This window comes from Carica papaya, chromosome 2 (genome assembly GCF_054855325.1).
Source record: "Carica papaya isolate Zhongbai chromosome 2, ASM5485532v1, whole genome shotgun sequence".
NCBI classification, from domain to species: domain Eukaryota; kingdom Viridiplantae; phylum Streptophyta; class Magnoliopsida; order Brassicales; family Caricaceae; genus Carica; species Carica papaya.
In genome coordinates, this window is record NC_142310.1 from 7,097,325 (window position 1) to 7,166,777 (window position 69,453).

Consider the following 69,453-nt stretch of genomic DNA (forward strand, 5'->3'; position numbering starts at 1 on the left):
GTTCACGTGTAAGATTCCCATTTGGATTTTTTCAAATAAAAAAAAAATTATTTTAAGTGTTTTTTTACCTCTTATAACCATATTAATTAAGAAAGTTATATTAATTAAGAAAATCTAACTGTGAGCAATATTATTTTTGTTTAGATACATCATAACGTATTGAGAAGAAGTTAAATTTAGTTAATGCAACTCAATCAATACACTAATAACTTAAATATTAAATTCAGTTGAAACAAATATTATGTGTCGGTTGTTATTAACTCATAATATATTTAGAAGATAATAAATTTTACATTTTTAGTAAAATTTAAACATAAAGACCAAAAATTTTAATTAAATAATAATATTAAAATTTTTAAGATATTAGCGGAAGTAATTAAGAATTCAAGTTTATATTCCTTACACAGTTTAATCAAAATATCTAATAAAATTACGAAAATATTTCTTGAAGAAAATTAAAATAATAAAAAGAAAAGTGCAATTAGAAACCTATAGAGTCGACCTCCGCTGCGCAACTTGTAGGAAACGGGAGACAACGTTAAGTCATTAACTTTCTTAGTACTCAAGATCCGAATCTTTGTCGTCCTGATCTGAAATAATTAAATAAGGGAGATAAGTTACACTAGTTCAGTAAGAATATCAACACTTTACAACCGATACAGAAAAACAAATATCGGTAAAAATCGCAAAACAACCAATTGGGTTATTTTTTTTTTAAGGTAAATTTATTTAATTTTAAAAACATTAATGTTATACTCACATTTTAAGTTCTCAAATACTACTTATGAAGGAAAGAATTAAGATAGCAATTCATTATATACTCTAAAAAACTAACAATAATTAAACTTCACTTTTCTACTTACTTACCGATACTTCTGGAGGTGCATAGGGATTCTCACTACACGTGGAGCCAATATCAAATCTATTAATCAACCAGACATCCCCATACCTCATTCGGTAATGGGTGTCAAACATACCATCGACTCAATACCCCGTCCGGTATGAGGGTAAACAAATATTTTCTAACCCCTTCTGTTATGAGACTTCTCAGCCCCGTTCGACTGAGATAACGTCTATAGTACTGTTCACCTTATGTACTGGGCCCGTACACTCTTTTTCATGACACTCGATAAACATTTTTAGTTAACTAATACATACATGTCCATATCAACGTTTAGCCACCAATACTTACAACAATCTCAGTCCATGATTACAGAAAAATAGAACGATAAATTAATATATAATATAATTTAATAATTAATAATTAAAAGAAGTGTAATCAAGACATTTATTTCAAACCAATCAATTGATAGGGATAAAATGATTAAATAAACTAATAAACGAGAAAGCAATTAAGACAATGAATTAAAGTACACGTGGTAAGCAAATAAAACAGCCTAGTAATGAATGAGTAGTATAGATAAAATATGACAATTCCATATTGACCAGTTACCGGCTCCATCGGTGACCTGTATTTTATTAATTAGAAGTTGTCAATATTTACAAATTTCATCGTTTATTATTTATTAAACTTTAATTAACCATAACGAGAGAAATAATGAGAGATTCTTACCCTGAGTCCGTATTCGAAATACTGTCTTTTATACTGCACTTTCCGGCAGTTTCTAATTCTCCGATTTCTTGGATTTTTCTGCAGAAACAAAAAACACGTGTCAAATATCTTAAAAATACCCCAAAAAAATGACCAAAAAGGGGTTTAAAATTTTTTGATGCTAGTTTAGAGTTCCGGCAAGCGGTGCCACCTCTCGGTCTGACTGGTTTCAGCCGGTCATGTGCGAAAAACTGCAAAACTCAAGGTTATGCGGCCTCTGTTGGCAGAAAAAAGGGAAAAAAAATAAGATTTACTAGCAGGTGGGGTTTCTAGCGTGACGGCTCCGCCGTTCCTCACCCGCAGTCAGGATTTTTCTTCGGTTGCCTTGCACCAAAAATAAGTTAGGAATCCGATTGTAACGGCCCCGGAATTTTTAAAATGAAATATGTGTATTAAAAAGGTCAAATGCGGAAGCGAAATAAAAATTTGATTAACATCCCTTACACTAAAACCAAAAACGTGCTTAAAGTATAAAAGAACGAACTAACTAAAAGAGAAACCCGAAAATAAAAGCTATAAATATAATTACGGAGTCTTCAGGCGTCCCCTTCGCCGTCTTCCTGCGGAACGGGCTCGGGAACAATGTCTTCCTGATCTGAAATGATTAAATAAAGAATGAGCTACACCAGCCCAGTAAAGACATCACACTATCTCACCGTCACGGAGGTAAAGGTGGGTAGAAAACACAAAAAGACCAATGGAGCATAATTTACAACAAATTCTTTTATCAATAATAAAATCTTTTACTATCCACTTACCTCGGTGAAATTCATAAAGGAATATACGAAAGCAATAACATTATCATTATCATGAAATCATATGAGCTGTATAACATAATACTTATCACACATTTGCTATTCAATCATTACACAACATATTTTTCCTCATTTACCAGCCTACTAGTATCCATGGGGATCCATAGGAGTCCCGCTACCCGTGAACCCTTACACTTTTAATCAAATTCCAGGGCCGTCCCCATACCCTGTCCGGTATGGGCGCCAAAACTATAAACCTCAATACCCCGTCCGGTATGAGGGTGAAACGGGCCGTCCCCATACCCCGTCCGGTATGGGCGCCAAAACACATAAGGTCTCTATACCCCGTCCGGTATGAGAGACCACAATCCCGGTAGGGTTCCCTACGGACCCGGTCTGTCCACTATCTCCCAGGATATCTAGTCAGGCTGACCACATTATACAATTATTAATTTACATAACTTTTCATTCCCCTTTTCCTCAGTCAGCATCATCAATTCACACACAAACAAGCAAACCAGTAATTTATGCCAAACAAGACAACATACAACGTCGGGTTCTCAGTCATTCAACCCATAATCAATAAAACAGTAATATGTGCACACGAAACTATGAAATGAAAATATAAGACCTCATACTGCATTTAAGACCGTAAAATAGGCCAAACAACAGCTAACAGACAAACACACCAGACTCGGGCTCTATTAACGACCTTAAACAATTTCACACATCTGTTGATTCATGAAATACTGTTTTATCATTTATTAAACTTTAATACCGTGATAGGAAATAGGGTGAGGGGTCCTTACTCGTTTTGGTGTCCGAATACTGCTCCACAGTGCGCCTACAGGCTGTCCCTAATTTTTTCTGAATTTTTTCTGGGGAACTGAAACGCACTACTGGTACCTGCACGTGTTCCAAAAAATCCCAAATTAGACCCAAGGCCCCTATCGGCCAATATCGCAATTCCGGCACGGCGGCTCCACCGTGCTCCGGCAACAGCGCCGCCGCTTGCGGCAGCAATTCGCCTCGGGTTGGCCTTTTTCGACCGTTTCCGGCCGAATTCGGCCACACTTACATCGGTCCCTGTGATAAAACAACCCTAGGGCCCTCGGGGGACCAAAAAATTACGAAAAATCGAAGCTTACCGGCGGCGGTGCTCTCGGGTGCGGCGGCTCTCCGGCGAGGTTCGTGTTTTGGTGATTCGGCTCCGATCAACCTGTAGAGAAAAGAATGGTGATCACGGTGATATAAAAATTGCATCAAACGGAGGCCGAGAAGGGCCTCATCAGAGGCAAAACCGAGGAGGGGCGCGGCGGCGCCGCTGGGTTTCGGCCGTATTTTTCGGCCGTTTGGCTGGGATTTTGGCTCCGATTTGGCCACAGGGGAACTCAGCGTGGAAAAATGAGTCGGGGTATGAAATTTACCTCGATCGGCGGTCGGAAAACTCCCCGATGCGGCGGCGGGTGGCGGCGGCTGGCTCCTCCGGCGTTTGGTTCGTCTTCTCCGGCGAGGGCAGGCGGCTAGGGTTTTTGTGGTCAGGTGTGGGGGTTCTATTTATACCCTTTTGCCTTTTGATCTCAGCCGTCCATTTTGATTAAATATGGGCCGTCCGTTTTTGATTGAATCTGGGCCGTCCGTCCGCGTGCATCTGGGCCGTCCGTGCGCACTCTTGATCTGGACCGTCCGTGCGCACGGGGACGCATCTGGGCCGTCCGATCGCGCGCACGCGGATCGCCCACGTGGCCCGTTCCCTGGTCGACGTGGTCTTGCCACGCGGCAGGTCCTGGTTGGCCAGGGCTGCTGACTGGACCGCTGACGTGGCTGCTGACGTGGCTTTTTTTTAAAAATTAAACTAAATAAATAAAATTAATAAAAAATAATAACAAAATGCTGAAAATATTTGGGCGTTACACCAATGGTCAAAAAATATAAGGGAACAGGAACGGGATTCAGGCTCACTAGAGGGGTTTTAGGTCGCAGGTGCGGTGGCTTGGTCGAGCTCTGCCACTGTTTCTAGCTTCTCCTTTCATTTTTCAGCGTCGTTATGGGTTTAGGGTGGCTTAGAATCAAAATACAAATCGAAAGGAAAAAAATCTCACCTTCCAGCGTCGACGACGAGCTCTGATGTAGTGGTGACAGCAGCCTGTCTTCTTCTTCGAAAACTAGTTCACTTCCGACCACCCCTCTTCTTCTTCTCCGATTTTCTCTTGGCGACTAAGGTTTTTGGGGTCCGGATGGAGAGGTTTAATTACCTCTTCACTTTCGATCTGAACTATCCATTCAAGGAGGCGTGACTTAATTTCAGTCATCTGATCCATCTTATTTGGAAAACAAATCAGGACCGTTCGATTGTGCTTGAAGGGAAAACGAATCTCGATCGTTCATGTGTGCGAGAGTAAATCTGGGTTGTTGGATCTATTAGCACGCGAATTGCCCGCATGGCTTCTCGCATGAACGCGTATCCACGTGTCTGCCACGCAGTGCATGACAAATGGTCACGCTGCTAATGTGGCAGTCCCACGTGGCCATTTTTCCGTTTTTTTACTTTTGTCCTAGTTTTTCAAATTATTTTTTAAATATGTCCTTTTTTATTTTCAGTTTGATCCTAATTCTTGAAAATTATTTTCAAATACACCCAAAATACATATTTTTAAAAAAATTTTAAGAAAAAATTAAAATTAAAATTTTCTAAATTTATTGTTAGTATAATTTTAATTATTCCGAACCTAAATTCCGAATTCGACTGTTACATCAAACTTGTAATATAAAAAAAATACGTAAAAATTTTAACTATCATACTGCAGTGTTAGTAAAGATTTCCATTTAAAATTAAATAATTATATTTTTTTTTATCATATGTATGCAGTTATACATAGAGCCAATTCTAAGAGAAAAATCTTAGGAAAATTCATGGACCATGTTTGTTTATATCCAAGGTGTGATGTTAGTTGTATAAATCCAACTTATAAAATTTCTCTTCCATTAATACCAAGATTTTGGGATTGAGGACGATATTTATTGGCACCCTAATGCTCGTATAATCATAGATTCTTCTAATATGGATGTACATGGAATATAATTTTTTTAGTTATATAGAATAAAATATAAATATTATTTTATATGAATAAATTATGGGTAAGTAAAGAAATTTTTAATATAAATATAAAAAATTATTATGCTTCAGTTTCTAGTAAAAAATAAAAATAAATAAAAAAGTATGTTATCAAAAAATTTATATAGTGCATAATTCTAAAATTTGTGTCCCAACTAAAAATTTTTATATCAGATAGAATATCATATTTAGATTTTATTTTTATATTTAAATAAGTAACTATGTATTATTACGTAATGACTGACACTGTGATATTGATTTGGATATACGCACGCATACATGTTTTTTTTTGTGTGTAGTAAAAATATATATATATATACATTATACATAATGAATTTCACAATAAACAAAATGTGTTAATTTGTAAATAAACCATAGACAATAATTGGATTAGTTCTTTTAATTTAAGCTAATCTCATTTAACAAGTTCATCAAACAACTAATCCCCATGAATCAAGAAAAACAAAAAAGTATTAACAATCAGCTTTTCTACAGGTTTACGAAAAGGACACAACATTTTCTTCATAACTGGTAACTGTAACACCATTACAAAAGAAATCAAGAGGTTTATATTCAGGCAACCCCTGTATTCTAACCCTCCTCAGCTTCTGTTTCTCATTATTGTAATAAAACACGTAGAAATGCTTTGATAAAACACTAGGCACCAGTATGACCTCTCCCGTATGAATCGTACCCACAACAACATAATCCTGTTCTCCTCCTATTTTTCTCAAGTAAGGAGGGAAAATTATACTGTGTTTTACCCAGAATTTATCAGGGGAATCGTGTTGAAATAACCAAACACTCACCTTATTGTCGTAGCCAATTCGGGAATCAACAATCCCCAAAGTCCCACAAAATTTTAATAGGGATGATGAATCTGCTAATTTTCCCGCGCCTTCGGGGAGTTGCGTCACCTCGAATGTCTCGTTATGGAGATTGAATCCAACCAGAACAACTCGATCACTTGTCCTGCTCACTGTTACCCAACTCCTGAAATATATCACGCCATTGATGCAAACACTCTCGCGTTGTGGATAATAAGGAGGTCCACCGGGAATTACCCTCCATGATATAGAAGAACTCCCCAGGGTGAACACACAGTACCGGACAAAATTTGGAACTCTGTAATTTGAAGCTTCTCCTGCAACAATCCAGGAATTCAAAACTTTGTAGAGCTTCTCAACGGGGTCAAATCCGAATGAGTTGACGCAGAAGTAAGTAGAGGAGGCGAGAGGGGATTTGAGAGGGCAAACCAAAGGGAGAGCAATGGACTCCCTGGTGCTGGGGTTGCAGATGGTGGCCGAAAGTCCGAAATCCATACAGACAATGCCGTTTACTGAATGAGTTGTGTAACGTGATAATCGAGGCGGCACTATCATACGTCGAATGGCTTGTCCGCCATTGATGTCGGCGGAGAAGAAGGAATGCGCTTGGATTAGCGGGAGTCTGGTGGCGCAAATGATCAGGAGAGCAGGCGGTTTCTTCGGAGCAAGAATGAAATGGTGTTTGGCGAAAGATTGAGCAGTGATCATGGAGGCGCAGAGTTTGGAAACGCAGCGGAAACGGACTAAGGACTTGACAGGAAGCTTAATGAGAATGTCGAGGATGATATCGGGAGGAACAGGAGAGCGGGAGAGAGTCATGCTCTTGAGAGGACGTCTAGTGATCTTCTTCTTCATCCTCGCATGGATTTCCCAGTGGAAATGCCAGGGAATTTGCACTGGATTCAGTTTAAGAAGATTTGACCAATTTTCAAATTTCCCAATTCCCCCTTCTTTTATATAAACTTACAATTATAAACATTACACACACACACATACACACATCATTCGCAGCACACATGAATTTCATGTTCCAACGAATCATAAATTTTTATTTTTTAAATACTTCTCCTCCCACTTTTGCCACTTGTCACAGACAATCTATGCCTGAGCTTCATCTAAAACGGACGAATTTCTCTTCTGATTTTCTTTTTCAATTTAAATAAATTTTCTTACATTTAAATCAATTTGAATTCAAATTAATTTATCATTATGGCAAAATTCTATTACAGTAATAATTTAAATTTTTAATTATTTCTTTTTTTTTTCCCATATTACTAAACTTTCCTTTAAAGTTAATATTCTTCTGTTTAATTTTCATTTTCACCTCCTTTGACTGCTTTTTTAGGTTATTTCATAAAAATTATTTGAACAAATTTTTCATAAGGTAAAGTATTTTTATAATTAGTTGAACATTATACATGGAAGAAAATATTTAGTATTTATGTTATTTATTAATAAAATAATAAATTAGATAATTAAAAAATAAATTTTTTGAAAAAAAATTAAATAATTTCTTTTCTCATTTTTCCTAAATATAAAGAAATAGAAACATAGAATTTTTAATTTAAGAAAAATGATAAATGCTCATCATCTTCTCCTTATTTATTTATTTTTTATCAAAATAAATGAATGAAAGTAGCATAGAGTGCAGATAGTATTGTACAGTACATTTTTATGAATTGGTATAGTACTATCGTTTTTTTGTACCTTAATTTATAAATTTTATTTGTTTATCGTGCTTATAAATTAAATATTTAGATGTCTAATAATTTATTTTTTTTTTTGAAAAAAAAAATCATATTGATTATATTAAAAGTTAAGTAATTTAATTAATTTTTGTCAAAATTAATTATTACTAACATTAATAGATGTGTACATATAAAATTATGTCTGAAATACCAAATATAAATAAATTTGAGACAGCCACCCAAATTTAAGATATTATCAATATAATATTATTACTTTTCTATTACAACAAAATATATATATTAATTTAAATAAGTGGATTAATTAGTGGCTGTTGCATGCTTCAGAATTAATTAATTTATTACGGGAAGCTTTAGCCGTGTGATTGCGTCACTCTCAAGTCTTGTTTCTTTTTAGAAGAAAAATAATTAATACAAAAATTATGACGTAATACAATGAGGACAAATTCATTTTATATAGAATTTAAAAGTCAAATATTTTAAATTTTATACCCTTCAAATTGATATGATATTTTTTTAAGGCGCATTTACCAGTCAAATAGGATAGTCAGAGTCAATCACCTTTGAATTCATAATAGACATATACATTAATCCATTAAATATTTCATTAATCCACCAACTAAACATATTATTATTTTTTTTTATAAAGTAAGATTTAAATAAATATAAAAAGATTTTATGGACAAAGACTATAAAATAGCATTAAGAATTGGACCAATTAAATTATTGTAGATGACCATTTTATTATATTGTTTTATTTCTATTTATCCAACTTATTTTACTCTTACAAAAGTTAAACATAATTTTTTTTTTCAATTTATGTATAGAAGTCGTGAATTATTTTTTAGCACCCTGTTAAGACTCATTCCTTCAATCTTTTAAAAGAACAAAAGAATATCAATCACTTTTGCACAAAAAAAAAAATCATTGTAAGGGATGCAAAATGACTATTTGTTGAGCACTGAACCTCTACGATCAAGAAGTACCATGGTCGCGAAAGCTTGAAAGTCATCCATGATTATGTCCCAAATGGAAACATGCTTGCTAAGAAAACCTTAACCAGTCGGTTGCAATGATGATCTTTTCACATTTTACAAAAACATCAAAAAAAAAAATTTAACCAATTGATATGAATTTTAAATTTTTAGATAATAAATTAATTTTTTTTTTTGTACTTCATATTAGAGTTTATTCCTCTAACACCATATTAAATCAGTCAGAACATATGCAAATAGAATGATTATCTTCTATAGTTTAGTATGTTCAAATATTTTTTCTTAATTAGTTAAGAGAAGAGACAATCATGACCTTTTATATTAGTTAGTACTCCAACAAATAATTCAACCTTACATAAAGCTAAGAAAACAAAAAAAAAATTATTAGTTTATTTCTTCATAATTCTCTAAAGCTTTTATTTTATTTAAATTCTTTTTTTTTTGCAAAACATTATTAATTTAAGCGTTGAAATGTCTTCTAAAAAATAATATTGGGTTTATTGTTTTCTACTAATTTCAAAGTGCTTGGTGCATGGCATGATCATAAATTGTTTCTCAATTTCCATCAATTATGAGTATGTTATTTGTTTTGTTATTAGAATGAAATGAGAAACTTAGTAATACAAAGGAGGATTACTAAAGTAGAATATGAAAAAGGCTTTAATGCCAATATTTCACCCCCCAAAACAAAAGAGTTAGTTAGTCAAGTTCCTCAAAATAAAGCTTCTAATATAGAAAATAGCGAACTGACTAAAATTATGTAGTAAAAAAATTAGTACATGAAACATTACCTCAAAAAAGTTAAAAAGCAATTAATAATTGATATCGATTTAAATAATAGTATAAGAAATTTTTGTAATAACAATGGATAAAAAAAAAAAAAAAAGTGTGATAAGAACTTGAATCTAAATAAATAGTAGAAGTGCACGAACTATTATAAATTTCCCGTTTCCATAAAAATTCGAATCTAATGAAAGATGAAATGTCACCTCGATCATTATAATTAGATTTTTTTAGATAATACATAAAAAAAAATTATATTATTTTTATAAAATTCAAATTAATCTTTATACTATTTTTATTTTAAATATAATATAAATTTTTAAATTTTATTTGAATAAATATTTATTATTAATAATATATATAATATCATTAAATAAATATTCACGTGATAAACGATGTGTCTGTATGAATATTAATTTTAAAAATATTACTAACATGACAGTTGCATGGTTGCTACACTATCAATTATTTCTTTTTATTTTTTAATTTTTAAACAATTATAAATTAAATATAAATTTTAAAAAATTAATAAAAATATATAAAACTATAAAGGAATCTTCAATACTAATACGAATACTCCACTCTAGTTGGTTAGTTTAAAAAAAACTAACTTCGATCCTTTTTTATTTAACTCAGATTTCGGTTTAAACCTGCAACAGTCATGAATGGTTTTAGCTGGTAACTTATTTTTTTAACATCCCTGTATACTATCCTAATTTTTTTATTCAAAAAAAAAAAAAAAAAAAAGCTGTTAACATCAAATTTTTAAAATCACTTTTTTTAAAAAAAAATAATAATAATAATAGTAATAGATCACGTGCCAAAAGTCTGGGCCAATCTTGGTCAAACGACCTGAAAATGCCCATAAGAAACTGAATAAACCGAGAAAATGAAAATGAAATCGAAACGGGCAGAAGTCGTTTTTCTCGGGAAAAAAAAAAAACAGAAATAGTTTCCTGAAAGCAAAAATATAGCAGGTTGTGTAAGTAGAAACCGAAATCAATTTGAATATAAGAAGTGCATTTCAATCTGCGAAACAATGGCAGTTAATCCATCGATACATTACGCGCCTCCTCTGAATCGAACGCTACTCCGCCGTTCCCCTCTCGCTATCTTCCATACGGCTGCTTCGAAAACCTTTTTCTACGGAGAATCGCCGAAACCGAGGATCGTCGTAATGCGGTGTCAGAAACCTGTTTCAGACGAATCCCTTACCAGTAAAGCTGCGAAATTGGCCGATCGCGATGCTCCGATGGGATCTTCCGGCTCCTCTTCTTCCGCGGTTATCGATTTTCTCACATTGTGCCATCGACTCAAGGTACGAAACGAAAGTGCCATCGATTTTCTCACGTTATCGATTTTCAGCTTGATACCCGAAATAACTTGGATGAAGAACGCAAATGATTTTTTTAAATAATTTTATTGATGCTCGCTGAAGATTGAAATGTACGATGGATTATCGTGTCCAAGTAAATTAGCTTCATTCGCGTGAAAGTAGGTTTCAAACGGTGAGTTAAATGCGCGTGCTCTCTGGTTAAGAATTGAAATTATAAGCTGAGCGTTGTTTCTTCGATACCAAACGGAGATTTGGTGTATATATTAAACTTTTTGTTTTTGGAAAAAAAATTTAGCTAATTGACGCAAAGCACTTGCACTGATACTTTGTTTGCACGACTAATTGCTTCCATTAATTCGAACAACGAATAAAAAAAATTAAGGGATCATTTGCTGCTTCTTTTCTCCGGCTTATTTTTTGAAGGAATTTTGAATTGAGCGTCTGTAAAAAAATTGGGGAATTTACTCTTCTTGTATGTAGTTAAAGAAATGGCCTAATGGTTGGTAACATCATTAATTTTTTTCTTCTATATCTATTGAAGACCACGAAAAGGAAGGGATGGCTCAATCATGGGATAAAGGGTCCAGAATCCATTGCTGACCATATGTACCGCATGGCTTTGATGGGATTGATTGCCGGTGACCTTCCTGGTGTTAACAGAGAAAGGTCGACCTTTTCTCATATCATGCAAAAGGCTTGCACTCTTTATTCTTGAACTCTTATAACAGTTGTCTACCATATGTTATACTTCATGACTGGATGAATAACTGTGAATTATGTCCACATTATTTTCGAACACTTTTCGGCATTTTTACTTTCAGAGCTCAAGCTGGAGGTCTGTTATACAACAAACTCATTGTTTTTATGTTTATTAGTCATTGAAACGTACGTCCATTTTATTTCATGTGATATTTTTTCTGAAATATGCATGTCAGCCTGCCAGAATCTGTAGCACTCTTAAAATATGGATTTTGGTTTTGAAAATGCAGTGGACTACTTTGCTTATCTATCCTTATAGCTATTCATTGGATGCACTTAGGTAACTTCTTCAGCAACTTGGCGATGTTTTGCCACAGCAACGAGTTGTCTAAAGATGTTAGTGGCTTGCGCTAATCTGTGATTACAAGTTTATTGCTTAAAAACAAGTAGAAGCTGTGAAAAACATTGCAATGTTGCCCCAGCAATGACAACATCAGTTTTACTGATTTAAGTTACTGTAGCATCTATTAAAAATTAACATTTTACAAAATTAGAAATTTTGTATAAGCTCAAAACATTTAGTTAGAAAATGAGGAAATTAGGCATGAAAAATTAAGAATCTTATATTTGTTAGAGGTGAGCGCACAATGTGAAATATGAGATTTATGCTTTGAGGAAGGCGATGGGGCTGGGATAAAAATTTAGTTAATGCCAGTTTCAGGACTAAGAGTAGAAAAACTGTTAGTTCATGCCAATTTCAGGATTAAGAGTAGAACATGAAGGAAACAACATGCAAACTGTCCAAAGATTAAATATGCAGCATTGTAAAAGCATTAGAGATGTTATAAATTTCTAGGGTTACTATTTATAGGGAAATTTTTTATTTCTCACGGATTTAATTATTTGCTTTTTGAGCATAAAGTTGGGGAGCAGTAGATATGATTATTTTAAATTTTCATTTACTGGGTTGAACTTTTAAGTGACAGAGAATATTAGGCATGTGAAACAGAAATGCAAAAATTGGCACAATTGGGATGAACTACAAGCGTACAAGTTCAGAGAGTAAAAACTGGTACAGTTAGGATGAACTATAAGTATACAACTTCAGAGAGCAAAGCAACAAGAAAAAATGGTTTCTTGCCAGTGTTGGCATTTGTGCTAAACAACTGATGAAGAGTATAACTTTCAGAAAATATTCATTTTTGTTCTTTGACTCTTTTTCTTTTGCAACAATTGGTGAAATAATTTGTCATGGGATCCTCTTTTGTCTTCCGCTTCATTGGATGAAGTTAGTTGACGTTGAGTCTGTCAAGTGCCTGGTGAGTAGTAACTTATATGACCCTTCTGACATCTATGATGCCATTTTTCTCCTAATAGCAGTCCATGCTGATATTTCAACCTTATAGTGGATTTACTCTGTTAATTCTACTGGCTTATGGTGGACTTGTTCTTTTTTCTTTTTGCTTTGTTTTTTGGCTGGTATATAAGGATTTGAAATTTTGTGCCGTCTGTATTTAAACAGGTGTATCAAGATAGCAATTGTGCATGATATTGCAGAAGGTACTTCCAACTCCCTTTTGATTTTTTAGCTATCTTAGCGATATTTTATGAGTTTGTAATCTTACAAGGTGGAAATGGCAGCAACACTACTGTTTATATCAACTTTGTTTCGGTTTTTTATGAGCCTTTTCGATCCATTTCATGCTACATGGGTCATAGCCTCATCTTGTTGTATCTTCCCACTTTCAGTTCTTTAATTGGTTAAATGAATTTACAATTAACAGAATAATCAATCAGATTCACTTTTATTTGTTTTAGCATAGTTGAAAAAGTAATCAAGCTTGACTAGCATTGCCAGATTGAAAATGAGATTTTAGGAATGCGAGTACGATTTAATGCTAGAATTTAAGATGGAATTTGGGTAACCACGTTACAAATGGACCAAGTGGCAAATCCTTATCTAATATCTATAGTTTCTTCCTCACTTCTAAGATCTAGTTTCTAACAGTTAAGGAGGAACTGTGCCTGCTTTATTCAAATCTTCATTGAATTCCGGGAATCATTCATTCAGAAAATTTTCTAGTATGGATAGTGGATTGTTTCTTTTCAAGTTTGACTTGTCTCTCTGGGTTTATATATATACACTTGGTGTTTATATTAAGACTAACTTCGAGCTTGGATTTGGACTTTGATAGCTATTGTTGGAGATATAACACCATCTGATGGTGTGCCCAAGGAAGAAAAGAGCAGACGAGAACAAGCAGCTTTGAATGAAATGTGTGCAGTTCTTGGTGGAGGAAGGAGGGGTATTTAATAGCTGATTTTTGTCTTTGGAAGTTCCGGATTTATTAATATTTGGTTTCAAATTGTAATGGTGGTTTGTTTTGTGCAGCTGAAGAGATCAAAGAACTTTGGGCAGAATATGAAAATAATGCTTCTATAGAAGCTAATCTTGTGAAAGATTTTGATAAAGTATGTAGCTCGAATTTATTTTTTGAAATTCTTTTCTGGCTTGGACAAATATTCCCCATTTAGAATATTTGACTTAATTTGCTGTTAATGCCTTTCCAAATGTGACTTTTCATCTTTGGGCAAGCTTAGCTAAATAGAACATGTTTGTTCATATATGCTGAATTTTTTTGGTGAACTCATATATGCAGAATTTTTTTGGTGAACTCATAAATGCAGATTTATATGTAGCATGCTCCAACACATTTATTTTCTAGCAGAAGATAATAGCATGAGTTCTGAGCATGTTCTCTCTCTTTGATAGAGTGCTCCAAACACACTGATAAAGAAAACCATGATTCAACATTACTTTATTTGTGACAGCTTTCTGCGTCTAATTCCTTTGATCTTCTAAGTGAGGGATTACAAATGGTAATCTACTGAGGGATGAATGTTTGGTGTTTTAGGTGAGAAAATGCATAAAAAAATATAGGGCTTTCTTTAGTATGTGAAAACATCTAGCTTTATTTCCTAATTGATATATGTTTAGGTATTTGTTTATTATTCAAGTTTAAATGAAAATCATTTTTTAAAGATGTCAAATATTACTTTTTTATTATTTTCTAATATGCATTCTCTGTTTTCTCTATCATTTCTAAAGATATCACTTTTATTTCAAAAAGAACACATTGGTTTTATGTATAAACATGTGAATTTAAGAAATAGAAAATGGAAAATGTCTTTAAGTGAATTTAAAGAGAGAAGAAGGAACATATCTTCGTGTGCCAAATGGATCCTTCATGTTTTCTTTTCCCTTATTTTAACTGAGGATTATGCTTGTCGATGAATCAGATTGAAATGATTCTGCAAGCACTGGAGTATGAAATGGGTAATTTCTTTTCCTAATGCTAGTTCCTGTTTATAATGCTTGTGAGCTATTTTAACCTTCTCCTTTGAAATTTTAATGTTGTGGCAGAACATGGAAAAGTACTTGATGAGTTTTTCCTTTCAACAGCAGGTAGAGTCAGCTATTTTTTTTTCCTTAATGCAAGCATGGAAGAACTGATACTGTTGATTTCTGTCATTTATAACTCCTGTCCAGTACTCAAGTCTATTTGCCCATTAATTTCAGGAAAGTTTCAAACTGATATTGGAAAAAGTTGGGCAGATGAGATCAATTCAAGAAGAAATTCACGATTAGCAAAACAAGCATAAAAGATCTACTGATGGAGCTCCAGTCTTGATCTTTCTCTTACTGCAAAGATACCTTTTTTTTTAATAGGAAGTTTTGTGGGATGGCATTTCATACTGATATTTTGCCGCCTTCATTATCTTTCTTGTTTCTCAAGGAGAAAACCTGAATAAAGCTGAATTGGGAAACAGTGGAAAGAGATCATTCAGACTGTAGGAATAAAGCTCTGTCAAACCTGGAAATTTATGCAGGTTAGATTAGGTTGTGTGATATTAGCATTTCTCAGATGAAGCTCTCAGAAATTTTGGAATGAGGCCATTGTTATATGTAAAGGTCTTATGAACTTCCTAACTCAACTGTCTGGACCTTTGTAATTCAGATTAATATATTCTGCCTTGCCCAGGTTACCAACATCAGATTTCACCTGTAGTTGATTGCAGTTTTGAATATGGCAAGTAATAAGCTTGTTTCTTAAATATATATTTGACAACAGAAAGCCGTTTTCTTTCTTTGTGTGTGTGTATATATAATATACACACATATATATATGAAAGTGGGTTATATTTTCAGGTATTGGATTATGAGGTGACAGATGATAAGACTTACAGTATGTCCGGAACAAATGAATTCTAACTATTCACTCCGAGTTCCCCACTCTTCTGTTGGAACAGAATCAATATAACCACATATTATTTATCATCTTCTGAATATCAACTTGTTTGCTCCCATTAGGGCTTAGCTGGACTGGTATGTAGTCCACCAGTTGAGAGAGTGGAGATACGTTTCAGTCATACAGGTAATCCAGCCTTCTTTCAGAAATTGGTACGCTAGTTTCTTTTCTACGTTTTAAGATGCTTGAAGTTCTAGCTCTTCTCCTCTTATTTAAGCTGTCTGCTACTAATTTTGTGGGCGCTTGCGAATGCTCATTTGTTAGCTTGTCACTTGAAACTAAAGGTGAGTCTGATGGAGTTTCAGTTTTATTATGCTTATTGTCATTGATGTTCTGCACTTGATTATCTGACTCCCTCTTGAATTTCTGCTCCTTTTCTTACATTTTCGTTGCCCTGATTATTATGTACATATTCACTTTTGTTCTTACCCCTTTTTCCCCTGATAGTAATTGTTGCTGGAAAATCTGGTACCACAATAGTAAAAGAGCCAAGCTTACTTCTATTTATTTTATGTTCATAAATAAACAAACTGAATCATTTGATTTGGTTTTGGTTGAAGTTACAACTTGAATTTGTACACCATCCTCCCATCATGATTGATTAAAACTGAACAACATCGGGTCGGAGCCCTCCTGTGATTGGTCTTATTGTTCAGAATTGACTGCAATGATAATTGGGGAGTCTGTGCCGGTGAATTTGAGTAGTCGAGAAATGAATGATAGGAAGACTGAATTCATAGAAAATTCTTTAGTCCAGACTAGATCACCCCACTTGATATTGTTCGTTAAATTTATATGAAATGAAGTATACGAATGAATTAAACTCTTGTGGTTTGAAATCAACGTACCTTAAATCTTACACAAATCTTAGTAGGAGGTCGGTGTGAGATGCTGAATGTTGAACTGATGATTGATGATTCTCTCCTACCTAACTAAACCCTTGAACCAAACAAAAACAAAGGATAAAAAAAATAGAGGCGGTCGTATTTTGTACAATTGAGAATGTAGAGGAGGTTGACTGACTGGTGGGCGCTAAAAACGGACATGGACTCAGAAATCTAGCACTTAAAATGTATGGCTGTATCCATCAATAATTTGCATCTTCTTCAACCTTTCAACTTTGGCAACGAACCTCTCTCCATGGGTCAAAACATATGCAAAACTTGTTTCACTTACTGTATTACTCCCTTCCTACGGGATTTTATGGAATTAAAAGTTACGAATATATTTTACCTGAGAATAGATTTAATTGCATTAACGTTTCTTTATAAACCCAAAAATTAAAGGCATAAAACTCCACCGACAAGCCTATTTGATTATTATAATTTTCATGCACGCTATTAAAATCTAAGCAAAAAAGGCAATAAAGTTTGAAGGGTTTAAGAGTCGTCGTATTTTGCAAAACACACATGGTGATGATGATGATGATGAAATATTGCCTCAAGTCAATGTCATCATTCTACTCTTTATTATGTTTTGATTCCACGGGTTGCCCTAAATTTTGTCAATAATTTGTAACATAAGTGCCCCACCACCCGCTAAAGTACTTGTTGTCATTTCCTACTCATAAAACACACATGATTCCTTATATTCAAATTTATTTATTTATTTTTTTATATCTTATAACAAAATTAAAACTTAATTTTTCTTTCTTAAATTAAAAAAAAAAAAAAAAATGTAAAGCTTAATATGTCTGTTCATTACAGTGCATTATATCTGAATTTATTTATAGAAGACAATAAGAATACTAATGCTTCAATCTAAAAGAAATTTAATTGATTATAAACATATGATATTTCCTTATTTCTTAAAGTCATTACTACACTTGCATACTTTAAACTCTCAAACCTAAAGATGCCTACTGTATTTATTCTGCATTCTCTGGCACACCCACTTTTTATAATTTTAATTCTTTGAAATCATCATAACATACGTGTACTGTATTAACTTCACCATCTATGTATATGCATAATAATATGGTATTCCTTCCGTTGATGTTATCCATGATTATTTTCATTTAATATATATAAAGGTTTTGAGAATATGCAATATATTATTAAAATTTAATGTTCCAAATGAATGTTATTAATGCCACTATTTAAATAATCAGAGAGAGAGAGGGGAGAAGGCTGGTTTCTTGTTCGTGTTCGTCTTTGAATATAAACCCAACAATCAACTATAACTTGTAAAAACTTTACACTCAATAAATTATGATATAAATTACTATGTTATATAAGTCAACAATTAATCAAGATTTATCACGAGTTTTATATATATATATATGAACAAAAATCAAGATCAAAATGATGAGAACTAAGCTGATTGGTAGTATGCCTTTAAAATATTCAGTCAAACTTAGGGCTCCAAGAGAAAAAGTCCAAAAGTTCATACAAATGGCAGCAGTTAATCCCAGTATTTAATCTTTTTTTAATTACGTATTAAATGCTTTTTCTTTTCGGCATTTATTGTAAAATAAAACGAAAGGGTCCACTTGTTAATATTTAATTGGAGAGCTGAATTAGAATTATTTTGTTTTTATGATAAACTTTTCTATTAATTAATTAAGATTTTAAATTAAATATTTAATTTTAAAAAAAAAACTACACGCTTTCTCCGAATATTAGGACCATGATGTTCTGATTATTTTAAATTAATTTATTTTATTAGAAAAAAACAAAAGAAAAAAGAAAAAAGGAGAGAAATCAAATCTATTGTAATTATTTTTTAGAGGTCTCTATCAGTATGGCTTCTGATTTGTGACCCCACAATCCGTGTGTTCCTACGCTGAGCTTCTCCTCTGAGAAAACAAGAGACATTCATCCAAATTTGCTTCGGCTTTTCGAAAGTCTCGAAGATTAAATCCCTTGAAACATTTGCAATCCATGAACAACTTGAATTTTTGCGCAAAAGGTAAGGTTTTTGAGATTTTAGCTTCTGGATTCTTTGGTCTTTCTACATTCGGTACTGAAGATTTTGGAGCGTGATCGACTGCTTCAAAAATTTCCCACTTTCTATTATTGCAATCAGCTTATTCATCCGACTCTCTGCTTTCCGACTTCCGCAACTCGAGTGATTACTCTTTTGCCGAAAACTTTCTGGTGATCCAGATTTTGGCTCTAGTACTGGTAGTCTACATGAGTTTTGCTATTTTTAGAAGTTCTGGTGATTTGGGTTTAGCTATAAAGGTGCTTTTTGATCTGGGTTTGGCTAAAATCATGCCTTGATCATCTGTTTTATGATCAAAACCTGAGTGGCGATCTGGGGATTTGCTGTATATGAACAGAGTGATTGGCTGATCCTCGCTTGTTACCGAGAAGGTTGCTGTATCTTCAAGTTACTGTGTTTGTTTGGTAAAGTTTGGTGGCTGAGTAGTATTTTGTTGTTACTGTTTCGACATTTGTATGTGATCGAGATTCGACAATGGTGAATTGGTGATTGAATTTTTTGGTTTTTCCACTGCCAAATTTCATGAAAGCACATAGATTTTGTTACATAGATAGTGAACAAATAATCACTAGATTTGCTTTAAATTATGGCAACCACCTCTCCACCTCCAAATTCAACTCCCTCCGGGGGGCCACCAACTCCGCCGATCACTTCATCACCACCCTCTGGTACCATGTCACCGCCACCCCAATCTTCATCTCCTTCCCCTCCACCTTCCCAGCCTGATGCAAATCAAACAGAACCGCCAAGCTCTTCAACTTCATCCCCACCTCCACCAGGTCCCTTGTCTCCTCCTCCAGCCACACCACCATCTGTGCCATCACCACCTCCTTCTGTACCTTCATCTTCACCCCATCCTCCTCAATCTGTTCCACCTACAGCACCACCTCCACCATCACCTGATGCTAGTCAACCACCAACATCCAATTCTCCACCACCACCAACATTATCATCACCACCACCATCTAATTCATCAACTTCACCACCTCCACCAACATCCAATCCACCAGCTAATTCGCCTCCACCACCGCCATCAAACCCCCCTAGAAGTCCACCTTCACCACCACCACCATCATCATCACAACCGCCAGAAACTTCACCTCCACCACCTGCATCTATTCCTCCTCAAGATTCACCTCCACCGTTGAATTCACCTCCACCACCGGCATCAGATCCTCCTGAAAATTCACCTCCACCACCAGCATCCAAGCCTCCTGATAATGCACCCCAACCTCCTATTGCTACTTCTCCACCTGCTTCTCACCCCCCACCTTCACCTTCGAAGTCTACTCCTACGTTATCACCTCCACCTCCCTTAATAAAATTGTCACCACCTCCTTCCCAAAATCCAGTCCCACCTTCAGATAATGGGCCCACAAATGGCTCTAGTCCTAATGCACCAGAGAGTTCGCGTTCTTCTGGTAGTACTGCCATTGGTCCAGGAGGTGTGGCGGCTATTGGGGTTGCTGTGGGGCTCTTAGTGCTTGGTCTAGTCGGGTTGGCTGTTTGGTGCTTGAGAAAGCGAAGGAAAGATGTTGCTGGGATGAATGGTGGTTATGTTATGCCCTCACCCATGGGCTCTTCGCCGGGATCAGGTAAGCTTTGTAAAGCCTTATCTCTTTAGCATTTTATTGCATGTCATTTTCCTTTAACTGGTTTGGGCTCCAGTCAAGGAAGCAGTTGGTGTTTAACATCTTTATATTCGATTTCTTGCTTTATTTTGGCACAGTTTTTAGATGTGCTCAAGTTTTCCAATGTTAGGTATAGCTGGGCAGTTGGATAAAGACATTTCATGAATGTGACTATGGTTTGATATCATCAGGACATGAAGCATTTTGAGAATTGTAAATTGGAGGAGAGCTAGCTTTTAGATCGAACGTCTCAAGTTAATAACTAAAAAAGAAAAAATAAGAAAGGAAGCTTGAAATCTGTTGAGTCCTATTCTTGGGGCAGTAGATTAGTCATTGCGAATATGTGATATTTTGTTTTATATTCTTAAACAATAATCTGTAGTCAGCATGAAAATATTTTTTTTGGAATTGGGGCCATTTGTTTGAGTGATTAATATTTGCATCTTTTGACCAGATTCATCCTTTTTGAAGACGCAAATGCAATCTTCAGCTCCCCTTGTAGGAAGTGGGTCTGGCAGTGGATCTGTTGTATATTCCCCACCTGAGCCAGGTGGATTGGGCAATTCAAGGTCCTGGTTTACGTATGAAGAACTTCTCGAGGCCACAAATGGTTTTTCAACTCAGAATCTTCTGGGTGAAGGTGGATTTGGTTATGTGTATAAAGGGCTCTTACCAGATGGGAGAGAAGTGGCTGTGAAGCAGCTAAAAACTGGTGGAGAGCAAGGTGAACGAGAGTTCAAAGCTGAGGTTGAGATTATTAGTCGCATACACCATCGCTATTTGGTTTCACTTGTGGGTTATTGCATTTCTGATAGCCGAAGATTGCTTGTATATGACTATGTCCCCAACAATAATCTTTATTACCATCTTCACGGTAAGCTACTACATGACTTTGGAGGATTGGCTGATGATGATGGCATACTGACTTTTTTTCTTCTTGTTCTTTTTAGATGAAGGAAGACCAGTCCTGGAATGGTCAACACGTGTTAAAATTGCTGCTGGTGCAGCTCGTGGAATAGCTTATCTTCATGAAGACTGTAAGCCACATACAGAATGCATGTGTGTTCTTATTGTTGAGCCTTACTTGGCTTAGACATATTTCTTCATAATATATGCTACCATGTCCGTTACCTGCTTACTTTGGCTGCTTTTCTAAGTGGAGACTGAGTTGTGAAGTTCTCCCTTCTAATTGGGTTTGACCGTAACCTATTATTATTATTTTTATAAGGATAGCCAAATGGATTAATTTCTTTCTTAAACCATCCAGGTTTTGAAAAGGAAAGGCTTGCAAATTTGACCTCATCCTTGTTTTGAAAGGGATTTTCTTTAGAACCTCTTTAAGGAAGGAGGCAGGGTATCTTAATTGCTTTTTTCTTCGTTGCCAGGGATTTCCAATCTTTATGGATAAGTTCTCAATCATAAACTATCTCCTGAACAATCCAAAACTCTTTTCTTAGAATCATAGTGTGTATGATCAGGCTTTGAAAAACTAGGCATTCTTTTCTTTACCTGATGTTGCTTCTATGTTTAATGTCTCTGGTGACTGGTATGAGTTAAAGTACATGAAGTCTTCATCAACTGATTTCCCCTGAGTATCTGAAAATTCTTACATATGTTATTTTGCCATTATGCATACGTCAGGCCATCCTCGTATCATTCACAGAGATATCAAATCATCAAACATTCTGTTAGATAACAATTTTGAAGCTCGGGTATGCACATGCTCTTGGGGCCCCTTTATAGATAATTTTCCTGGTGTAGGTTATGGTTTGAAAAGTTTCTTGCTGTTACTTGCAGGTTTCTGACTTTGGGCTCGCCAAATTAGCTCTTGATGCAAATACACATGTAACAACACGTGTTATGGGGACTTTCGGGTAGGCACTTAGTATCTTTAGATGCTTGCGTATGTTTTATGCTGGTGTTTTCTCGTTTTAGAAGTTCTAATTTTTCAAAACATAAAGTCTTATTAAGAAAACTTTTGTATCTAAATTCCTCTACTGGATGATTGTTCAGATATATGGCTCCTGAATATGCATACAGTGGCAAATTGACTGAGAAATCTGATGTATTCTCATTTGGAGTTGTGCTTTTGGAGCTGATTACTGGACGGAAGCCTGTGGATACATCCCAACCTATGGGAGATGAGAGCCTAGTTGAATGGGTAAATTCACTGATGGAGAACTTTTCAGATAAATGAAAGTGAAGGCATTGCATATCCTAAGTTAAAATTTCCTTGGCACGTGGAAGAGACAAAATATAATAAAGAATATTTGATCTTGGACTGGTTGGAAAGAATAGAAAATATGCAATTACCAAATCGTAATCATCCAAGTTTAACCTAATAGAGAGTCAACTTGCATTTCAGGCCCGACCCTTGCTAGGCCACGCACTAGATACTGGAAACTTTGAGGGTTTAACAGATCCCAGGATCGGAAGCAATTATGTTGATAGTGAAATGTTTCAAATGATTGAGGCGGCAGCAGCCTGTGTGAGGCATTCAGCGGCTAAAAGGCCACGGATGGGACAGGTATAAAATATTGTCTATTCAATTTGACTAGCAAATAATTTTTATTCAATTGACTAAAAAAGTTTTTAAATCTTTCGTACTGCACAAATTCTTGGTTGGAGTTAGAATATCTTTTATTTCTCAGCCTTCTTGTGTTTGCCAGGTTGTGCGAGCGTTTGACAGTCTAGCAACAGAAGATTTAAGTAATGGAATGAAAGTAGGTGAAAGCGAGGTGTTTAACTCTGCACAACAATCTGCAGAAATTAGATGGTTTCGAAGAATGGCATTTGGTAGTCAAAATTGCAGTACAGATTTTTTTACACAAAATGATTCAAATAGTAGAGAGGCACATGATCAATGTTAAGCAATGAAGTCTTCTTCAACTGGTCTGGTGCTCTGTACAGGATGTCATAGTTCTTCTGGTGGCTAAGCTATTCTATGACATATCACCTTTGCCTCTTGCAAGAATTACCAGCATTAGGTTTAGGGACAGTTTTTGAAATCCTCAGTCTCTTTATTTATCTTTTTTTTTTTTTAGCTCAAGTGCAATTCTTCTTGTAATTAGCCAAGCAGAATTAGTTAATATTATATAATTAAAATTTTAATAGAATGGAAATTTTATATTGTTAGAATTTTAATAAAATAAAAAAAAAATTATTAGTAGATTTAAAATTTTATAAATATTTTAAATATAATAATTTAAAAAGTAAAATAAAATTATGTTTTTTCTTTAAATTTTATAATATATAATTTTGCTCTTTATTTTGTTCAAGTACTAAAAAAATTATCTGATTATCGACGTATTTAGAGTAACTTCTCTCCACCTCGAGTCCTCTCATGTGAGTAACTAAATACAGAAATTCTGATCTCACGGGAAATGGAAAACACAAAATTAATCCAAAAGAAAAGAAGACTCTCATTCATAATTTTATCCCCAGAAACCAAAACTGTCAATATATAATGGCAAAAATTCTTTGCAGGAAAGACAAGCATCATTCTTAATAAGCTGAACCGTCCAAGAGAAGGAGACTTTATTTAAGAGAGACAAGCTACATACTTGGGGGGCACTAAGTTACCTAAGAAATCTTCCAAAATCCCCTTTAAAAAAAGGTAAGAGTTAAAGCAAGCAAGCAAGGAAAGATATCCTATGTTTTCTTGACTTGCAATATTCTATAATTTATATCTGATAACCCACAAAACCAAGGAAGCTATTTTTGCAGTGGCAGAAATTGTTCAATCATGACGAAATTATCTTCTTCATCTAGCTACGCAGCACATCATTTTGTTTGCTTTACTCTTGATAATACTTCTCAAGAGGAGAAGGAACTTATTCCTTAAAGAAGCAAATGGTCTCCTTCATGCACCCTCAAAACCTCTCTCCTTCTCTTCATCTTTTCACAACAATGGAAGACTGGAACACCCTTGCTGCAGACTGTGTTGTCGTCTCATGTTGCTGCCAGTGCTTGATCCTGCAAATCCTCGTCTTTGTTCTGCTCAAACTGCCCAGAAAACTCATTCGAAAGACGAAAAAATATGCGAAGAAAAAGCTTCTGGATTCGAGGAAAGTGAGTGTGAAGGGTGGACATGAAGGAGAAGTTGTAGAATTGGATAAAGGGTACATCATGAGTGTTGGAATAGAAGAGCTAGGGATGGATGGTTTGGGATGCATGAAGGAAGTTGAGAAAGTGCTAGAGGAGCTGTGCAGAAATGGAAAGTTCGCTTTTGGAAGCTTCTGGGGTGAGGAAGGATCAATGTGTATAGCCAAAAATGAATATAACCTGTGTGTTTTAGAGCACCAGCTAAATGAAATTGTCACCTCTATAATTAGCTAATAATATATTGATTATCATTCTAATACAAATTTATCAACACAACTTTAATTGAATGATTCATAATCGTGAATTCGAGTAGAACTCTACATGTTTGTGTATCCTCAATTATAAATTATGACAGAATGTGTATGTATTATTTAATTAGTAAAAAATCTTTGAATTTTTATTTTAAAAAAAGTTGGTCTCAGGCTCTGCTGTATTTCTCTGGACATTGCATGTGTTGATCTCTGTATATACAAACTGGTAATTCAAACTTTTATATTTTAATTTGAAGAATTAAAATTATATCATTTGCAAATTGAACAGCGAATCTTTTGCCTGAACATTGAGAAACTGAGAATATTATTAATCATCTATATATATATATACTTACAGTTATTTTTTAAAATAATTTTGAATAAATTATTTAGTGAAGATTTGAATATTAATAGAATGTATTTGAGTCCACACTACCCACAATAATTTTCTCATCAACAATTTTTTTTTTCCTCATTTCTCAAATAATTTTTTTAAATATATAAATTACTTAATAAAAATTTGAATATATAAAGTATATTTGAACCCAAATTCAAATAGAATGGTTAAAACATTTCCTAAACATATTAAAATTGTTTTATATTTATACGTAATTAAAATTTATACTATATCATTAAAAATTATTATGAAATTGAAATTTGATTATAAAATTTTCTAAATTATGTATTTAAAATTCTAATTGTTTCATTAAAAAAATTTTAATACTACATTATATGTGTAACACAAGATATAAAAAGTAGGTATTAATTTTAAAATATTATTTTGTAATTTTAAATCACTAAAATTAATGCAATACAAATCTTATAGTATTTTAATAATAAAAAATAGATAAATTATTATTTCGTTTCCAACTATAAACTAGATTGAGACTTAAATTTTAATACATGAAATTACAAACTTACTTTAGAAAATGGTTTATAATAAATTTTTAACTAAATTAACAAAAATTAATTGGATGTCATAAAAATAATTGAAAATAATACGTTTCTATTCAAAATTAAAAAATTATTATTATATACAATTATTTTTAAGTTCAAAAAATAAAATAATAAATTTCCCACCAAACTCATAATAAATATACTCTTCAGTACGTCCTATAATTAGAGTAGAAAATTCCAAATTCCAAATTCCAGACGATTTAATCAAGTCTTAAGGATTAAAATAATTAATTAATTAATTAATTAATGCATATTGGACATGATTAGAAGTCAAGTGACCATGTGGAAGAAGTAGCCAAGAAAAGTCAAAATTAAATAATAATATTTCTTTACACGCTTTCTTCTTTAAATATTTCTCTCTCTCAAAACCTCACGTCTGCAACTAACCACCTTCTCCCATACTTAGAAATCTCACAAAATTTATCCATTAATCAAACCCTTTTCTTCTTTCTCTCCTCTTCTCTTCTGCATCCCATCAATGATTATGGCTGCCATCCAATCCGACCAGCTCGCCCAACTCAAACACATCTTCACCCGCTTTGACATGGACTCCGATGGCAGCCTCACCCAGCTCGAGCTCGGCGCTCTGCTCCGATCCCTCGGAATCAAACCCACCGGCGACCAACTCCATCTCCTCCTGGCTAATATTGACTCCAATGGAAACGGATCTGTTGAGTTCGACGAGCTTATCAGCGCCATTTTACCAGATATGAACGAGCAGGTCTTGATTAACCAGGAGCAACTCATGGAGGTATTCCGGTCATTTGACAGGGACGGAAACGGCTACATCACCGCCTCTGAGCTCGCCGGGTCCATGGCTAAAATGGGTCACCCTTTGACGTACAGGGAGCTAGCGGATATGATGAGAGAAGCCGATACAAATGGCGATGGTGTCATTAGTTTTCATGAGTTTGCTAACGTGATGGCAAAATCTGCTGCTGATTTTCTAGGACTCACCGTTGCATAGCCGGCTATGTATATTTACATAAGTTTAGGCATTTTCTTGTTAATTAATTAATTAATAATCCATTATGGATGGTTCATGTTGGATCCAATATTTATCATTAAAGTATATGTGAACCCTTTTGACCGATCTACTTACATAATTTGCTTGTATATATATATAGATCTCTCCTTCATGTGATCAAGATTAGTATTACTTGTTACCAACAACACTGAACGGTGGTTAAGAATTTTGTGTTCTAATTCCAATTCAAACTTTATTGAATACATTAAATTCGCCTGTAAATTTAATTTATTAATATATTATAAAATAATAATGATCAAATTAAACTAAATTTTAACGAATTATTATGTTTATGAGTTAAAAAAAAAAAAACATTTCTTTATATTTAAATTCTCTCGGTTGAGTAATCATATCGGGTTAGAATCCTGATTTAGTTCTTTTAATTATTAAAAAAAAAATTATTATTACTTATTTTGTTTTGAATATTTCTGAATTTTATTTTGATGAGATAAATTCTTGATAGAATCATCTAAATGTACAATACCAGTGCCCGGAAGAAAGAGGAGAGGAGTTTTTGTATAAAAAGAATGTGGAAACAAATTTTATATGATTTCTCTGTCCCTCTCTCAAACTGTTCAGAATTATTGTAACATGGAAATCAACCAATTAATATACAAGAATCAATAGCTTCTTGCTTTCTTTTCATTTCATATTTTATATACACACACACATACAGACTATCTATCATATATATGAACTGGTTGCCTTGACTGTATAAATACTTCATCAGAATCAGAACTGGAATCTTATTGGCGGAGAACCCACATGAATTCAATAAAAATCATTTTACTATATGCTTGATCAACCAAGTAAATAGTTTGATCTTGTAAAGATTTTGATCTTGCAATTAACCATCTGGAGTTCTTAGTGTTTTAAAGTATAAAAAGTCTGCTTAAACCCAAAGAGATAAGCAAATAAAGTAATTGCTACTATGATACCGAATTAATTAATACTCTCATCAAAACAGCACTGTTTTCCAATCTACAACAAATCTTTCCGTATTAAATACATTTCTCATTGATACTACAAATTCAAAATACAGAAAAGAATTAATTATTTTGTATACCCTCAAAGGGACAGGAGCTGAAATTTACAATGTGGGTCATTTTCTGCATATGTATCTTACAACTGCATAAGGCTCTTCAATTTCAGAGCTTACTTACTCGTCTAACTCAGAAAGCTCTATATGTTAATTTATAGCCTTGTACAGAAGCCAGAGTTTCGGATTGAAAGGCAGGTATTTTATATTTACATCCTGTGTTTGCTGGATTAATACGGTATGATGGGGTTTTAATTTGAAAAGGGTTTGCCAGATTTCATCTACTGAGGTTCTGATGTCTATCTCTGAATCTATTTCTGCGAGCAGCCAAACGTGCTGTGAAACCAACTGTTGTTGGTCGTATTGATCTCTGCCGCACCATATCACAGTATTCGGGATCATTTGACTGTCCTTCGTGTCTTATCCATTGTATCATCCCGTGATACATAGGGAAGAATCTCATTTGAATTGCTGAATACGAAAAGGAAGGGATCAGAGTCGTGATTGTCACAAAGATTGTGACAATCCAGAAAGAGGGTGCCGGGGCAAGAGCTTCAATGAAGACCTTGTAAGCGTTGGTAGAGAAACTGGGAGGAAGGGCTCCATACACCAAGAGAAAAATGTACCAGAAAGCAATTGAACCCCATATGACTATATGCTGTATCAAAGTGAAGTAACTAATTGCCAGAGCCATCTGCAAGTTAACCACCCAGACAATGCACGTGTACATTGTTGTGCCTAGAATTTCCTTCCCTACAGTTTTTCCATCCTGGTTAAAAGCCTGGTGTTCCAGAGCTTTCATGCAGAAGAAGAAAACGATTATGGCACTGAAAAACCCATTAATCATCCAACCAATTATTCTCCGCCAGCTAAAGAGGAGATTTTGCACTCCTTCTTGGTACAGTAGAGGAAACTGTCATGCAAGATAGGACAGAGTGAGCAATAATCTTACAAGCAGCATTTGTTTAGAAATAAAAAGAAAGGGCCAGCAAACCAGGTCCCAATATTATACCAATGAGCATACCTTAAGACAAAACCTTGCAGATACATCCTGGTCAAAGACACCCATGGCAATCACTGGAAGCGATGAGAAGAAGACATTATAAAGTGATAAAAACCAATCATTATATGCAGGTTGTCCTGAGAATGACGCATATGCTTCGTATAAGAACAGGGTGAAACCAAATGTGATGTTCTTGTAGAAAAAGTAGCATATCTGCAAGGGGAAAATAAACAAATGCGTTAATCAGGCGGTGGAGAGAGAAAGTTACGAACTTTTTAAAGAATGTGGCTTCCTTGAATATTTTGATGCTCAAGTTTTGGCCAGCATTTAACTTGAAACTGCCTGAAAATTTTGAACCAAGAATTTCAAACGATATGGTTCACATTACCATAGATGAGATTCTTCTGTAGCACCAATGTCCATGCACAAGTAGCAGACGCTCTAAATATCGAAACTGAGCAATGGCTATGTCACTAGACATGACTGCCTGAGAAGAATCAAATGTAGAAAACTTCAATAGTGTTCAGATATACAATGAAACTGAGAGAGTCACATACTCCAACAAAAAAATGCCCTTATCCGTTACACACCTGCATCCCCTCAACACCACTGATTCCAACCCCAATATCAGCTTCTTGAAGCATTCCCACGTCATTAGCACCATCACCAATTGCTAGAGTTGTTTTTCCAGTTCCAGACTTAACTAATCTCGTGACCTGAATATTCAGTTTCGCATCTAGCAAAAATTAGTATCTAAGGAACAGTATATTAGCAGAACATTCAAAAAAAACAACAGATGAAACACCTGGAATGAAATATCACAGAGAAAAATGACTGAAAGACCATAAACCCACCAATGCTTTTTGTTTTGGTGATGAACGGCAGCAAATAACAGATGCACAGCCAATTGCAAGTTCCAGGAACATCTGCTTCATATCATCCTCTAGAGCATAAGCAAGTGATTTTCCATCAATGATTAGAGCAAATGCCTCTGAGCTTCCACCAGATGCAGAAACTTCATTTTTTCCTTCAGCTATCTGTTGCAGGACACTTTCCCTTGATGCCTAAACATGGACCAGTTTACCCCATCAATGTCATAATTATAATTCTATAATATATAGAGCTATCAACATAAGAGTAATGTCCCATAATGATAAATGGAAGCTCCATCTTTTGCATGAGAATTACAAACCAGTCAAGATTAATGTAATAGAGCAACCAAAATGAGAATAATTTTCACTATTTGCAGAAGAGAAATAATGAAATCAGGAAATACCACCAACTAGTAACAAGAACGAAAATGTGATCCTTAGCGTTAGAAAAGTAACAGACTACTCTAAAAAATCAACTGGACCCTATGAAATATTTCAGTGCTATCAAAATATATGAGGGCCAAAATATATTTCTCACTATCCTTCAACAGAAATAGATGGCTAGAGAGAATAGTTGGGAACAAAGCAAAACAAGATATAATGGTATTGGTAAACAGCAGATGTCAAAGCATGAAGACAAACTTCAACCAGTTTGGTTGGTCCAGTCATGGATCATGTCCATACATATTAGAATCAATTCAATCACTACAACAATCACTTAGGCTCTACTAATGGTTCAAGCAAAAAATTACTCACTAATCTTCTCAGGCAAATAATCCCATAATGAGCAGAAAGTGAACTGTGATGACAAGAAATAAGAATACGGGGATCCAAAGATGATTTACCTTGTTGATATCACTTTTATCTCCCATTTTCTCCAACATTTTGATTTCAGGAGTATCCAGGTTTATCATAATCTGTTTCATCTCTTGTCTGAGCAAACTACAAGCAAAGCTGCAAATATTTTTTCTTAAAGTCAGAGACCTTCTGGAAAGAATATGAAAGTAAATTCCAAAGAAGTCCTAAGCAGAAAGTCCTACCCTATATTGATTGCAGTCTCCATTTTGTCTCCAGTCAAAACCCAAATCTTTATCCCCGCTTGCGCAAGTTTGTCAATGCAATCAGGAACCTAGCAGGCAAAACATAAGATCTAAGTTAACATGCTTCATCTGCTACCTCAACAAGGTCATGCAGTACTCTTTATATTTTCCAACTCACCCCATTTTGGAGTTTGTCTTCAACAGCTGTGGCACCAAGAAGAATTAAATCCTTCTCCATATTTTCTGCAACTTCATCAATTACTGTTTCCCTATCTGCACTAACTAAATTTTTTGCCTTGGTGAATTTCTCATTGAAGATTGTGTATTCATTTTCATTAAGTTCTCGGTAGGCAAGTATCAGAGTCCTCAAGCCTGCATCAGCATACTCATTCACATGGTCTTTGGTATTCTCTTCAAATTCCCTGCCATTATTGGCAAGCCTTTCAAACATAACACTGCATGAGAAGAGAAAAAATGATCACAAAATGCAAGGGAAAAATACAGGGCTCTCGTACATCAAAGTTTTCCAGGTAATGTATAACAAACCTGTCAGCACCTTTGCAAAGTAATAGAAGCTTTCCATCTTCATTTCTCACTATTACAGACATCCGTTTTCTTGTGCTGTTAAACTCAATAACATTTAGAAGTTGGTATGACCTGCGGAAAGAAAATTATTCACTTCAACATATACGCACAAAAGAAGATTACCTTCCTAAGGGCATGCAATCTCACACAAACACACACACAAAAAAAGAGAGAGAGATGGAGAAACACGAAGGAATATCCAAATCCAAATCCTAGCATTCTATTAACCATAATTACAAAGCCGTACAATAAGGTATTATGTGGAAGGCTACCATGTAGTGTTGGCACTGGAACTTATAACTTTGTGAGTCAATGCTGAAGAGTGCATAGTTGTGGATGCAGACTAGGAATCTTAGCTATTTAGTGGACAAGAGAAAATTCTCCAAATGAAAAGGAAAAAAAGAAAAAAAAAAGAAAAAAAACTATCCAAGTCCAATTCCAAATCCCAGCATTCTGTAACCATAGTTACAAAGCTGCACGATATGTGTATTATGTGGAAGGCTACCGTGTAATACAGGCACTGGAATTTCTTCAGACATTATAACTTTTTGAGTCAATGCTGAAGAGTGCATAGTTGTGAATACAGACTAGAATCTCAGCTATTTAGTGGACAATTGAAAATTCTCGAAATGAAAAAGAAAAAAAAAAAAAAGAAAAGCAACTATCCAATTCCAATTCCAATTCCAAATCCTAGCATTCTATAATCATAATTACAAAGCTGCACGATAAGTGTATTATGTGGAAGGCTACCATGTAGTACAAGCACTGAACTTCTTCAGACATTATAACTTAGTGAGTCAATGCTGAAGAGTGCATACTTGTGGATACAGGCTAGGAATCTTAGCTATTTAGTGGACACGTGAAAATTCTTGAAATGAAAAAGGAAAAAAAAAGAAAAAAAAGAAAAAAAAAAAAGAGAAAAAAACTATCCAAATCCAATTCCAAATCCTAGCATTCTATAACCATAATTACAAAACCGCACAATAAGTGTATTACGTGGAAGGCTACCATGTAGTACAGGCACTGGAACTTCTTCAGACATTATACCTTTATGAGTCAATGCTGAAGAGTGCATAGTTGTGGATATGGAACACGAATTTAGCTATTTAGTGGACAAGTGAAAATTCTCAAAATGAAAAAAAAAGGAAAAAAAAGAGGAAAAAACTACTTTTTGTACTACTAAACAACAAAAAAGTCAATGGTTAAAAACTGTTGCCAAAGCATAAAAAAGAATCAGGTGTAGTTGCTCTTTTCCACTCTTTATAGACTATATAAGACTTCCATCCGTGGATGTAATCCATATAAATTTTGTCTTAACCAGTGTATACTTACCTTTCTAGACACACGCAGAAAAAAAAGAGAATTACTAACCTTTCAACTTTTTTGCCAGACACCAGATCCAACTCATTTAGTGATATGCTTGTTTGAGTCCTCCCATAGAATTCGAAACCAAGTTCTCTTGCGGCAATAACAAATGCTGATTCATCTGGTGATTCAGCCTCATATGACACCTTTCCAGTATCCTCATCCACTTCGGGTATTGCTGTGTGGCAGATTGCTAGTAAACGTAGAAACTTCTGGACGACATCTGCATGAGGCTCATTAACCCAGTTTCCATTCATGATTCTCTCATCCTTGAAATTGAAGCCCTTAATGGTTGATCTTGATTCAGGAGAATCATCAGTTAGGCTGTCCCTGTTTGCCTCCTCATGATCCTGAATCAATGGCGAACCTCTTCTCCTTCCCATAGCTCTCTCAACCTCAGTAACACCACGGCCATAAGCTTTCCCAGCAATGGAACACTTGATGAACTCCATTGAGTTGCAGGTCAGAGTTCCAGTCTTATCAGAAAGTATTGTGTCAACTTGGCCAAGCTCTTCGTTCAAATTAGAGGTACGGGCGTGTGCTGGTTTGTCAGCCTCCTCATAGTACATAAGAATGTCTTGATTGATAAAGATGCTCTGTAGAACTTTGACAATTTCTATCGACACATACAAGGAGATTGGAATGAAATAGCTGTACAACATTAGGGCTGTCAGGAAATGGTAAATAGCTGCTATGGGTGCCCTTTTAGGGTCAAAGAAGATTTCAGACCTATCTGGCCTTAGATACCACCTCTTCATCCTCACGTTTTCCAGGTCATTATCAGTTGCAATGCCGAAGAAAATAGAACCAACAAATGCCATCAAAAATAAGATGCAAAACATGAAGTATATAATTCTATCCATTTTCCTCTCAATTCTACTTCTTTTTGATGGGGGATCAGTAGAGTTCTGAATGACCTTTGTGTCATGACCAGTGAAAATAACAGCTCCATATATGTAGTCTGTGTTTCGGAGCTTTGAATCTCTGAGGAGAAGCTGTTGAGGCGTGAGGGGATATTGGACCTCTTTAAACTCCATACTTCCAACAAAGGAGTATAAGTTTGCATTTGGGTCTTCGCATTTAACAATAGCTCTAAAGTTACCAAAGTCAGAGTCTTCATGGAAGATTGAAGTTGCCTCCAATCCTTGTTTTAGCTTCAAGTTTGTCTCCCCATCCAGATTCATTGTCTCAACATAGCAGACTGCATCTTCATAACTGGATGAAAGCAAAAGGAGGTCTGCTGGAAAGAATCCATCCTTCTCTACCTTCACAATATCTCCCACTCTCAGATTCTTCCATTCAGTGTAATCAAAAACCCCATCAGACTGATGCACTTTAACCTTTCTATTATTGACCTCAATATCCTGAACATTTACCGCATTAATTAAAACAGTGAGAATCTGGTCAATACCTCCAACAAGAATGAAGAAAACATAACAAAATAATGCTATACAGCTAAACCATACAAACAGAAACAATTCAAAGCATCATACTAATACAAACGATAAAAAATAGGAGCACCAAATACCTGATAGCTTTCTATTACCGCGTATTCTGACTAAAAACATTTTCAACTTTCAGCAGACAAGTAGCTAACAGATAATTAAAGATCACTCATTCTCTCCATTGTACTAACAAAGGTAAAATATCCATTTGCATCCACTATATAAATGAAACAAGCAGACAAATAGAACTACAGTGAACCATAGGATCTATAGAGATCCTAACGCCCTTCGCTTTCACCATAATGGGGAGATCTATCACTGCAATTATCTTATAAAATTGTTTGTATTTATTGTAGTTATGATGACAACATGCTTCTTTTAAAACACCCCTTTCCAATATATATACACATCCATAGATAGGCTCCTTAAAGCACTAAGCTGCAAAAACATGAGAAAAATGTCCTAGTCTCGGGGTCACTTTCAAGCCTCAAGACGCCCCTCCACAATTTTCCCATATTATGATTTAGAATATAAATTATGAAAACTCAAAAAAAAGAAAATATTGCTGAGATTCATTTAAGGGGAATCCTTAGACTGGTATGACTCAGTTCCTACCAGATAATTCAAAACCGTGACTCTAAAAAAGGAAACTAAACAAAACTGAAGCTTAATAATTACGCAAGCAAATGGCAATACCTGCTGCTTCCGCCTCCAATCTTCAACACCCTCTTTTACCATTGTTGCACCAATCACCAGAATCAAAGGTAGAATAGCGCTAACAGCAGAATAAGGAGCCAGACGAGTGAAGGCCAAGATGCCAGTTACTAAGAAAAAGAAGTTGGCTACCCTCCTAAACTGCTCAAACAATGATTTAGGCAAAAAAGAAGCAAGAGTATATTTTGTAGTGCGGACATAGTTGCCAACATAATTTTGAATATCTGCCTCAAAACAGCCAGGTTCATTACAGAAAACCACCCTTGAGAATCCAGGTCCTCCAATCAGAGAATGATCCTCCTTGAAAGAAGCTTTACCACATCTAAACGAATAGATCTTACTGAAATGCAGCCTCTTCCTTTTCCCACCGCCCATTCTCTGTGTCTTTCTCTCTTTTTGCATTACCAGTACACTTTTCCTTTTTGAGGAATAGAGTACACAGTATTGAACAAAACCAGCGGGAGATGAGAGAGAGGCCCAGAAAATTAAACAAGAATAAGCTCTTGCCACAAATCAATCTTCAGCGGTAAATGCAGTCTCCTTCAAGGAGCCAAAGCCACAAAATCCAAATCCTAATCAGTAAAAGAGGCAAGGTCCTCTACCTTAAAGGCATACCGCACTCATAAATACAGCAGATAGCTAACGTACACCCAGAAATTACAGGCCCCAAACTTCATTAAAAGAAAAAAAAAAATTAAATAGAGGCAGCCAGAAAAGTGAAAGGAGATGAGAAATTCCAGTTTACCAGGAAGACAACAAAGACCTCGTCGACTTTAAGGGCAATAGCTCCAAAAACCCGTAAGTTAAAATTCGAGATATGATTAATAAATACAAGCAAGCAGCACAGGGGAGACTCTCTATAGCAGAAAAAAAAAAAAAAAAAAAAAAAACTATTCCACGTCAACCATAAACTAAGCTCACAATCTACGAATTCTATTGGGATAGGGAGAACGGCTATCTTCTTCACAAAACAAGTGTACCCAGAACCGAAACACTATGGAAATCAGAACGTCGTGAGAATTAAGCGGGCCTTTTAAAACCTACAGAACCCAGAAGGAATCTAGGAGACGGAATGCAGTATATTTGAATATTTAATTTTTTTTCACTTTTTTTTCCTCTGTAACGAGCAAGCAGGAAGCTTTGAACGGAGACTAGATCACCCATTTTGACTTGATGCGTTTATGTATTATAAACAGACATTCCATTCGCCATATGGTGGCCGAGAAAATGAGAGAAAATGTCAAATTTTTTATTTTTGTAGAAACGTGAGAATGGAAGAAATCAATTTAAAAACACACAAGAGGGAATGAAACAAAAAGAGAAAAGAGAAAAAGAAACACGGAGCATGGTGGCTACATGAGCAAGGGAGTATTCGAGGAAAGTAATAAAAGAATGATGATTTCGCGGGAAAAAACAAAAAAAAAAAAAACGAGAAGGAGGTCGCGAAATCATCAATGGCGACGACTTCGTTGTTTTTGATATTTCTTTTCCTCTCTCTCCTTCTCTATCTTAAGAAACTTCAGAGAAGAAGAGAGACAGAAGTTTTGCTAAATTAAATAATGCATAATCAAAAAGATTAATCTTGAGTGTTTGTCCTCCAGTGGATTATAATTACCTTCTTTTTTATGAGTTAAAATAAATAATTAACTAAACCAGAGACGTTTTTTCAGGAAATAAAAATCACAAAAATTTATTTTCATTTTTTTTCAAAATTAAACTAAAATCCTCTTAATTTGATTATTAGTTGCGCCGTCATGGCGGGGGAAGAGAGACGTTCATTGCGCGTCAAGCACTACGAACCCTCGTTACCATCTTCTTGTATTCACATGCATGCATTTATTTTCTTCTAAAATATATTTAATTTTGTTTTAGTTGACAATATCATCTTATACTAAGTAATTGCTTTATGTTTTTTCTTATTATACTTCATGAAAATTTTAATGACCAAGATTATATTATAATTAAGCCAACTTTTACCCATTCCTACTTCACATTTTCTTTATATTATTTTAAATAAGGTTGTGTTATATTTAAATGCAAAAATCAAATCCATATAATAAGAATATGAGAACCTTTAAACAGATATATATTATATTATATTATTTAAATAGATGTTTTAAAGGAATTAAGAAGTCTTAAGTTAATCAAAAACCTATCAAGTTTATCTAAAGACTAACTCATACGTTACCATTTAATAATTTTTTTAAAATATATATATATATTATATGTTATATAATTCATGTTATTTTATATTATTAATTTTAAGTCAATACAAAATGACACCTTACAAAATTATGAATGTTGTACTTGTATTTTTTTAATTATTTTTAAAAACGTAATAAATTCTATAATTTTTACATTACCAAACAATAATATTGAATGCAGGCTTTCGTTTATCAATGACATTAATTTATTTATGTTCACTCTTGGATTTGGTCTTTTCAATTACTTATATTTATTATTTTTAAAGTATATTAGATATGATTTGAACAAGATATATGAAAGCATGCTTTCAAATTTTAAAATTAATCTTCATTATATTTTAACATAAATTATCTAAGTCATGATAAAAGATTTATTTAAGTTTGAATTCTTATTTAAAATAAGATTAATATAATATATATCACCATGTAAAAAATAATTAATACGAATTCAAATTAGGATGATTTAGAAATTTAATAAGTATCAATTAAATTGTTGTAATTTATGACGAAATCTTACAATAAAACAGAATTCAAAAGTATATAATTAATTTGAAGTTGAAGTTGGCCCATCATTTAAAAATTTATTATTTAAAATCATATAATAATTCAACGCAAATATATTTTTAAAAATATTATAATTTCATAATAAGTATAAAAAAAAAAAAAATATACGGGTGGAGATTTCATGAGACTGATGAGCTGCCGTTGAAGTTAAAATAGATACGAGAATCAGATTGGTGAGTAGATGCTAAGACGGACCAATGAAACGAAGCCACGTACAAGGTTAGTAAAGTTGAATCAATAGCGCATTTGAGAACCGGTGGGAGACCGCCACGTGTCAAAATACGAAGGAAAGGAGCGTCGGGTTCGTGAGAAGAACAAATTAAACGGCCAGCCAATGCAACAATGTATTTATTATCATTTATCACTTGCACCAATGCGGCCGGTGCAATGCCCTCACATTTCACAGATGCAACTATATCTATATATATTATGAAAAGAAATTGTATTAATAGACGAATATATTATATAAATTAAGGCTATTTTAATTAAAATATAAACTAATTTTTGTAATAAATCGCGGGAATTAACTGGGTGTTTTATTTAATTTATGTTCTCATAGTTTTATAATAAATTAACGAATATTATTATGTTAACAATCAATTAATGGTTATTAATGAGTTGTTTAAGGAATTTTATACAGGTCAAAAGTATACTTGTCCATGAGAAATTACATAACAATCAATGACATTTATTTGAAAGGATGACAACTTTTTGTAAACTTTAATAAAAAATATAATTATTTAGATAATTACTGAAACAAAATTAATTAAAATAGGATTAGTTGGTATGGCAATGTTGTGGGGTTAGATTTACATCAGGCATGTAGTGTGCATCCATTATATTATATAGATTATATATATATAAGTGTTTAGATGTCATGGAATCGGTGCAGGTAAACTATATATTAAAATAGGATGAGTTTTTTTTTTTTTTTTTTTTTTTTTCCAAAGTGTTAGGTTAGAGATAACAACTAACTTATTTAACTACAAGAGGACTCTTACCCAACTAATTTACCATTGGATTGTCATATAATTAACGAATTAAATTATTATTTAATTAAATAGTTATTTTTTTTTTGTTTTTTTTAAAAGAAATTATGTATTTAAGTATGACTATAAGTCAATATGTGCTTTTTTAAATAAAAAAAATATTTATATTAAGAAATCATATACATACATATATATATATATGGACGTAATTAATTTTAGAAAAAAATTACATAAATTTCTTTTCTTTTTTTTTTTCCTTAAATCGGGGAGAAATAGAAATGTTTCTAGAACCACCTAACGGTGCTGATGTGGTCATGGAATAATTATTTATTGAAATAAATATTTATAGATTAATACTGTAATTGAATTACTTTTGTTCATAATTTAGGTTATGATTAAAATAAATTTAAAAATTTGTGTAAATTTACACTTAATTTAATTTGCATAATATAATTAATAGATTTTAATCTTTTGATTACGTAGGAGCTAGTTGTTATTTATATATTTGATGCATAATTTATCAAATATATAAAATAGAGTTGTATGTATGTATGTATGTATGTATGTAATTAGAGGTGATGTTTTTAGTTGATTGGGTAGTTGTCCTTTTTTCCCTGACCAAAACCATGTTTGACTAATGAAACATTATGTGGGTCCCACTCTGAAAAATACTTTCCTTGAGTATCTTTGTTTACGTGGCTTGTTTAGTTTTGGCGTCATCCCAACCGTCTCTGCCAAATACCAAAATGCACAGAGACAAAAAGGGTTGCTTCTTTCCTTTAATTTTTGCACTTGGAACATAAAAAGATATTTGCTCATGCAAACATACCTTTTTAACATTTATGATTCTTTAGAATATTCCATTCTATCCACTTCATTCACCTTATATATATATATGTACATGTACATGTATACCTTGTACGGTATATACGTTTATACACTCTAGTCCCCCACGATTATATATCATATGACCCTATATAACATAATTATTTTTTTAGGTAAACTATTATAGTTTTACAAAAACTTATCTTAAAAAAATTCTTCTTTTTTTTTCTTGAAAAAAATTTTCCTGCTTTTTTTTTTAAAAGACACTAATAAGTGAGTTACATTCTATAAAATATTTTAAAATTTATAATATGAATGAACGGATAGTTTTAATTCATATTCGACTTTAGTATTTGAAATGATAGAGTTTCAACTAAATATTAAATTTTTGTTTTGCAATTATTAGAGGCAGTATTTCTAATTTAGATTATTTACATGATTACGATTATAAGTTAGATATTACAAGCATGTTCTCTGTGTGAAGCTTGGGTTGAAATTATGAATAATATATTTTTCGCTATTGTTTATCAGTGAAAAATTTAGGTTATGTGTTTTGTTTGATAACTACTACTTTGACCATTATATCATTTTATTATTAGGTTATTTGTTATTTAGAATTGTTTACCTGAGTATTTTATAAGATAAAATAATTGATATTATTTACTTTACTTTATGAAATATTAGATTATTTATGACACTATGAATGATAGAACTTTTGTAAAAATAGTTTGCCACTAATGAGTATACTTATTTTTAATAAAAATATGATTTACATGGTTGTTTAAAATAAAATTTCTATTGTTATATCTAATAGAATTTAAAAAAAAAATCAAATGTAGAAATATTTAAAATTTAGATATTTTAAAAAAATAGTTGATTGCTTAATGAAGAAATAAAGTTTAAATATGATGATTCTTCATATGTAATACTCGAACCCGAAATTTGACTCGAGATAAATTTTTTTATTTATAAAATATATATAAATAATTAAAAATATTAATTTAATTAAATTTTTATTTAAATTATTCAAAAAAATATATTATGGATAAAATTAAAAATACTTTTAGAAAAAAAAGGGCAAACTTTTAAATTTGGAGAGTATTTTTGAAAGAAAAATTAAAAATATAGGCCTAAATCGTAAAAAAAAAAATTGGTTATGTGGGACGGAGCAGTCAGCAACATGAGCGAACAGTGTGCCTGGGCGATCTGACAGATAGCATCCCGCGCACGTGAACGACCCAAATGCATTCTTTCTTTAAACGTGATCAAACGGACAAGATTGATCGTGATGAATGGTCCAGATTCGTTCACGAAATCAGCCTAAATGAAAAATCATTGAACGACCCTTCTCGCTCCACGTGTTCCCAAACGGATGACCCAGATCGACACAGGATGGGTATTTAAACATCGCATCATAAGAGAATCTAACCCTAGCCGACCAGCCATAGCCGTAAAAGAAGAACCAAACACCGGAGAAGGAGGTCGATCCTTGACCGCCCCCACACTAGAGCCACCATAGACCGTCAAAAAAGATAAAATTTTCTCTTCTGTGCTCAGAATTCAATTTTGAATCTCCCTATGGTCATATTGGAGTAAAAAAAATGACGAGTGAGTCGAAAACTGAGGACAAATCCCGGCGAAGCTACCACAGCCAAAACCCTAAACTCTCTCTGATGAGCCCCTTATTGTTTTTCGTTTCATACGATTTTTTTGACCATTGTGTTCCCCGTTCTTTTCTGTGTAGGTTACCCGAAGAAGAAACCCCAGCTGCGAAGGAGAAGCGGCAGAGCTGCCGCACTTGGTGACCCCCTCCCCCTCCGCTAGTAGGTTTGATTTTTTTTTTTATAGATTTTATGGCCAACCGATGCCTCCTAATATGTTTTTCTACAAGAATACATATAAAACTAGCCAAAACCGGTCAGACCAAGATAAACTGCCGCCGTGTCGTAACCCTAAAATTGGCTGAAAAAGATTTTCAACACCAATTTTGGCCTTTTAAATGTTTTTGGGTACGTGACTGATATTTTAATTTTGTCAATAAAAATTCAAGAAACCTAGGGACCGTCAGAAGACACAATAGGTAGCACGACGTTTTAAATACCGATACGGGTAAGAATCCCTCAACCTATTTCCTATTACAGTAAATTGAGACTTAATAATCAATAATGCTGTGTTTTATAAAAAATTTTTAAAAAAATTAAAAATAATTACAGGTCACTAATGGAGCCGGAACCGATAAGTTTATATTTGTCCTAGTTTATCTGTGTTGCTTATTCATTTTTCTTTATTGCTTAAATTGATTATTATTCTGCCATATGCTTTAATTATTGTTTTTAATTATTTTTTCGTTTATTGACTACCTAATCGTGACTTTCTTGATCCGATTGATTGACTGAAAATAAAGACTCTGAGTACGTTTCTTGGTTATTGAGGTATAAAATTGTATTATTTGCATAAATACCATTTAATTAATATGTGAATGTGAAACGAGATATTAGTATGCACATGGTGGTTGTTTTGTTGATGAGAATCTTTATGTGAAAGGCTTATCGGGTATCATTGAAAAGAACGAACATGTCTGGTATATATGGAACTGTATCGTGAACGTTACCTCAATCGGACAAGACTGGAAAATTCCATACTGAAAGGGTTTGGGAGATATGGTTCATCCTTATATCATACGGGATATTGAGGTTATAGAATGTTTGACACCTATAACCAAACGGAGTATGAGAATAACCGATCAATTGATAAATCTGGATATTGGATTCACATGTGGGGGAGAAACATTCATATGGACCCCTAGTGGTACTAGTAAGTAGGTTAAAAAAGAAGAATTACTGATCTTATACATGAAATTAAAATGTCATTTGGTTACTCTTCTTCATAGGTCGATTTCTGAAAAACTCGTAACGGTAAGTATGAAATAAACAATTTTCTTTATGATAAATGAATTTACTTAAATTAAGGACTTTATTAGTGTGATATTCTTACTGGAATAATATAACTCACTATTCTATTAACCATTTTAGATCAAGAAGATCAAGATCCAGATCTCGATCAGCAAGAAGGTTGCGAGTAGTTTACCTCCCGGATCCTTTTCAAGAGCTAGTGGAGGTTAACTCATAAGATATTTATCTATTTATTTTAAGCAATTTATTTGCTTTCTTTTACGAGCCGTTGTAGTAGGGACATTCATGTATCCCTATTGGACCTTCTGATTTACTGGTAAGGAATATAAACCATAATATTATTGTTTGCTTCCGTATTTAAAAATATAAATTCATTTACTTTGAGTTTCGGGCTTTTACAGTAGATTTGCGTTCCTCGTAATCATTTCAGACACAAAAACTTAAAAACATCAAATATAAACTATCATTCAACCCTTCCTTGTGAAATGCATGTATAAAGATATAAGGAGAGGAAGACCTCCACTAAATCGAGCAGCCCAGGATGGTTCACTTTGAGAGGATGTTGATCGACTCTTTGAGATGCTGGAGAGACTCATTTTTACCAAGCAAGCCCGAAATGAAAAGAGGGAGTTGTCTGATCATCTCCTGCTGCCACATTTTAAGCCACCCTTGCAACGAAAAGATCTAGAGCCACCCCAGTACAAACCTGCTCCTCCATTGTGTCATCTGATAATGCTATAGTATAATCTAGTGTCTCTACCATATCATCCGGCACCACTACAAGGCCACCCGGTTCCTCTTTAACACAATCCAGTCTTTCTTCCACAAGACCCAATTCCACCAATGATGGACCTAGACTACATTAAAATGTACAAAAAACTAAATTCATATATCTTTACAAGGGTATTCTCCTTCGAAAAGGTCGAGTATTAGTTAACTGAGAGAGAAAATGCCTTCGCAACTCAGGTGGTTACTGAATAAAAGGTTGTACTTGCCACCTACATACTCGTGGGAGAGGCAGGTCACTAGTGGCAGGTTAAACAGGCCACCTTGCCCGTTTCAGTCACTTAGGAATAGTTTTTGATGACCTTCAATACAGAGTACCTCCCAGAGCACCTACAACATTTAAATAAAATGGAGTTTGCACACATAATTTAAGGTGATATGACTGTATCAGAGTATGTCTGGAAGTTTTTAGAGTTGGGTCGTTATTTTTCCGAAAGTATGATGGATGAAGACAGGAAGATAAAAAAGTTCGAATGGGGCCTCCGTCTTGAGATTAGATAGCAGCTATATGTATTTGAGCTCAACACCTACTCAGCCGTTTTGGCCAATACACAGCTAGTGGAGAGAAATCTTCATATCTTCCCTCTAGCAATGGGGAATCCCAGACCCCTAGTCTCACATCGTAGACCAACACCCACTGTACCAGTTTAGCAGAACAAGAGACCTAGGTTAGTGACTCAAGCTCCTTTTTAGGCTCCAACAACAGGACGCGGTAGGACTTGTCAGCACTGTAGTGAAAATCATGGGACCGATCCTGCTATCATCTCAACAATACCTGTTGTATATATGGGAGTGTCCAACACTATGCGAGAAAATGCTTGCGAAATTATAATCAAACCAGGCCTCCTATCTAGGATAAAATTTACAACCTCACCCAACAGAATACTGAAGCCAACCCAAACGTGATATAGGGTATGGACACTATCTGTAATCACTTTGCATATGTTTTGATTGATATTGGTGTCTCACATTCGTTTGTCTCATATATTTTTGCACAAAACCTAAATGTATTATCCGAAAAACTTGATTTTATGTTATTTATGTCTATTATTAGAAGTAGCACACTACTAGGGGAGGTTATATACAAAGCTTGTATCATGAACATAGCATATAGAAAACTCATGAACATAGCAGATAGAAAACTAAGTGTAGACCTGATAGAGATTGATACGGGAGACTTTGATGTAATTCTGAACATGAATTGGTTAGTGGCGTATCACGCCATCATAGATTGTTTTCATAAGAAACTTATATTCAACCATCCTAACGAATAGTCATTTACAAGTTAATAAAAGTTTTAAATATTATTTCTTTATGACAATTTTCTTATTCCATAACGTTTTAACTCGGTTGTCTTCTCTACTCAGTGCCATATAGGAGGTCACGCGGGCGATTTGCATACCTTGCAATTGGACGACCCATGATCGATCCCGCGCGCATGGATAACCCAAATTTATTTCCACTTAGGCGTGATCGGACAATCGAGATTAATCGTGATGAATGGTTCAGATTCATTTCTTTCTTCGGCACGATGAGACGGACGAGATCGATCGTGATAGATGACCTAGATCAACGAGGAATGAGTATAAATACTTTGCATCATACGAGAACCCAAAACCTAGCCGCCAACCCTCGCAGGAGAAAAAGAACTAGACGTCGGAGAAGGAGGCTGACCGCCGACTGTTGCTACACTGGAGCCATTGTCGGCTGCCAAAAAAGGCAAAAATACTCCCTGCCTGCTCGGAATTCGATTCTAAGTACTCTTGTGGTCAAATCAGAGCAAGAGGGACGGTGGGTGAGCCGAAAACTACGGGTAAACCTCGGTGGAGCCGCCGTTGCTAAAATCCTAAAATATCTCTGATAAGCCCCTTCCTTCTTCCCGTTTCACATAATTTTTCTATCATTGTATTCACCGTCCTTTTCTTTATAGGTTATCAGAAGAAATAATCTCAACCGCGAAGGAAGACCGGTAGAGCTGTCGCACCTGGAGGTCCCTCCCTGCTGATAGGTTCGATTTTTAAAGTTTTTCGGGCAATCGAGACCCACTAACATATTTTTTTGCAGGGATACGTACAAAACTGGCTAGGTCGAGGTGAATCACTGCCATGCTGGAATCTTAAAATTGGCCAAAATGAGTTTTGGACATCAATTTTATATTTTTAGAATATTTTTATATATGTGACGAGTGTTTTGGATTCTACAAAAAAATTTAAGAAATCTGATACCCGTTAGGAAGCGTAGTAGACAGCTCGACATCTTGAAACACTAATCCAAGTAAAGATCCCTCCTATTCTCCGTTATGGTAAATTGGGGCTTAACGATGTATAATTTTGTATTTTTATGAAAAATTAAAAAACTCTAAAAATTTACAGGTTACTAGTGGAGCCGGAACTAGTTAGTTTACAATTATCTTGATTTTTTATTTATTTTCCTATACTGTCCTACTTACTTGATTTTTGTATAGTACATATTATTAATTTATAGTTTTAATGGTTTTATCAACTTATCCCGTTATTTTGGTTATACTGTCAGCATGAATGTAGTTTAGTTTATCTGTAAATGTGATATGAGATATTGGTATACATTTGTTAGTTGTTTATCAATGAAACTCTGTATGTGAAAGACTTACTGGTTACCCAAAAAAATGGCATATGGACTCGGTACATAGGAAACCCTATTGTGAACGTTACCTTAGTCGGATGGGGCTGGAAAGTCATTTACCGGAAAGGTTTGGAAGATATGGTTCACCCTTATACCAGACGAGGTATCGAAACGATGGAATGTTTGACGCCCATTATCAGACGGGGTATGGAGATGGTAAGTTAATTATAAAATTGGATATTAGGTTCACGAGTAAGGGGGACATCCCTATGAACTCCTAGGGTACCAGTAAGCATGTAAGAAAAAAAGTTATTATCTCTTGTTCTCTTATGCATGAAAGTGAAAAGTAGTATAGCTATAGGTCTTCATAAGTTATTTTTGAAAAACTTATTACAGTAAGTATCAAATAAACGTCTTCAAGTTTAAAGGTATTTAAATAAAGTAAGGACTCCATTAGTTGTTTTTCTTATTTTTACGAATCTTCAGTTTTCTGTATTTGTTATTAATGTGATATTCTCACTGAACTAGTATAACTCACTATTTCATTAATCATTTCAGATCAAGAGGATTAGAATTCAGATTACGAGGATCAGAATTCATATCACGATCAGTAAAAAGGGTTGTGAGTAGTTCACCACCGAACTCCCTTCAAGTACTAGTGAAGGTTGTCATATGGTACTTTTGTATTTGCTATTTATTTCGTTTCTTTAATTACCGTTTGTCTTTCAGAAGGAACATTCCTGTAACCATATTGTGCATTCTAAATTCTTGTGTAATAAATATAAACTATAACTCTATTAGTCGCTTCTACATTTAATTTTATGAATTCATTTTCCTTAAGGTTCCAGACCTTGACTATGAATGATATAATTTTGGTAGAGATAGTTTGTCATTAATGAGTATACTTTCTTAATAAAAATATGATTTACATGGTTGTTTAAAATAAAATTTCTACTGTTCTATCTAATATAATATTTTTTTATAAAAAAAATCAAATGTGAAAATATTTAAAATTTAGATGTTTAAAAAAAATAGTTACTTGCTTAATGAAGCAATTAAGTTTAAATATAATGACTCTTTATATGACAAAATTAGTTCTATAGACAGTGACATTATTCATTAAAATTCAAGGGGTAGTATTACATGTTGATGTATACCTATTCTTTTAATATGATAAAATTATGTACTCGTAATGATATCGTATGTTATTTAACCTTTGGACACAAGGTGAATGGTGGAGATTGCGATGTGAGTATGATTTGATGTCAATTTTTTTTTTTTGGGTGTGAAAGGTATTATGACAGTATATTTTAAGATTTTATCAGTAAATAAAAAAAAATCAATGAACTTGATTAGCAGCTTGAGTTGGTACTTTTATTTAAATGTATATATTTGAATGAGTTATTTTCTAGACGACAATTTAAATTGGAGCTTGATTGTCTTTGATTCTTATCGGGTTAGGAAAAAAATTAATACTAACTTATTAAGAGTTGATATATCTTGCAACATAAAAATAAATTATTATTTTAATAATGTTCTGTTTTGCTTAACTATAGTGATAGTGCATAAAGGTTTGCTTATTTATTTTTCTTTTATTATTATTATTATTTAATATGTTAGGATCATTTCTTATTTATAAGTTTATGATATTAAATTTACAGCACATAATTTTAAAATATAAAATGTCTCTATACATTCAAATTCTGTAAGATTTAACCAAAAAAAAAAAAAGAAATTTTAAGTATTTATATAAATAATAATAATAAAAAAAACTTGTGACCCTTTTTAAGTGAAAGTCTAAACCAAATAATGTGATTTATTTATTTTTATTTGAAAGAGTAGTTTCATTCATTAATCATCATGGTCCCAACAATCAAAATCAAGGGAACCACAAAAGATGGCTCTTGGCCAAAAGTAAAACCATATCAAATATATGTAAGATGTCACTAATACAACCTAATTATATTGTCTTAAATATTTTATGAGCTTATTTCAAATGGTCACGATTTTTATGAGGTAGTTTCAATGTCTACCGATATATATATTGGACTCCAAAGAGGAATTTTCCATAATTGCTTTTTTAATTTTGTTTTTGATTTATGTATTTTCCTATCCTACAAAAAGTTAACATAAATTGATAAAAAAAATATTTGAAATAACAAGAAAAACCATTTGTTTAAAACAAAACTTTTAATTACAAATATTTTCTTTTTAATTTTAGTATTATAAGTTCTAAGTAAATTTTTACATAAGCTCACGTGAAATTCAATCATTTCGAAACAATTCTAATGATAATTTTTTATATATATAAACTCTTTTTAGAGTCAACATTTGGGATACGAATTCATGTAATTAACTAATTAGGCCACTAAATGAAAATTAAATTAAATGAATTTTTAAATTATCCATTTAATTAAAAACAAAAAAGGTGGGTTTTGTAACGACTCCGAAAATTTAAAAAGAAAATATATATAAAGAATATAAGTGCGGAAGCGAAATATAAGGTTCTGGTTAATATCTCTTACACAATAACTTAAACGTACTAACAATACCGAAAATAAGTCATCCAAAGGAAAATACTAGAAATGAAAAACTATAAAAGTAACTAATAAACATCTAGGTATCTACTCGCCGTCTTCTTGTAGATCGGGCTTGGGAACCAAGTCCTCCTGATCTGAAATAGTTAAGTAAGGAATGAACTATACTAGTCTAGTAAAAACATCACACTATATCACTGTCACAGAAGTAAATGTTGGTAGAAAACCAAAAATAACTAATGGAGTACAAATTTTCAATAAATCTATTTATTAATAATTAAACCATTTACCGTCCACTTATCTCAGTGGGATTTATAAAAACGACCAATGGAAACAATAATATCATAAATATCATGAATTCATACATAAACTGTATCATAGTACATGTTATACTTTTACATTTCAATCATCAAACAACAGTTATCCCCTTTTCATCAGCTTACTAGTATCCATTGGAATCCATAGGGGTCTCCACTACACGTGAACCATTCCTTTAACAAACTTAATTTCTAGGGCCGTACCCATACCCCGTCCGGTATGGACGCCAAATAATAAACCTCAATATCTCGTCCGGTATGAGAGTGAAGCGGGTCGTCCTCACACCCCGTCCGGTATGGGCGTCAAAATATTTAAAGTCTCCATACCCCGTCCGGTATGAGACAATGTTTCCGGTAAGGTTCTCTATGGACCCGGTTCGTCCACCATCTCTCAGAATATCTAGTGAGGTTGTCAATTTATCCATTTATCAATTCACATACTTTTTCTATTTTTTTTCTTAGTTTTCCATTTTCCACATAAACTTGGATACTTAAACAAGTAACGAGCATCCAACAAGGCAAGCATATCATCGAATTCACAAAATTAAGTCGAAATGAAGTAAGCAATGATTCATGCATTCAGGACCATATAATAAATAAAACAGATACCATAATACATTTAAACTGTAAAATAAATCAAACAAAAATTGGCAGAGAAATATGTCCAGTTCGGGCTCCATTAACAACCGTAATAATTATATATATCTATTTAATTCGTACAAATACAGTTTTATCATTTATTAGACTTTAATCCCGTGATAAAAAATAGGGTGAGGGGTCCTTACTTGATTCGAAGTCGAAAACCAAATTTTCACTGCGCCTACGGGCAGTTCCTAGGTTCTCTGAATTTTTTTTTCGGAAACTGAAACGCGCTTACGGTACCTACACATGTCCCAAATAACTCAAAAATCAGACCCAAGGCCTATTCGGCCAATTTCGGAATTGAGCCGCTATGCTCCGGCGACGACGTCGCCGCTGATCCGCCTCGGGTTGGCCGTTTTCGGTCATTTTCAACCAAATTCGACCAAACTTGCATCGGTTCCTGTGATAAAACACCCATAGGGCCCTCGATGAGCCGAAAAAACACCAAAAATTAAAACTTACCGGCGGCGGGGCTCTCCGGTACGGTGGCTCCTCTGGCTCGAGTAGCGATTTGGTGTTTTAGTTCGGTCAACTTGTAAATGAAGGAACGGTGGTGACAATGGTGTAAAAATTACGTCGAATGAGAATCGAGAAGGGCCTCATTGGAGGCAAAAATTGAGAAAACTCGCGGTGGCGCCGCTGGGCTTCGGCAGCGTTTTTCGGCTAATTGGCCGGTGTTTTGGCTCCGATTTGGCCACAGGTGGGTTTAGGATCAAATTCTGAGCCAATAGGAGAATTTTTACCTCGTTTGGCAGCTGGAAAGTGCTCTGATGCGCGACGGGTGGCGGCGGTTGGCTCCCTGGCGGCTGGGCTGTCTTCTTCGACGAGGGCTCTGGCGGCTAGGGTTAAGGTTTGGGTGTGGATGAGATTATTTATAACATTCCGCTTTCAATCTGGGCTGTCCGTGCGCGTGCAATCTGGGCCATCTGTGCGCGCGAGAACGGATTTCAGCTGTTCGATCGCGCGCATGTGGCTCCCTTCCGCGTGACCTCCTGCGTCAGCGTCTCTGCCACGCGGCGCATTTTGGTTGGCCGAGGCTGCTGACGTGGCGCAATTCTTCTAAATTACGTTTTAACCTCCGATTTTTAAATTTTCTTTCAAAAATACCCCAAAATCTAAATTTTCACCTATTTTTTTCAAATTTGCTTTCAATTAAATCCCTAAAATAATTTTACCAATTTTTATTATATTTATTATTATTATTTCTATTTAATATAAATTAAGGTAATTTAAAATAAATTAAATTCTATTAACACTTAATTATATTTATTTAGAATTAATTAAAAATAATACAATAAAATAATAATAATAATAATAATAAAAATAAATTTTTTTTGGGTGTTGCAGGTTTGGTTTTGATTATTTGACGAATATTCCCTTCCCAAAAGACATAATAATACTATTGATTATATTGGTGACCTATTTAATATATGAAAAGTCAACAATTACGACTTCAGATTTTTTGAAACGACCAACCACCGACGTCGTTTTATTAAATTATTATCCTTTTTTTTTTCTTTTGAAAAATAAAATATATGATAAAATTAATACCATAATAATTTATGAGCTAATTATTCAACCTTAATTACTGCAAAAAAAAAAAATTAATTAGTTAATTTTTAATTTTATTAATTTCTTATGTCTTTCTTTTAATTTTAATTTTATTAATTTCACAAGTGGGAAATATCTTAAAATTATATATAACGATGATCTTATATATTAATTTAATTTGTTTTGGTTTAAATGTTCATAATAAGTAATTTATATTTCACAAATTTATTTTAATTATGCTAATTAAAATTTTGATATTTTATTTTCAATTAAAATATTAAATTAGTCATGTATTATTTTATATTTAAATACAAAGTTTGATATTTTCTAATACGAATAAAGATTTCACTTATATGCAATAAATTATAGTAATTTGATATTTATGTTTAATAATATTTAAAAAATTAAATGAGATTTTTATCATTTTTGGTATGATTGATGACAATAATTATGTGTTGAAAACTTTAGTCTCTCATTTAAGTGATGAATGTAATTAAAAAAAGAGTCATCATATGCGGCTCACTAAGATTAATCAACAAGTGTGTGATCACAATCACAATTATTTCAAATATTATTTCACACTTAATTAATCTTCTAGAATTATATTATATTACATATATTAATGAAGAAGAGTTGACCGTTGGTTATATTATCAATTGCAAGAGACTAGTCTATAATAATAATAATAATAATATTAAATAAAAATAAGCATTTTATATTAAAATTTGTAAATAGGAAGAAATTTAAATCAAAATTTGTTACCTTATATAATATTATATAATACAAACAAGAAATTGAATTGACATCTTTATTTCCCACAATCAAATGTGAAAGACATATACATTTTAGTTAATTGTAATTTATATGTTAGAAATGTTCAATAAATTGTATAAATTAAAGAAAGTTCAACACACGGTATTCATTTTGTTGGCATTAATTAACCATATTTGTAATTCATCATCTACCTAATATTAAAATTGCTAATACATTTTAATTACAAATTACAATTGTATAATTATCATTCTCAAATAAAATAGCCCATCAATTTATTGATACATTTATGCTTTATAAAGATATAAAATATCGTTCTAATATTTTATTTTTTAACATCAATTGGTTAGAACACCGAGTTCTATAAGATAAAAATTACAGTTTCGAATTCCATCGGTCCTAATGAATCTAAAATCATGCATCAATTTCTCAGTTTCTATGAATAAAGAATATAAATGATAGAATTGATTTCTGAAAGTGTTTTTTTTCTTCTAACTTTATACTTAATGATGATGATATTAATCTAGTTCGTAACTAAGATCAAAATTTATGTGAACAAAATAAATGGAGCAAATGAAAATGAAATAGAAATAAAAGCAGGGAATTGATAAACCCAAGCCCATTCCCTGGATTCGGTCAGAGGAAGAAAGCAAACGCGGGAAGTTTCAGAAACGAAGGGAGACACAGAAATCGGCCCATGGACTTTTAACTCCAATCTTAAATCGTCAGAGTTAGCCATCGTAGCAAGCCAACTCGCTCCAATCTGAACTACTCAGGATCCCCAGCTCACCCCAAACCAGATGAGGAAACAATCTCCTCTTCGTTCGAGGCTCTGATCCGAGTAGAGTAACTGCAAATCTGATCTAACGCCACACACATGAAGCACTTTACCCTGATTTCACCTTCAGTTTCAGCTCAGAAAACCCACCAAAATCCACATCTCCCGTCGAGGTAACTCTCTCTTTCTCTCTCTCTCCAGCAACAGAGTGACAGAGATATGCATAACTCATACATTAGCTCAACGGTACTATCACTTAGGAGTAAAGGGTCTTTCTCATTTTCAATCAATGACTACTCTAACTTACTGAGTGAAAGATTTGATACAACCCCGTCATCCTCATCTAATTGTTGTTCATGCTGCTCTTGTTGTACATCATGTGCCACCCATAATAAGTTGTATATAAACCCTTGCTTTGTGCCTGGGTTGAGGCAATCCACACTTATTCAGTGGCCTACTCGTAGAAGAAGGTTGGTCTTGGCTGGTGGGAACGGTTACTTTTATCGCTTTCCAGTTTATGATCTTGATAGAGATTATTACCAGGTATCTTGTTCTGTTAAGGAGAGCTATGGTTGTGGAACTACTGACAGAAGGACTGGGAGATTTAGATGCAGGGTTTTCGAGGAAAAGAATGATGGGTATCAGTTAGATTGTGTAGATGATGCCGAGGCTGTAATTAGCTTGTTGAGTGAAGAACTCGGGGAGGAATGTTTAGGTAGTAGGGAGAGAAGTGAGATTTCATATAAGAAAGTGGAGGTGAAGAAGAGAAGCAAACCCAGAGGCGAATGTTACCTCAAGAATAACAAGAGAGCAGAAGTGGAGAGGAGATTGAATTCAGGTAAAAGAGGCTATAGAGGAAATAGAAAGAGAGTAGAAATAGGGAGCAAAGAGGATAATGGTCATGAAAATTATGAGGGAAAGAAGTTAACTTTTGAGTCAGACTTGTTGGAGAGTGACTCGAGGTGTCAATATGGTTCAGTCACATTGCAATCGAAAGGGGAGGTTCATGGCAGGAATGAAGACAGGGAAGATTCCTCGAGAGAGGAAGGTCATCGGGGGAGGAGGAAAAGTTCTAGTTGTTCATCATACTATTCATTTTCATCTTTGGAGAACTTTGAAAGTGACACAGAAGTTAAGGATGAGGATTTCGGATTTGTGGAAGAAGTTTCAAGCTCAATTGATGACTTAGGAAGTGGTACAGGGGGTCAGTCTGAGGTTCGAGCTCTTGAAGAATTTAGAAGACATAGGAGTGATAAGGCTGCAGGTGAGGAAATTTTAGAACAGAAGTATAGTGCAGCAGGAAATAATATTGACCGGGATTCCCCAAAAATGTTAGAAAAGAGGCTTATTGAAGTAACAGTTAGAGAAAAACAATCTAGAGAGGGATCTTCAACTAAAGAAGGAAAAATGTTAAGGACTAGTCATGAAGGATATGTGAAGGCCTCTAGTCCTCAAAAGCATTTTGGTGTTGATGAAAAGGAATCAGTTTTTACTGTGAATTTGGACCACAGAAGAAAAAAGCAGCATATACAGCAGATCTGTGGTAATGATGCTAAAATGATCACTCATTCACAAAAGCGATTTAGTGGCAGAGAAGAAAAGATGATGGGAGTGGACTCAGATCTGGGAAAAAGAACCGAGCATTCAGTTGGCTATGTTGATGATAAAATTGACTCAATGAGAAAGTCACAGCAGCTCGTTGAAAAAACAGAAATTCAAGATGCTGGGGCTAAAAGAATTTCTCATTCACAAAGACATTCTGAAGCTAGAATGAAGACTGCAGATGATAACAGGAATCTGGTTCAGAGTTCAGTTCAAGGAACAGCAGGAAGACGGCTGCAAGATTCTCAAAGGATGATTCACCAAGTTGACTTGGAAAGAAAATCTGAAGTTCATGATACCAACATTAGAAGATCGTCTGTTTCACACTCTGAAACTCATATTAAGAGCCAGGAAATAAATACAAATTTTGTATCTAGCTCAGAAGCAGAAGGGAAACAGCAGTATTCCTTTATAGATCAAAAGCCTCTTAAGAGAGTTGAATCTGGACAAGGCACCTTGGATGCCACCAATCTATCAGTATCTTCTGCTGGAAATGTACTAACTGTTACAGATTCTCAAAAGACTACAGAAAAGAGGATAATTAGCCAAGAAAATGTTTTGACATCAGTTGTGAAACCAATAGGAAAAGCACGAGAACAACCAGATCAGACTGATGAAAGAGTGGTGCAAACTAGCTTGGGAAAAAAGATCCAACAGCCTATTAGATTATCAAGTTCTCGTCAAAAGGCCTCTAAAGCGGTCTCTAGTTCCCAAGCATCTTTGACACTGGTTTCTGAGGAAAGAATGCAGCAGATTACTGCAGGAGACAGGGATAAGAGAAGTTCACAAGCAATACTGATGCCTCCTCCATCTCAATTGGTTGATAGAGGTAAGGTGCTGGGCTATCCAATCAGTGAAACTGCAATGCAGGAGGTTTCCTCTGAAACATCAGAAGGGGTTGCTAGTGCATTATACACGTATTCAAGAACAAGTCCATCTATACATGGTGAATCATATGGCAGAAACAGAAGGGATGCAGTTTCTCAAGAGTCTTTAATGTCTGCCTCCAAAGAAGATGCTTTAGGTTCAGCTGAACGGTTAGAGCAATCATCCATGCAAATAATAGGGGAGTTTGTTGAGAAGGTAAGGCATGAAGTATCAATTTCAGAAGTCCAAGGGGTGAAGAAAACTTCTGACAATGAACTTACATCTGAAGAGAAGCATAGACAGAAGAGTTTGGGTCGATATGGTTCTGGAGACTCAAAGCGATCATCTGGAGGTGCTGGAGCAAAGGGGCCGTCAGATGAGATGTGGGATGTAACAGACCCATCTGTTCAGAAATTCCAGGCAGATGTGGCAGAGGGAACCTCAGCCACAGAAAATGCAATTATAAAGAGAACTGACAGATCCTTGTGGGCTATTATTGCTGATGTAGTCCGACTAAGGTGGGGTTCACGTGCTGGAAATTGCAGTTCGGCTGGAAAGTCTGGTGGAAAAAGTTCATCAACTGAGTCTGTAAGCAGTGAGGCATGGTTTTCTGGACGTGAAGCTGATGAGAAGAGTGACGAAACTGTCAAAAGGGAAAAAAGCATGCAACAAGAGGGTGCACTTCTACGTCAGGTAGAAGTAGGTCAAACTTGTTCTCAAATTCAAGGAGAATCATCTGAACCAGCCAGATCAAAGGAGACAATGAAACATCACAAAGGAGGTGCATTACCGGCTTTGAGCATGTTAGAAAGTGGATCTACACCTAGAGTTTCTTGCTCAACCTCTGCTGAGGCAAGGCTTGATTGGAATTCAGGTGGAAGCTTTCATGGCAAAGATAGAGGCACTCATGGACTTCTTTTTGAAGAAGTATCAGAATCTGGAAAGCTTGTTGTGTCTGGTAGTGGCTCAATGGAGCAGGTAAAGCAACCTGATAGTTTGAGTTTAATTGAACAATCGGAAAGTGGATTTACATCAGAAGTTACTGGCTCAACTTCTGCCGAGGCAGAATTTGGTTGGAATTTAGATGGAAGTTCTCATGGCACCAATTCTGAGATGGCACCGGAAACATCGTTATCTTTACAAGAGAGAAGCATTCATGGATCTTCGCTTATGAAAGAAGTATCAGAAGCTGGTAACATTATTATCTCTGGTAGTGGGTCCAGGGAGCAGATAAAGCAACCTGATAGTCTGATTATAAACGAACAATTGGGCTCTTTAGGGAAGGATGGCGAGTTAAAACAAAGGAAGCTTCAGAGGAACAAACAAGTCCTGAGAGATAGATTTGATGAATGGGAAGAAGCGTACGTACTTGAAACCGAGCAGCGGAAAAATGATGAAATGTTCATGAGGGAAGCATTATTGGAAGCCAATAAGGCTGCTGATATCTGGGAGGTTCCTGTTGGGGCTGTCCTAGTACAAGAGGGGAAGATTATTGCTCGTGGTTGTAACCTGTAAGTTTTATAATTTTAATTGAAGCACAGTTGTTACTTAATTTCTTTTGAGTAATTTACATAGAAATTATGTTATAGAGTAGAGGAGTTACGGGACTCAACAGCCCATGCAGAAATGATTTGTATACGGGAGGCTTCAAAACTACTTAACTCATGGAGACTTGCGGTAACTTCTATCTATTTTAAACTCTTTTTTTTTTAATTTATATATTTTCATCTTTACTTTATTTACTTATTTTATATTCTTCCAGGAATGTATTATTAGTTTAGTATAATGATGTGTCAGTGAGTCTAATCTAAAGATTGGGTCCTTCACATGTTTAACAAGCAATGTGGTTAGAGTATTACTCTCTAGAGTGGATTTGAAAGGTATTTTGAAAGAGCTGAATAGAATAACTTGTTCTCTGTAGAATGAAGACAAGACTTTGAGCTAATGCTGTTTAAGCAAAAATATGATGTAAACAGAACAAAAAAGAGTAAAGTACTTAAAGACAGACCAGAAGCCACACTAGCACATGGCAATGAGGTTTCCAACCTTTTGCTGCATGTAGTTAGTTGTGTGAAAATTATGGAACTATAATCAATCGGGAACAAGCAGTGGCTTTTATTGGGAAAAGTGCTGAAGTGTGTTCTCTTGAAGCCTGTTCATTAGTATACACTCTTATTGTACTAGTAAAGGGTCTGATCCAGGGAATAATTTTCCCTTGATGTTTTGCCTGCAAGGCATGATCATTTTGCTGAGAAAAAGTTCTAACTTAGTGATATGCATTTCTTCATAGTGACGTTGTAATGGATTTTAATCATTCTAATCGAGAGCAGCTCATCCATACCCTCCAACTTCGTCTGAAGTCCAAAATTTCTTGTATTGCTTATCATTGTTGTATTTAGTTACCGTATAAAAACAATCTGAAATGGAAAACCGATTTTTATTGTGTTGTCAAATTTATAGCTTTCAATTGATTTAGATTCACACTTAAATTGGGGTTCAGGAGCAAGATTAAATGGGGCACGGACTCTTTCTACCAGATTTTTCTTTGTGTACAGTTTTTCATTTGGATACGGAAAGACACACCTTTATCCCAGTCTTAAGAAGGTGATGGCAGTACTGGCTACTAAGTCTATCAAGACAACTTTTCTAACTTATTTGAGGGATATGAAGTCCAAAATTTCCTGTATTGCTTATCATTGTTGTATTTAGTTACCATATAAAAACAATCTGAAATGGAAAACCGATTTTTATAGCTTTCAATTGATTTAGATTCGCACTTAAATTGGGGTTCAGGAGCAAGATTAAATGGGGCACGGACTCTTTCTACCAGATTTTTCTTTGTGTACAGTTTTTCATCTGGATACAGAAAGGTGTTACCTTTATCCCAGTCTTAAGAAGGTGATGGCAGTACTGGCTACTAAGTCTATCAAGACAACTTTTCTAACTTATTTGGGATAGTATTGTGTTCTTAGTCTTCTAAATGGGTTTTTGAGGGATATACTTAGTTTGCAAAGGAATTGGAAGCTCTCTTCTGTTTATGCTTTTTGTTTTTTGGACAATACCTTATCCACTTGTCTTGTACTCTCTAGTAATAAAACATTCTTCCTATATATATACACATATATCTATATGTACATAATCACTTTGCTATCTCTGACTTATTTACGTGTAAGTTTATTGAATCTATCTGAGGGCACCTTGTTGGAAGATGACCATTTTTCCTTCTCAGGGTACTACTCTTTATGTAACACTTGAACCATGTCCCATGTGTGCTGGAGCAATTCTTCAAGCAAGAATTGACACACTTGTGTGGGGAGCTCCCAACAAGCTTCTTGGAGCTGACGGCAGTTGGATTAGGTTGGTAACTTCTCTATGGATTTCCACTGCAATTGAGAACTAATCTTGCTTAATGTTATATTTGACAGAAGATAGGTCTATTCTTCAATTTTTGTTTGCAGAAGTTATAATGGTCCCCCCACCCCCCAAAAAAGAAAACGAGTACATGGGTTGTGCATGCCTTTGGTGCATATACTTAATGATATTTTTACACTTTTTATTTCACAAAAAAAAGGAAAAAAGAAAGGAGCCTGATTTGTCCTTGTAATTTTAGATTGGGGCCCTTGTAGAACAAGCAGTTGTAATTGTGTTTTCTATCCTAAAATGACTGGGAAAAGATAAACAAGGTTCAAGTATGGATAGACCAAAATCTCCTGGTTTCTAGGTAGGGAGAGAGATTTATATTTAAATAATTTTATTGAGAAATCCTTAGATTGGGGTGATTTGGAAAAGTTGAGTTGATTTCTATATCGTAGTGGCAAACTTTTCATGTTTTGTTATGGGCTGGTTTACCTATTTAAAAGTATTTTCTGTAAAAGGTCTGTTTTTATTCCATTTCTTCTTAAAATTTAATGTTTGTCCATGAAAGAAAATGCTGAGCTAGTTTCACAGAATCTTGAACTTCATGAAACGGAAATAGTCAGAATGTTTAATGTTTTGTATAGTTGACAAATTGGTAAGAGATTCTATCTTTCTCTGTTTCCTTCCAAAGGGCCAACAAAGTTTAATGGATGGCATTATGCAGGCTTTTCCCTGATGGAGGAAATGGATCAGAGTTGAGTGATAAGCCAGCTGCTCCTGTCCATCCATTCCACCCAAAAATGAAAATCCGGAGAGGAGTATTGCCATCAGAGTGTGCTGATGTAATGCAGCAATTTTTTCAGCTGCGGAGAAGGAAGAAGGAGAAGAATGCAGAAACATCGCCCCCACCTTCTTGTCTTCCTATTAGGGGCCATCCATCAAAAGCCCTGGCTAAGATGCACGATATCTTCCACATCATGTTTTGTTTATAAGGGTCTTCAAACCTTGTTTCTTGCTGTTGGTAAAAATAGGTGCACAAAAGAAATATTAATCATCATGGGTTAACACATTCTTCAAAAGATCTATACCTTTATGAGCATGAATATGATGTTCGGGATGGACCAGCTGAAGTATCTTGTTGGAAAGCCGGCCTTTTCTGAAACCTACAGAGTATGTCTTAATTTGATCAAATGACACGACTGAGAATATATACCTTCTGCTGTAAATTGTAAAACCTCCTGGGACTGGATTGGCTGAAAGTTATTTATACCCGTCTATTCTTTGTTTATAAGATTTTGGGGGAAAATTTATTACTTCAGCTCAAGCTGTAATATTAAATTCTTCAATTGCTTCTCCCTTAAAAGAAAAGAACTTTTGTTTGGCATTCTCTTGTTTTTGTGAATCAGATGAATAGAATATTTGAAGTATATGTATTAATATGCGACAATATTGCTCTGACTAAGAGATAGTAGACTGAGAGATAACATTTCATTTTGTTGGTGGTATACAGCATCAGGGTTGTGCAGATAATGATCTAATAAATCTTTGGAGTTAAATTTACAAAATCAAAAGGATATAAATTGGATCTCAAGTACTAGTTGCAGAAAATGTTTACAGCCTGTAGTACATTTTGCGAGCAAGGTGAGCAATATTCGGTTAAGAACAATGACAAACAAAAGTAGGGTTCTTGAATTTTCTTTTCCTCAAATCTGATGGAGACTGCTTACCAATGTCTAGGTTTTCTGTTAAACATCAGTTTGTGCATCACAGCTGATTGTTTGTTGTCAATACCATTTGTGTCCTGTTCACCCTTTCACTTCATGTATTTTATATTATGTCGTATACATGTCTCATGAACATTTAGCCAATCAATAAAAAAAATTTATGGCAAAATTAAAGAAAACATTTACGAAGTAATGCCAGTTTAGCCAAATAATCAGTAGCTAGCATGAATTTAGATCTACCCATGTGGATTTCTTAGGATCTAGATTAAAAAAGTTCAGTATAATGCCAATTCTTAAACCTCTAAATGAGTTACAGGGCTGGTCCATCTCAAAGTAAAACATGATAGTTACTTCTTCATTACGTTTCAGGGCTCCTTGCAAGGCCTAGAACGTCTACAGCAACTTCAAGTCAGAAACCTTTTCAAAACAAGCAAGCTGGCTTTTCCCACAGATTATTACCATCTCACTCCGCCAAATCATTAGAAGAGATGTAGCCTTCAATTGAATACTACATTTCTCCCTCCCAACATTTCATTCACCAAACACTTTATGCTTCTAAGATACCCTTTCCCCTATCTATTTATAACCAATTCGTGTTTCCCACAATTTCCTACCTCAACAACATGGCTTCACTGATTTGGCCTCTCTTCTTTGCCTGCCTCAGCTTTCCACTAGCCGTCATCAATGGTCAAGTACCGGCAGCTTCACCCGTTATAATACCCTCACCATCAACCTCCACGCCGCCTCCTTCCACCTCTGCACCTCCTCCAACCTCCACGCTGTCACCATCTACTCCTCCAACAGTAGCAACTCAGCCACCGGTAAGCGCAACTTCTCCTAAATCACCACCCGCTCCCAAGGTTGCACCAGCCACAAGTCCTACAGTCTCACCTCCTCAGATTCCACCACCACAGAGCCCCCCAGTTTCAACTCCATCACAATCACCAGTTGTGCCACCACCAGCAGTGCCACCACCAGCTGTACCACCACCAGCATTGCCGCCCACTCCTGTCCAAACACCACCAGCATCAACACCAGCACCAGTGAAAACTCCACCTGCACCCGCTCCAGCACCAATTACTCTTTCACCAGCTCCTGCACCTGCTCCTACCAAGCACAAGAGGAGAAGGCACAAACACAAGAGGCATCATGCCCCAGCTCCAGCACCAACCGTTCCAAGTCCACCAGCACCACCAACAGTGCCAGACCCTGATGATACAACACCAGCACCATCACCATCTCTAAGCTTGGTAATATGGTCACTCTAAAAGGCTGTTGACCAACCTGCTCTTTTATATGTGACAAAAAATTTGCATGAACTAAACAATTAGATTTCAGAAAATATCTGTATAAAGACTGAAAAATATTCTGTTTGACAACTGCTGTGTTTTTGGCTTACAGAATGGAGGAAATACAGTGCGAGGCATAAGGTCTGGAACATGGATGAGGACTGGATTAGCCATTGCCATTCTGCTGTCTATTACAGGCTGCAGAGTCTAGCAAAGTTATACAATGAGCCATGGATTTATTTTTATACTCAGTAGAGACAATTATTTCTTATGTATACAATAACGTCAAGTTAAAAATTGAGCCATGAGAATATTTTGTATTTTTAACATTCCAGCATGGTTAGCATTTAATGAACATGCATTATAATTATAAGCATCCATTCTGAATATATGCAAAGAACAGGATAATATTATGAGAAACCATAATAACATACTGAAAATATGAAAAAGATAAAACAAAAAAAAAAAGTCACATTCTTCATCACTTGTCAAACTTGGTCTGTACTTGAGTTAACATTGGTTTCTCGCAAGTCATACTCAACCACAAGGCCGAGGTTGTCCACTAATTTGTGATGTTGGAGACACCCTGCACACTGATGGGAACTGCTACTTGTCAGGCTGATGAAAAAAATATATTTTTGAATAGAACAAGGAACAAAAACTGCAGCAAAATATATAGTTTTATTAGGACTGAAAACTAAGCATAATATACATATAGGCATATATTTCTCCCTAGTGACATCCACTTCGGGTGTATAACTGGAATCTTAACTAAAATGGCATTCTTTCAAGGTGGGTTCAACTAGTGAACTTGAATGAGAATCCAATACACCAATCCAACCACTTGTTCCATTGTACAACAGATTAGCGGAAGCATAAGCTGTCACACCTTGGCAACAGCACAGATTAAGTAGCTAAATCCCCTTTTAGTTACTATAATGCAGTGCATCCTTGCCTCAATAGGAATGCAAAGTCGATGAACCAAATGAAAGCTTAAAGGATAAAGTTCTCAAATTATTTTAAAAAAGGGTAAAATTCTCAAAGATATGCAGCATTCGATTTATGAATACGGTAGTGAATCGAAATGAGAAGCAAGAATGTGATGGAGAGGTATACAGCTTTAACACTAAACTGAAGCGAGAATATCAAAATTAACTGCTAGAACCACCAAAAGGAAGTCTTAATAGCAAAGGAAGTTTCTCTTTTTCCATTGTTACTGATTGCTCTTATAAGTCCTGTAAGAAGACAATGAGTTGGAAGCTGGAATCATTTTGTCCTTAAGTAACATGATTCCCAAGAGAACAATAAGTTCACCTTGAGCAGTGTTTATGAACCAGAAATTTTGTCTGTATTCTTCCATGGAATGCAACAAACTTTGGAAACTCAAAAAAACTGAAGAAATACAGAACAGGGCCTTAATCGTCAAGAGAACTAGTATAAGAATTCCTTCAGAAAAAAAATCAACATAACTTATCAATTACCTGAACAAAAACAGCCCCCCTTTCATAGGCTAATCGATTTATGAGCCGTTTTGTTCTTTCACCACATGCATTACACGTAAATTGCACTAATAAACTTCTTCTTGGTAGTTTTATATCAAAAGTGGCACCCTGAATAGAAAATATGCAGGAAATAAAATTAACTGAACAAAAACAAATATTTATTTATAACAAGAATATAAATGTTACCAGGTCTCTATTAAATAAGCGGCCAAAAGTGTCCTTAACAATGAAGCATGCTGTTCAACAGTTTGAGATGCTAAGCTTATTTCTACGGATCATCAGAAATCAGAAGTATATTAAGACAGGTGTGAGTCCTTGACCAAGTGAGTGCAAAGGAGGCTACTTCCCTCTCATATATTATCGAATAAGCATGTCCACATGGTTCATATTATAGGGCTGATTACAATGGGAAGCCCTTGCTTTCAAGTTCACCCCAAATTTTTATGACTGGCACTGTAAGAGCACATTAGCAAAGCAACCTAGTAACTGATGATGTTGCCTAAAGGTAAAAAGTCTGTTGGTGCAATGTTGCCTGAGCAGAGAGAGGTAGTCATGGAAGAAATGCAAGCCCTAGAAAAAAAAATGTAACCTGGGAAGTAAGAACGTGCCTAAAGCTAAAAAGTCTGTTAGTTGCAAATGAGTGTTCTATACCGAAATGCAAAGCTGATGAGACTACTGAATGATGTAAAACTTGACTGGTTGCAAAAGGATTCACTCAAACTGATAGAGTTGAGAGAGTTAATTGTATAGAAACATTTGCACAAATGCCAAAACTAAACTTAGCCTAGGTTCTTCTATCGTTGGCAAAGGTTGTTTGAAGAAGTTCCAAGGGACGGAATTGGTAGGACTTCCCCTATCTCCTGTCCACTTGGAAGAAATTATTCGAGTTATGTACCTTGTTCCCGACCAGCAATCCAAGAAAAAACGGCAACGGATACTAGTTAATTGGGAAGACCTTTTTTCTGGTTCATACTTTATTGGAGGATGTCTTGGAAATGTCCCAACATTATTCTTCCTTGGTGCTTGTGAACGCTTCACCTTTAGATGGGGGAGAGTGATGTTACACACACAGGTGAGGAAGAAATAAAGCAAGTTGCAGAAGAAGATGAGCAGTTTACCAGTTTGTTATATAGCAATAGGCATGGAGAGCACAAGGAGACCAATGCAGAAGCAGTGACCAATGCAAAAGATATGCAATTTTGGATTAGTAGCTTTGATTTAATTTAACACTGGAATTATTTTTTCCAGTTTACTCTTTCAATTAATACCAATTTAGTCTATCTTTGATTTCGTATCTCAATCCTACGAATTTGGATATAAATAGTACTAGCTCTCCCTAAAAATATCTACTTCAATCAATGAATAAAGCATCAAACATTTTCACCAAACTAGAGTATTCTCTAGAGAATTATTGAGTTCTCTCCAATGAGCCCTAAACATAGGTTGTAAAGGCCAAAACTCCAGTAAGCTGCAACGTTGTTGGAAGACTTTGATGTGAATACACCTGTGCCTAGATCTCAAGTTCGGGACCTTATCAATTTACAGCACAAATTAACAAGCTGCTATTGCAAATGGTGAATGTAACAAGGTGCAAAATCTCCAGCTTTAGAATATCACCCCACTGCCTCTTCAAATGGCAATGGCTGGTGCAATGATGCATGTTTGATGAACTATGTTGATGCTTGATCCTTCCAACTACCAGTTCTATAGTCATTTTACAAGAAGAAAAAAAAATGAAAGACTCTTTGGTAGTTTCATTTCCAACTCTCTGCACTAAACTTTAAGATTTTTTGGAGTTGCAATGCCATGGCAAGTCTAGATCTAAGAGTTCTGTAGAATAGCTTGAGGTCAAGTTGACTTCAAGAATAGGATTGTTTCTTAGGAAGTTAAAAGTGAAGCAAATTGTGGATAGTTATGGTCGGATGTTTGGTGTAATGGGTACAAATAAGCTATTGGGTTGACTGTGGGTTATCTAGAACTAGAGAGCTCCAGAGAAAGAGAATACCCATGGCTATGAAATGGTTAATATGAATGCTCTTCCTCCATGTCTCTAAGCCTCTTTTTCTCTTCCATAAACTCTTGATCCTCTACAAAATTCATTCCCCTATGCTATTGAATTCCAGCATATACAAGATTTACTTGTAATCATCATAGCATACATCACTTTTCTAACTCAGAACTTTGTGCAAACATCTTCACATTTCATTCATAAAATACCTATATTCTAGTCAAGTATAACTTCATATACAACTATTAAATCCAGAGTTTTTCAGATCTCTAAATATTGGGACAATTTCAAACTTGTCACAATACACCATATTTCCAACATCCAACTGTTTGCTGATATTATACAAACACAAACATATATAACTCGCAGATAAATTAACAAATATTGAACCGATATCCTATCATGAAAATCTACAACTACTCCAAAAAAATTAAAGAAAATAGAAGGTTTTCAAGAATTAAGCTGAAATTACAAAAATAAAATAACAGTACCGCGCTCGAGTTGCTCAATTCTTCTTCCGTGTTCGTCCCAGAACCATCGTCTACCAACCCAGAAACCGTTAATGACCGGTAAGCTCGCTTCGGCGCTACTGCAGTTATATGAGCACTACTCAGCCTGGAAAGAAAAGGAAACAAACTTATGAAGGAGAAGAAGTTTAAATAGGAAAAAAAAAAAGAAAGGAAATTGAACAAAACCCGGAAAAGAACAAGAAAGATTATTGTAAAAACACCAAAAAGAGTTGAGTGTTTTTGGAGTGGTGACCTGGTGCATTTAAGCGCAGGTGTCGGTTTCCAAGACGCAAAGGGTTTGCAATAGTGAGGACAGAGAAGACCTTTGAATGGCTCGTGAGAATCATTTGCAGAAGAGTTAAGAGGAGATACGCAGGGGAAGAAACTGCTGGCACTCGTCGCAGCCATTTTCTTTCGATGGATTTTGAGTCGGGAAGACAGCAAGGCGTTATATGAATCATCTTTTCTACCCTTGTTCTTTATCTTCCAACCTAAAAATATTTGATTTAATTTTTATCCGAATTTCATAGAAATTTAATTTATGTGATAGTCATGAAATTAATATTAAATAATACGTGATAATGATATATCAAAATTTATTTGTCTTAATACTGAATTAACTAAATGATTATTGTATTTTTAATTAAAGTTTTAGAGCAAGAAAAAAGTACATGAAAGACAAACAAATATTTGTAATAGAGCATTAACAAGAGATTAACGCAACTGCGTTTCCAATAAATTTCTTATCGTTGTTCTATAAAATTTTGTATACAAGTATGGACCATATTTTCATCAATGGAATAATGCTAAATAAGTGGGTTATCTTGTGAAATCAACTTGTACACTTCCTGGAGAAAGGAAATCTTTAATTGAAAACCATCCATCTGACAATAAAATCGAATTCTATTAGCAACTATTTCGAATTAGGCATCAATCTTCTTCATCCACTTCATGGAAGGGAAGTGGCACTGTCTTCACTGCTCTGAACTTGCCTGCATTATTTAGATGCTCATTCTCCAACCTGGACCATTCAAACATCATTCATTACAAACACCTTAAAAAAGAACAATAAGGCAAGTTGTAACTTCAGTCAACTCTCTACCTGTAAAAGTTCCACTGCCCCCTTCTTATGACTTCAAGCGAGGCTAAAAGTAGCCCGGTAACTCTATAATCAACGTGTCCGATATTCGAGTGAACAACAGTCTGTAACCATGCAAGCCTGAGGACAAGGTTTAATCCCTGCATCACACAAAGTACATGCCTTTTCAGGTTCCAGTTCTTGATCACTATGACTAGTAAGTAAAAGTTTAGCTTGTTCATTTTATAGTTGGTAAATGTTTCTGATAAATTCAGCTTTTGGACTAATTTTGATTTGCGGAGTAGTAAATTTTCCTAGACATTATGAGAAAGGCTATAACATATACCATTGAGAAGTAGTAAATGATCTTTCGACGAAGCATTAACTCATTTCTAAGCCAAGGATTCTTAGAATTCATTTGCAACAAACCCCAGTCTTTGACAAAGTCCCAATACAACTGATATACTGTTGCAGCACTTGATGTGATCACAACAAGACACTGCCATCCTACTGTTTGTTCTTTCTCATAAGCCACTTTGGCTCCTGCTGCCAACATTGCTGATACATATTTTCCCAGGTTCACAAGGTGACTCGTCTCCCCTTCGTCAAACCATCTCCGTGCACACTGCCAACCCGATCAACAATTTATATAGAATTTATCTCAGATATTCTTCACTTGGAAAAGGCATAATCATATAAATTATTCAAGAAAACATGCCGGAAATGTGGAAACTTAGTAATTTAGTTTACCTGCATTGCCCTCCAATAGTAGGGTAAAAAGGACACTGCATAAGCAAGATCCCTAAAGTACTTTGCTCTGATACAGTAACCATAGTCCTGGGTCTTGTAGCTACCAGTTATATAGTAACATGCCACATACTCAAGGTTCCTGAGCATTGGCACCTGTTCCATAAAAGGTGTACTCAGTTTTTCAACAAATGTTTCATAAGGAAATGAAGTTATTTAGTCCTGAAAAAGCTTTACCTGACTACAAAGTTGATCAGCCATGAAAAAATCCAGCATGACAACCTGTAAAGATATGAAGCATAGTAATAAGAAACATGATTTGTTCATTATAGTAGGTTAATAAATTTATTGAGGCTCTGCCATGGAATTTACATAATGGTAAAAGAAATACCTTATAAAGAGGTGATAAAATGATGTTTCTAATCACAGATAGGAAACGATATCGACTTGATCTGTAAGATATATTGAAGGGGCAAACAAGCAATACAAAGAAAATCTGCACATATAGAAGATAAAAAGAAAAAAAAGCAAGATATATTAGCATATAAAAGAACTGTCAAATTGTACTAATAGATTTAGATTTACCAATCGCAAGATAAAAAATTTACCAATAAAAGAAGACCAGGGATTGCTTGGACTTGTGAGAGTGAATACCCTTTTGTTACCAGTGACAAGTGAATAAACATCATCCCGACTACAGCAGTCATAGACACAGTACAAATCAAGAAAACGTCTCTGTACTTGAGCTCCTTAGTTGGTGCAAGCTCAAATATGAAGCTATAGTTTATACGAGCCTTTCTCCACATGAAAATATTGCAACCATACAAAAAGAAGTGTAGAAACAACAGGCTGAACATGCTGCAAACAGAAAGTTTCTTCTTTTAGTAATTTTTATCAGGATATCGGATATGATTAATAGCTATTTCCAAGATGGGTAATCAGATTAGAGGAGTACTTGCCTAAGTACAGGATAAGCAGTTTCCATGTATACTGTATCTGGCTGCTGGCTGTACATTCCTGTGATATGAGCCATGATCACATATCCAACTAGGAGGGCAATGAAGCAACCGGTGAACAAGCCTGAATGGTGGAACTATGTTATATTTAACCAATCTTGATTTAGTACAGGATTTTATCAGTATATACATATATATATATATATGTATGAATATGAAATAGGAGCATGGTAATCTTTTTCTATTCACTTTGATAGTTCTAAGCATATATGAAAAAGAAAAACGCATGGATTTCTTACACAGAAATTTTTCTATAATAGAGCTTGGTTAGTTGGTAGTTTAGGAGTTAATCAGATTTTATAAAGTGCAATCTTTGTACTGTATATATTTTCTTGGACTATATAATGTTGTGGCATAGACAAAAACTTTATTGTCCACCCAAATGAAAAGTGATCCAGCTGGGACTGCTCCTAGAGCTAAAAGCCTAGTGCTCTAATGGGTCCATATACATGCTGCCAAACTTAACAAGCTCAAAGCTCTGTTTTGAAAACATAATCCCATTGATCTTAATTATATTTTCAAAGAAAAATTGCAAGGAACTCACCAATGAAAAAAGTTACAGAATGTGATTCTTTCCGTTGATGGGGTTTAAGATATTTCATGGCTTTTCTCCGGTCGTCTTCTGCAAATTGTTTGATGAATAGCTTCTCAACTTCATCTGCTAAATTCATTACCTGTAATTTCCAAAAGCTTGTAAGCAAGTAGTTTAACATTGTTCTGCTGCCAAGTGACAGACAAGCATATCTAGGACTGATTTAAGAAAACCAAAGATATGTTTACTTGGGTATCAATGGTCACTTTACATTGTCGGAAAAGTTAATCAGATGAAAGGATTTGTTAGTGGAAAATATCTCCAACAATCATTAGTAGTTCATGCAACATTACGATTGGCTCATGATGCTCCAGTGAGGATTCTATAAAATTTTAGGCTCCAATTACCTTGTCTGAGCTGTTGAAATATGAACTCTCAACTACTTTCAGATAAATGGAAAGAACTTCTTTTCCAGTGACCTGAAACAAAAAGAAAAAAAGAAAAACATCAGAGAAAATCTCATTTGCATTACGTCTGCAAACCAAAAAGAAACATTTGTTGTCTGCAAACCAAAAAGAAACATTTGTAGTTGTTATTTGATCCACTTACTTTGTTAAACTTCTTCAAA

At 34.6% G+C, this 69,453-nt stretch overlaps 10 protein-coding genes and 1 long non-coding RNA gene across 16 annotated transcripts in view; 6 read left to right on the forward strand and 5 right to left on the reverse strand.

Annotated features, from left to right (window-relative positions):
- Nucleotides 1-5,902: 5,902 nt before the first annotated feature.
- LOC110824013 (F-box protein At1g30790-like) lies at nt 5,903-7,249 on the reverse strand. The gene has a single exon (XM_022054519.2). The coding sequence runs from the start codon at nt 7,162-7,164 to the stop codon at nt 5,980-5,982; it is 1,185 nt and encodes a 394-aa protein (XP_021910211.2). The 5' UTR covers nt 7,165-7,249; the 3' UTR covers nt 5,903-5,979.
- Nucleotides 7,250-10,688: 3,439 nt separating this feature from the next.
- On the forward strand, nt 10,689-15,884 carry LOC110824269 (Metal-dependent phosphohydrolase). 2 transcript variants are annotated; one of them, XM_022054849.2, is made up of 8 exons: nt 10,689-11,111; nt 11,671-11,795; nt 13,351-13,388; nt 14,024-14,134; nt 14,221-14,300; nt 15,129-15,165; nt 15,253-15,294; nt 15,409-15,884. In XM_022054849.2, exons 1-8 carry the CDS (start codon nt 10,833-10,835, stop codon nt 15,489-15,491), a joined length of 795 nt encoding a protein of 264 aa, XP_021910541.1. In that variant the 5' UTR covers nt 10,689-10,832; the 3' UTR covers nt 15,492-15,884. The 2 variants fall into 2 exon arrangements, with proteins under 2 accessions (XP_021910541.1, XP_021910542.1); XM_022054850.2 differs by lacking the exon at nt 15,129-15,165.
- Nucleotides 15,885-16,660: 776 nt separating this feature from the next.
- Nucleotides 16,661-17,121, reverse strand: LOC148268718 (uncharacterized). The gene is made up of 2 exons (XR_015816915.1): nt 16,987-17,121; nt 16,661-16,866 (listed from the first exon to the last, which is right to left on the reverse strand). It is a non-coding gene; the product is annotated as an uncharacterized LOC148268718 (long non-coding RNA).
- Nucleotides 17,122-18,877: 1,756 nt separating this feature from the next.
- LOC110824106 (proline-rich receptor-like protein kinase PERK9) lies at nt 18,878-23,831 on the forward strand. Its single transcript, XM_088213040.1, has 8 exons — nt 18,878-20,679; nt 21,170-21,589; nt 21,666-21,752; nt 22,357-22,427; nt 22,513-22,589; nt 22,729-22,876; nt 23,081-23,242; nt 23,385-23,831. The coding sequence occupies exons 1-8, from the start codon at nt 19,671-19,673 to the stop codon at nt 23,583-23,585; spliced, it is 2,175 nt and encodes a 724-aa protein (XP_088069166.1). The 5' UTR covers nt 18,878-19,670; the 3' UTR covers nt 23,586-23,831.
- Nucleotides 23,832-23,938: 107 nt separating this feature from the next.
- LOC110824237 (uncharacterized) lies at nt 23,939-25,244 on the forward strand. Its single transcript, XM_022054813.2, has one exon. The coding sequence runs from the start codon at nt 24,568-24,570 to the stop codon at nt 25,051-25,053; it is 486 nt and encodes a 161-aa protein (XP_021910505.1). The 5' UTR covers nt 23,939-24,567; the 3' UTR covers nt 25,054-25,244.
- Nucleotides 25,245-26,379: 1,135 nt separating this feature from the next.
- Nucleotides 26,380-27,124, forward strand: LOC110824160 (Calcium-binding EF-hand family protein). Its single transcript, XM_022054719.2, has one exon. The coding sequence runs from the start codon at nt 26,506-26,508 to the stop codon at nt 26,992-26,994; it is 489 nt and encodes a 162-aa protein (XP_021910411.1). The 5' UTR covers nt 26,380-26,505; the 3' UTR covers nt 26,995-27,124.
- Nucleotides 27,125-27,969: 845 nt separating this feature from the next.
- Nucleotides 27,970-36,699, reverse strand: LOC110824108 (putative phospholipid-transporting ATPase 9). The gene is made up of 11 exons (XM_088213041.1): nt 35,100-36,699; nt 32,965-34,322; nt 31,555-31,665; nt 31,187-31,463; nt 31,009-31,097; nt 30,814-30,922; nt 29,951-30,160; nt 29,687-29,812; nt 29,485-29,583; nt 29,118-29,309; nt 27,970-29,006 (listed from the first exon to the last, which is right to left on the reverse strand). The coding sequence occupies exons 1-11, from the start codon at nt 35,517-35,519 to the stop codon at nt 28,371-28,373; spliced, it is 3,627 nt and encodes a 1,208-aa protein (XP_088069167.1). The 5' UTR covers nt 35,520-36,699; the 3' UTR covers nt 27,970-28,370.
- Nucleotides 36,700-52,554: 15,855 nt separating this feature from the next.
- Nucleotides 52,555-59,804, forward strand: TADA (tRNA arginine adenosine deaminase). Of its 2 annotated transcripts, XM_088213043.1 has the most exons (4): nt 52,556-56,574; nt 56,653-56,740; nt 58,293-58,420; nt 59,145-59,804. In XM_088213043.1, the coding sequence occupies exons 1-4, from the start codon at nt 52,814-52,816 to the stop codon at nt 59,410-59,412; spliced, it is 4,245 nt and encodes a 1,414-aa protein (XP_088069169.1). In that variant the 5' UTR covers nt 52,556-52,813; the 3' UTR covers nt 59,413-59,804. The 2 variants fall into 2 exon arrangements, with proteins under 2 accessions (XP_088069170.1, XP_088069169.1); XM_088213044.1 differs by lacking the exon at nt 59,145-59,804 and having other exon boundaries at nt 52,555-56,574; nt 56,679-56,740.
- Nucleotides 59,805-60,325: 521 nt separating this feature from the next.
- Nucleotides 60,326-65,956, reverse strand: LOC110824088 (Zim17-type zinc finger protein). Of its 4 annotated transcripts, none has more exons than XR_015816917.1 (5): nt 65,706-65,946; nt 65,435-65,558; nt 62,915-63,043; nt 61,544-62,026; nt 60,326-61,428 (listed from the first exon to the last, which is right to left on the reverse strand). XR_015816917.1 is itself a non-coding variant. In XM_022054622.2 (4 exons), exons 1-4 carry the CDS (start codon nt 65,858-65,860, stop codon nt 61,922-61,924), a joined length of 513 nt encoding a protein of 170 aa, XP_021910314.1. In that variant the 5' UTR covers nt 65,861-65,946; the 3' UTR covers nt 60,326-61,921. The 4 variants fall into 4 exon arrangements, 2 of the variants coding, with proteins under 2 accessions (XP_021910314.1, XP_088069171.1); XR_015816916.1 differs by having other exon boundaries at nt 60,326-61,433; XM_022054622.2 differs by having other exon boundaries at nt 60,326-62,026.
- On the forward strand, nt 60,768-61,760 carry AGP19 (arabinogalactan protein 19). The gene is made up of 2 exons (XM_022054621.2): nt 60,768-61,394; nt 61,546-61,760. Exons 1-2 carry the CDS (start codon nt 60,768-60,770, stop codon nt 61,642-61,644), a joined length of 726 nt encoding a protein of 241 aa, XP_021910313.1. The 3' UTR covers nt 61,645-61,760.
- Nucleotides 65,957-66,166: 210 nt separating the features above from the next.
- The window catches only part of PHO1;H1 (EXS (ERD1/XPR1/SYG1) family protein), a 5,090-nt gene continuing 1,803 nt past the window's right edge, over nt 66,167-69,453 (reverse strand). Inside the window, exons 4-14 of the mRNA XM_022054871.2 lie at nt 69,435-69,453; nt 69,233-69,304; nt 68,838-68,967; nt 68,237-68,357; nt 67,886-68,135; nt 67,669-67,773; nt 67,515-67,559; nt 67,281-67,433; nt 66,877-67,155; nt 66,555-66,691; nt 66,167-66,473 (exon numbers count right to left, since the gene is read on the reverse strand). The exon at nt 69,435-69,453 is cut by the window's right edge and continues 30 nt beyond it. Coding sequence (XP_021910563.2) covers nt 66,383-66,473; nt 66,555-66,691; nt 66,877-67,155; nt 67,281-67,433; nt 67,515-67,559; nt 67,669-67,773; nt 67,886-68,135; nt 68,237-68,357; nt 68,838-68,967; nt 69,233-69,304; nt 69,435-69,453 — 1,402 coding nt within the window. The 3' untranslated portion in view covers nt 66,167-66,382. The remainder of the gene's footprint in view (nt 66,474-66,554; nt 66,692-66,876; nt 67,156-67,280; nt 67,434-67,514; nt 67,560-67,668; nt 67,774-67,885; nt 68,136-68,236; nt 68,358-68,837; nt 68,968-69,232; nt 69,305-69,434) is intronic.

Coding starts and splice junctions, on each gene's coding strand:
- LOC110824013 (XM_022054519.2), bottom strand. CDS start 7,164: ATGAAGAAGAAGATCACTAGACGTCCTCTCAAGAGCATGACTCTCTCC.
- LOC110824269 (XM_022054849.2), top strand. CDS start 10,833: ATGGCAGTTAATCCATCGATACATTACGCGCCTCCTCTGAATCGAACG. Junction 11,796..13,350: donor CCTGGTGTTAACAGAGAAAG/GTCGACCTTTTC, acceptor GTATTTAAACAG/GTGTATCAAGATAGCAATTG. Junction 14,301..15,128: donor TTGTGAAAGATTTTGATAAA/GTATGTAGCTCG, acceptor TCGATGAATCAG/ATTGAAATGATTCTGCAAGC.
- LOC110824106 (XM_088213040.1), top strand. CDS start 19,671: ATGGCAACCACCTCTCCACCTCCAAATTCAACTCCCTCCGGGGGGCCA. Junction 21,753..22,356: donor AGCTTATCTTCATGAAGACT/GTAAGCCACATA, acceptor TGCATACGTCAG/GCCATCCTCGTATCATTCAC. Junction 22,590..22,728: donor CGTGTTATGGGGACTTTCGG/GTAGGCACTTAG, acceptor ATGATTGTTCAG/ATATATGGCTCCTGAATATG.
- LOC110824237 (XM_022054813.2), top strand. CDS start 24,568: ATGGTCTCCTTCATGCACCCTCAAAACCTCTCTCCTTCTCTTCATCTT.
- LOC110824160 (XM_022054719.2), top strand. CDS start 26,506: ATGATTATGGCTGCCATCCAATCCGACCAGCTCGCCCAACTCAAACAC.
- LOC110824108 (XM_088213041.1), bottom strand. CDS start 35,519: ATGCAAAAAGAGAGAAAGACACAGAGAATGGGCGGTGGGAAAAGGAAG. Junction 29,310..29,484: donor ACAGAAGAATCTCATCTATG/GTAATGTGAACC, acceptor TTCCCCTTGCAG/ATATGCTACTTTTTCTACAA. Junction 29,007..29,117: donor CTGCAAGGTTTTGTCTTAAG/GTATGCTCATTG, acceptor CTTGCATGACAG/TTTCCTCTACTGTACCAAGA.
- TADA (XM_088213043.1), top strand. CDS start 52,814: ATGCATAACTCATACATTAGCTCAACGGTACTATCACTTAGGAGTAAA. Junction 56,575..56,652: donor ATTGCTCGTGGTTGTAACCT/GTAAGTTTTATA, acceptor ATTATGTTATAG/AGTAGAGGAGTTACGGGACT. Junction 56,741..58,292: donor TTAACTCATGGAGACTTGCG/GTAACTTCTATC, acceptor TTTCCTTCTCAG/GGTACTACTCTTTATGTAAC.
- AGP19 (XM_022054621.2), top strand. CDS start 60,768: ATGGCTTCACTGATTTGGCCTCTCTTCTTTGCCTGCCTCAGCTTTCCA. Junction 61,395..61,545: donor CATCACCATCTCTAAGCTTG/GTAATATGGTCA, acceptor TTTGGCTTACAG/AATGGAGGAAATACAGTGCG.
- LOC110824088 (XM_022054622.2), bottom strand. CDS start 65,860: ATGGCTGCGACGAGTGCCAGCAGTTTCTTCCCCTGCGTATCTCCTCTT. Junction 65,559..65,705: donor CCTGCGCTTAAATGCACCAG/GTCACCACTCCA, acceptor TTTTCTTTCCAG/GCTGAGTAGTGCTCATATAA. Junction 62,027..62,914: donor GGGGGGCTGTTTTTGTTCAG/GTAATTGATAAG, acceptor AGTTCCCATCAG/TGTGCAGGGTGTCTCCAACA.